The following is a 72089-nucleotide window of genomic DNA, read 5'->3' on the forward strand; positions in this document are numbered from 1 at the left end:
CAATGCCCAACCACTTCAGAAGATAGAGAGAAAATGAAAGATGTTCCCTATGCTTCAGCCATAGGCTCTATCATGTATGCAATGCTGTGTACCAGACCTGATGCGTGCCTTGCTATAAGTCTAGCAGGGAGGTACCAAAGTAATCCAGGAGTGGATCACTGGACATCGGTCAAGAACATCCTGAAATACCTGAAAAAGACTAAGGATATGTTTCTCATATATGGAGGTGACAAAGAGATCATCGTAAAAGGCTACGTTGATGCAAGCTTTGACACTGATCCGGACGATTCCAAATCGCAAACCGGATACATGTTTATATTAAACGGTGGAGCTGTCAGTTGGTGCAGTTCTAAACAAACCGTCGTGGCGGGATCTACGTGTGAAGCGGAATACATAGCTGCTTCGGAAGCAGCAAATGAAGGAGTCTGGATGAAGGAGTTCATATCCGATCTAGGTGTCATACCTAGTGCATTGGGTCCAATGAAAATCTTTTGTGACAATACTGGTGCAATTGCCTTGGCAAAGGAATCCAGATTTCACAAGAGAACCAAGCACATCAAGAGACGCTTCAATTCCATCCGGGATCTAGTCCAGGTGGGAGACATAGAGATTTGTAAGATACATACGGATCTGAATGTTGCAGACCCGTTGACTAAGCCTCTTCCACGAGCAAAACATGATCAGCACCAAGGCTCCATGGGTGTTAGAATCATTACTGTGTAATCTAGATTATTGACTCTAGTGCAAGTGGGAGACTGAAGGAAATATGCCCTAGAGGCAATAATAAAGTTATTATTTATTTCCTTATATCATGATAAATGTTTATTATTCATGCTAGAATTGTATTAACCGGAAACATAATACATGTGTGAATACATAGACAAACAGAGTGTCACTAGTATGCCTCTACTTGACTAGCTCGTTAATCAAAGATGGTTATGTTTCCTAACCATGAACAAGGAGTTGTTATTTGATTAACGGGATCACATCATTAGGTGAATGATCTGATTGACATGACCCATTCCATTAGCTTAGCACCCGATCGTTTAGTATGTTGCTATTGCTTTCTTCATGACTTATACATGTTCCTATGACTATGAGATTATGCAACTCCTGTTTTCCAGAGGAACACTTTGTGTGCTACCAAACGTCACAACATAACTGGGTGATTATAAAGGAGCTCTACAGGTGTCTCCAAAGGTACATGTTGGGTTGGCATATTTCGAGATTAGGGTTTGTCACTCCGATTGTCGAAGAGGTATCTCTGGGCCCTCTCGGTAATGCACATCACTTAAGCCTTGCAAGCATTGCAACTAATGAGTTAGTTGCAGGATGATTTATTACAGAACGAGTAAAGAGACTTGCCGGTAACGAGATTGAACTAGGTATTGAGATACCGACGATCGAATCTCGGGCAAGTAACATACCGATGACAAAGGGAACAACGTATGTTGTTATGCGGTCTGACCGATAAAGATCTTCGTAGAATATGTAGGAGCCAATATGAGCATCCAGGTTCCGCTATTGGTTATTGACCGGAGACGTGTCTCGGTCATGTCTACATTGTTCTCGAACCCGTAGAGTCCGCATGCTTAAGGTTTCGATGACAGTTATATTATGAGTTTATGAGTTTTGATGTACCGAAGTTAGTTCGGAGTCTCGGATGTGATCACGGACATGACGAGGAGTCTCGAAATGGTCGAGACATAAAGATTGATATATTGGACGGCTATATTCGGACACCAGAAGTGTTCCGGGTGATTTCGGAGAAAACCGGAGAGCCGGAGGGTTACCGGAACCCCCCGGGAAAAGTAATGGGCCATATGGGCCTTAGTGGAGAGAGAGAGGGGCTGCCAGAGGTGGGCTGCACGCCTCCTCCCCCCTGGTCCGAATTGGACTAGGAGAGGGGGGCGGCGCCCCCCCTTTTCCCTCTCCCTCCCCACTTCTTTCCCCCTCCTAGTAGGAATCCTACTCCTACTAGGAGGAGGACTCCTCCTTGGCGCGCCATAGAGGGCCGGCCGGCCTCCTCCGCTGGATCCTTTATATACAGGGGTAGAGGGCACCCCTAGACACACAAGTTGATCCACATGATCATATTCTTAGCCGTGTGCGGTGCCCCCTTCCACCATAGTCCTCGATAATATTGTAGCGGTGCTTAGGCGAAGCCCTGCGATGGTAGTACATCAAGATCGTCACCACGCCGTCGTGCTGACGGAACTCTTCCCCGACACTTTGCTGGATCGGAGTCCGGGGATCGTCATCGAGCTGAACATGTGCTAGAACTCGGAGGTGCCGTAGTTTCGGTGCTTGATCGGTCGGGCCGTGGAGACGTACGACTACATCAACCAAACGCTTCCGTTGTCGATCTACAAGGGTACGTAGATCACACTCTCCCCTCTCGTTGCTATGCATCACCATGATCTTGCGTGTGCGTAGGAAAATTTTGAAATTACTACGTTCCTCAACACCACTATCGTTCTGGACTGTCGATATTTTATGTGTCCATACGTCTTATTTATTATGCTTTAGCATATATTCGTGTACAAATGCATTATCAAATCAATAATCTCAACTAAAATGGACGAAACAAATTTCGTTGAACATAGATAAGATATTTTACATAGACGACCAAACTCGATACAGATAAGTTCATACACAAAGTCCACTACTTAGGCTTAAAACGACATAACAAGATTAATCTTAAAAAGACATTAAAAAAACTACTTCTCGTCGCTATCGACGAGGTCCACCATGATCGGGCCATCGCCGCTGTCATTGTCGCTGCTGGACCGGTTCGCGACGTCGTCCTAGTCGATCGGGTCGTCATCCGCCACCTCCGTCGGCGCCTGCTGCCACTCCGCCAGCCACTCCACTAGCGGCTGCTGCCACTCCGCCGGCGCCATCGCCGCCTGCTCTGCCGCTATCGCGCGCCTCGGCCGCTTTGATTGCGGCCGCGACCTCGGCGGCCTGCCTCGCGGCAGCCGCCGTAGCAGCAGTCGCCGCCTCCGACGCCCGTAGGGCTATGTGGTACCCCGGGGTGTCATCCGGATCACCGTCCTACCGCAGGATGACCTGCTCCGGCGGCAACTCCAACTCCGGCGGCGAGGGAGGGGCGGCCGGCGTGGGCGCCGCTGCCAGGTCCGCCCCGTGGCGGCCGACACGTCCGCGACGATCTCGCGACGGAGGCGGGCGCGAAGACGGCCGCTGCCGCCCGTCAGATCGGGGGTCACGCCAGCCGCTGCAAGGTGGAAGGCGGTGATGACCTCCTAGTAGTCCTTCCCATGCCAGAAATTGCGGCGGCCGAGGATGTTGTGCCGGTCGCCGCTGTGGCTCCGGAGCTCCTCCTCCGTCGCGCCGGGCCCCGGCGTCGGGTAGTCGTCCGCGTCGATCTTCCAGTTGCGTGGAAGACGACAGCCCGACGGCACGGGGAGGCGGTAGCGGTGGAGCTCTTCCGTCTCCGGCACGCCGATGCTCGTCGGCCAGGAGCCGGGGATGTCATCGTCGCCGCTGCCGCCGCCGGCGCTGCTGCTGCCGCGGTAGAACGCCATCACCGGTGGGACGAAGGCTGCATGGGGCGTCGGTGGGATGTGGGCTGCGGGGGAGGGGGGCGTCGGTGGGATGAGGGCTGTGAGGGGTCGTCGGTGGGGGGGGGTTATATGGCGGCGGGGCTGCGGGGGCGAGGGGACGGGGCGGCTTAATGACCGCGGCAGGCGACTAGGCGGCTGGCGGCGTGGGCATCTGCGCCGGTTTGACCGCGCGGCGGCGTTAATCACCGCAGTAGGCGAGATGGCGTGCGGCAGGGTGCCGGCAGCGTGGGCGCGACAGGCGAGGATGCGAAAGCGGCGGCAGGCGGCAGCGGTGGCGTGCGGCAGGCGACCAGGAGACAGCGGCGGCAGGCGGCAAGTGGTGGCGTCCAACAGGCGAGGAGGCGACTGCGACAGGCGAGCAGGCGGCACGCGCGTGCATCTCTTCTCGGGCGGCGCGATTGGCGGGACGTGCGGGTGGGTAGGGCAACGACGGGTGCGGGCGAGTGGGGGGTGGGGCTGCCACGTTGATCGCGGGCGGGCAGGACTGTTTTTTTTCGTGGCGGGCGGGACATCTTTACGACGTACTAATAAATCACCTATGGCTTATGGTCGTCCGTCGTCGTCAATTTGTAAAAAAGTCCCTGTGATTTTCTATAATCAACCCGTGGTCCTTTTTAAAGTGAGAAAAACGGTTCGAGCCCAGATCTGGCCCGCCCAGCCCGAGTGCCGCCGCACATACGCCGCCACCACCAGCCCCGCAGAGCTCCCGACCCCGAACTCCTCCTGTGCGCCTCCTCGTCGGCCTCCTCGCCCGTCGTCCGGTGACCGGCGTCGCCGCCGAAGACCACCTACGTCACGCCGCCGCTCCACTGCCTTTTCTCTCTCCCCTCTCTCTCTCTCTCTCTAATATCCTTGTCTCCTTCTCTCTAGGAGCACAGCGCCAGCACCATGGATGCCCAGTGCTCGAGCTCACCTTGGAGGTTCGAACGCCGCCACGGGACCTCCACCGGCCAGATCCGGCGCCTCCCTCCCGGATCCGTGCGCCCTGCACCTCCTCTACCCGATCTGGCGCCGCCCAACCTGCCATGACCTCCACCATGGAGCTCCTGTAGCTCGTCCCCTGCCTCCTCTTCATGTGCTCGAGGGAGACGCGCCTCCAGCGCATCGAGCACAAGGCGCAACCGCGCCAAGGTCTACCCCGGCCACCTCTGCGTCCAGCCGGCCTAGCCCGGGTAACGCTCGATCCGGTTGGGATGTGTACTAGCAGGTTCCCGGCAACTATATTATACTCTTCGATTGGGATTAGCTTTTGCTGTTACTGACGAGAATCAGTACAACTATGATGGACTGCTTTTCTAGAGCTAGAGCACTACAAAAGTAGAGATGGTCTTTCACGGCTACACAATTGGAATTGATCTCTGTTCATTCATAAATCATAATTAGTGTAGTTCAAGCAGAGTGTTAGGACCATTGTAGTTTGTCTCATTAAATCAAGACTTCAATTATTAAATAATATTACAACTTATATGTAGATAACTTTTATTAACTTGATTTTCTATTTTGCAGGTCCCTGCAGTTATTTGTCATTGGATACTTTAGAAACATTCTGTAAATTGGTATCAGTTGCACACTTTTTGTTTATCTCCGTATCTATGATGATTACCCACTCCAAAGCATCCCCGCGTTAATCTGGAATAAAAGGAGAAGAGCAGAACCAGGATTTTTATTCAATGGTGGTTGATTAGTATGTATGATCCAATCAAATGTGTCCAGCTGTCCTCGTGTTCATCTCCAACCTTTGAAACTCAGTTTTCAAGTTTAGAAATCCAATATGTATATTCCAGTACATGATTTTATTTTATGATGGTTTATTTAGTAGGAATGATCTAATCAAACATGTCCAACTCTCCTGACAGTGTTCCTCTCCAACCATTGAGGCTCAGTTTCCAAGTTCTGACTTAGCATCAATCCATCATGTAAATTCCCAGTACATGACTTTATCTCGCAGTGGTTAATTTAGCAAATGAGTTGTACCCCGTTGTTTGAAGCGGGTCAGGCGCCGCCTCTGTCTGCGAGGCTTCCACAAGTAATATAGTGGCGGCCTGGCGCCGCAAAAATTTGCTACCTCGACGCCATTCAACTTCCTCACCAGTCGCTCCTATGCCCACTCACAGGCAAGTAAAACTTTGCATCCTTCAATAATCTGCTATTGATCAAATACTCGTATAATTTATCTCAAGTATCACAGTCCAGATCATTAATGTATTGTTTGTGTTTCTATCATGCTAGATTTTGTTTCAAGTTCATTTCATGTGTAAGCAAATTTAGAGTGTTGAAGTCGTAGTGAATTAAATAACATTTGGAACCTTTGTCTAACAATCTTTGTCCAAGTCCGAGATGAACAGGGCAATCGGTTTTCCAAGATTGAAAATTCATGAATAAACAGTTGTGATCCGAATTTACAGAACCTGAAACTTGATGATAGTTACTTCAGTGTGCGCGCACCTTTTGCCATATTTTACGTACTGTACAACTACTTTGCTTTTGTCCGATGAAAACTGTTTGCGACACCTGGCAGCTTGGCCTCCTGGGAAGAAGAGACGAGGGAGAGAGAGGAGGTGAGATGGAGAGAAGAGAAGGAGGCGGGACGACTTAGACCAGTGTGGCCCTCACTTCATTACTGCTTTGCCTTGGTTGGCACCGGACACACAGGCCCCGCACAAGCGTGGTCTCGGATGTCTCTGCTATGGGAACACATTGCCGGATCGCTCTCATCTATGACTGTTCCTATTCCGTGCATCATGCCACTCCGATGGTGTAAAGCTAGCTGTTGTGATTGTTTGGGTGGTGCACAGCCAATGTTTGTTGGAATGCCTATGCGACAACAGGTAAGTGATTGACTTTGCAGCAGCAATTACTGATGAAGATTGCGAGCAGGTTCCTCTTTTAGCACGACCGGCTGAGTTCCTTAGTTAAAGATTTTTTTTACTGAATTGGGATGCTTTGCCTGCATTTAAAATGGATATTGTTGATTGATAAGTGTTGACAGTTACTAGCGTTGTTGATGTTTCATAGTATTTTTTCTGGTAGCTCACAACCTCATGTAGTGCTTGAGAAAACCTGAGAATATTGAGAAGCTTCGTGCTGCGAGTGCGAGGAGATGAACAAGTACTTCTCTCGCTGCAAGTTACGATCATCAGTTAGTGTCTACAATCTTCTTTCTCGGAAAATAGGGGATTTATATCAGCGTGCCATCACTGCAAGGAATCAACACCGTCTCAACGGCGGCAACAGCGGATACAGAACAACTGATGCGGCCTGAAGTGGACCTCATTCAACCTTAATTCCAGGTATAGTAATAACTATCTTAATTACCTCTGCTACTATATAGCCATTAGAACTGATCCACGTATTCTGTATAGGTAATTAGCTTTTGCTGGGTCCAGTTGAGTATCTCCTGATCTTTTGAACTTCTTTTTTCATGCACATTATTCGATGGTGTTTTGAAAAGGCATACGGCAGTTGTTGTTTTGGAGTTTTGAAACTATTTCTCTTGCTATTCTTGCCTCGCAGAAGGCAGGCAATGCGCGGCAAGCTATTTCACCTACTTGTTAGATATTGCATCCTTATTTATTCTCAACACATGACAAGTTGAGTTGTTTCTATTCATATATACTGCAGTAGGATACACACACAGATATTTTGTAATGTTGTAGCCAACAAAGAGGCACAAAAGAGCAGATGCAAGTTGCTGTCAACTGGCGCTCCATCTGGATTCGGAATTCATTTTCATATGGGATGCATTTTGTGCAGTAAAAAAACCATTGGCTAGGAAGAAATAAAATCATGAATTTCCAGCCAATCAACTACCAAATATAGGCCCTTGACAGTAGCATTAATTCTGTCTCATACTTAAATTTAGTTACGGCATGTTGGCTTAGGTTGTTCATATAAATTTTCTTATTAATTATGTGGCATATCACTTAATGAGGTTGCCTGTGTGGTATATGTTTGGGGCAACTCGGTTTTTTTCTAGAGGCCAGAGCTCAGTGTCTAATCGCATCAAAACATGCTGCTGTTTAGCATGATTGGCATAGCTTACAGTTTTTGTTAAACTGAATTAGCGAATATATGTTGCTTTTTCACGTGCGCACCATGTCATTTGAGACAATTTCAAGATCTTAGAAATTAGCCCCAAGCTTCAAAATTCCAACAAACTAATACAAAGATGAGATTATTCATTTAAAATTAGCAAGTTATGAGAGGAGGTTTTGCATAAAGTAATTCTACATGGCGTAAGATTACAATATTCATTGTAGCAAGATTTTCTTTCTAATCTGTGGCACCGTCAAATTGGACATCCATCATGGTTCATGACATTAGGCATCAAGGATAGAAGCATATATGTTGGATATCTATGACATAAAGAGATTATCGTTTCAACTACTTGACCTATCAGTGTTTGGTTAGTTCAATCAAATTTATAGATTTACTGTTGATTGTTTGGATGGTTGGTTAGGAAAGTGAAAAGGAAACTCTTTGATGTCGACAACTTAGTTTCTCTGTGATAATGACAAACTTCTTAATTTACTCACAAGTGAGGATCTGATGTCAGTTATTTTGTGGATCAAACCTGCCAGCAATGACCTTACTTGAACAATATCTATTCTGTGGGATCATACCGCTGCAAACGTGCCAGCAAGTAAATTTGTTGGCATTTTATTCTGTTTCAGGATAACTTTTCTTTTTGTTGCTCAATAAAAGGAATATCCCTCTTCATAAATCTATTATTTCGCTTTCCCATGAAGCTGTAGTTCTCTCCAAATAATTTTGAGATTACACTAAGCAGAAGCTGCTAAACATGCTGTGGAAGCTGATGCAAAAGCAAACAGTAAAGAGGAGGTTGCTCTGTGTTGCCATTGTTGTATGAATATAATGCGACCTTCTGCTACTGTATGAAGAAAAGTATGTGCATAACTGCATACTTGCAGGAATAGAAGATAGATAAATATGACCTTGCGTACAGATTGTTGTGTAGATAAAACTGACCTTGCTTACAGATTTTGTTGTATGTATTTTTTTTTGTATAGTTGACCGAGATAGATAGAATATGGTAGAAGAAAGAGGTGCAGATTGTTGTATGGCCATATTGTACATGGTGATCATTGTTGTATTTATTTTACATAGATAGAATAATGATGTAGATATAGAGGGTTTTCGCATATGTACCAATTTTCATAGGAACTATGATTATGTATGACTGGTATATGGTGCACAAATCAGTCATATACTCATTTATTGCGTGTGGCATGTACTGTGTTTGTGAAGTGCGATGAGCAAACAACCTGAGTGGTTTTCTTCTTACTTGTCATGAAGTTTTGATGGATGAAGTTCTATACAATGCTTATTAAATTTTAGCGAGTTGACAATTTTCTGTCCTGTTGCAACGCACAGGCATCTGTCCTAGTGTATACTTATACGTATATGCTCCGGCTGTGTTTTTCTTTTTTGCGGGCGGACGGGCAGGCGGACTCTTTTTTAAAATATGCCCATCATGCCCTCTGTTATGAATAGGTATTGTGCAATCTCGGCCGTCCTTGTGTTTTGGAGGGTCTACCGAAGCGGAAGTGTGGGGAATAATAGCAACGTTTTTTTTAATCTCTCGGGCTAGGAGATGCATTGCATGTGTTGTGTAAGTTGGGATGATCATGCATGAATGAATCAATAATACCAATAGAATTCACAATCAATAACAACATAAGAGCCTCACGACGGTGGAGTTTTATTCGTTTAATCGTTTTGATCGAAATACATGTAGCGCTTGTAGTTTAAATTCATTCATTCACAATCTACTATCGGTCAATAGCCATGCGTTGCACTTGCAGCTCAACACTGGGTTTCATCTTCCAGCGGGAATGGGATCCCGTTCATAGCCCTGAAGAGCATCCACGGCCCCATGGCCAGCATCTTCGGCACCAGCGCGTCCGGGTCCGCGCACAGCGCCTCCACGGCCGCCGCCTGCCTCCGCAGCGCCTCCACCAGCGCCTCCTCGCCCGCGTACGCCGGCGACGCCGCGGCCCGCCTGATCTTGCCCGCCAGCGCGACGAACCTCTCCGCAAACCGCGCGCCGGCGCCCTCGGCCATGGCCGCGGCGTCCACCGCTTGGGCCTCGCCGCGTCGCCCGCCTCCAGGCCGCTCGGCACCCCCCCGCCGTCCGCCTCCTTGGCTGCGAACTGCAGGAACTCGTTGGCCGCGTGGTGGACCATCTGGTTCTCCGTCGCCACGACCTCCCTCATCTGCCGGTCCCGCAGGCGCCGCGTGGAGGCCAGGACCTCCTGGGCCTCGGCGAGCCGCGCGAACGCCCACGCGGCATGGTCGCGCAGCGTCGCCGCCACCGCGCGCCCCTCCTCGCCCGGCCTCCCGGCGACCATCGCCGCGCCGTCGCGGTAGTCCTCCGCGTCCTCTGAGATGCTCTGGGCGGCCCTGACGGTGCTGGTCTCGACGCCGTCCGCCCAGTCCAGCGCCGCGAGCGAGGGGAACTCCGTGGTGTTCTCTAGCATGTCGCTCACCCTGGACTGCAGCTTCCTCAGGCTCTCCGCCAGAAGTGGGTCGATGCCTTCCTCTAACATGGACTGGATGTCCTCGTCGCTGAACCGCGTCGCCATGGTCGGTGTCGCCATTAGATCTCGTTCATCGACGGCCTCAACTCGACCCGTCAGTATATATAGATCGGCCGGTACGCACCTGCGGTTCTCCCGAGTCCCGATTCGACTCGGGGTGGAACACGTGTACGGTGCCTGCCAGCCCGTCCGACTCGCCAGGTCCGATTCAGAATGAAGTCTGATTTAAACCCTAAGGTTGTAAAGGGTGACGCAAATGAACCTCGACGTCCAAATCTTTGAAATCTATATCCTAACCAGATCGATCCCGGTCGTTTTTAACCTTCAGGTGATTTTAGGAGTGGATTTGGTGATGTGGCACTCGGAGGCTGGGATTGCTGACTTTGACCAAATAAATGACAGCCACGTCAACACTCAGCTCGGGCCACATGTAGCGGCTTGGCCTCTGCGTACTGCTATGGCGTCGACGGCTGCCCGCTATACTAGCCGACGCGATCGTGTACATCAGGAGACCCTCGAGCAGCGCATGTCCCATCATTGGCGACGACTACGCGCCTCGGGGCGTGCACGGATGACATGTAACTTGTCTTCTGGTCCGGGAATGCGCAGTCACCGTGGTCGCCGGTGCGATGGGGCCGTCGTGGGTGTTGCTCCTGCTCGCGTGCTAGCAGCGAGGCAAGGCGTGGCGTCGGTGGCGGTGCCAAGCACACGAGGCGCGGCAGATGCTACACGACGCTAGCACTTCTTCGACCTCCTCTACACACAAGTCCGTGGAGCACACGCACGGAGAGGCAGGAGCGGCACGAACGGCTAGCGCCACGACCTCTGCAGTGTGGAGCCTTAGCGCCGTGGTCATCGCTCGACGCCGTCACCAGTAGTCCACGAGGTCCTCAAACGAGCCACAATAGAGCGCCAACATCAGCGTGTTCACCGCGAACTATGCTTCACCGGCGTCAGCGTCTGGTTTCTGCCGTGGCATGGATGAACAGGATCTGAAGTCAGTTGATCGCTTGCCGTGGCGGTGCCGGTGCCGGGGAAAACAGCGTCACAGAACTCTAACACCGAAGTGCTACTCAAGTTTGTACACACAATTCATCACACATGACATACATACGTGCAAATGCAGAACATATTTGCTGGCCGGTGGATTTGCGCGTGGCAGGGTGGCGCTGGTGCACCGCGTACTGGACGCGCTGGTGCACACCTTACGATGGGAGACGGCCTAGGGCGCGACTCGTACCAATCCCGGGCTTTCCTGAGCCTAGTATGAATCCTCTGTTTGGGTACAGCCTAAAGGTTAAAAACGACCGGGATTGATGAGGTCAGGGTATGGACTTCAGAGATTTAGATGCCGGGGTTCATTTGCGTCGTCCTCTACATCCTCAGGGTTTGAAATAGACTTCACTCTCCAATTCACGGTTGCACGGCATAATAGAGAAGGAAAAAAAGGGATCCGATAAGTGCCGAACGTTCGGACCGCGATGCACAAGCCTGAAAGGATTGTTCGGCTGCACGGGGGGAATCGAAAACATCCCAGCCCGAAAAGAAAAAAGAATGGGCAAAAAAAAAACTCCCACAGTAAAGAAATATAAACTAGAGTTGCCATACAGGATTGATGTGTGATCCCTTGCTTACCTTTTATATCATTTTTCGTAGTTTACATACTATGCATGACCCAACCTATCAAACCTATAATAAGTATTACACTTCGCAAGTTTGTCGGCCCAGTGAAAAGTAGGGTACCACGGACCATCTGCCTGCGGCTCAGGAAAGGCCCCTGGCCCAACTCAAGAGGTGGCCCGACAGCGAGCGCCGCGAAGCCAGCAACCTCGCGAGGGCCTTGCCCTGTGAGAGGCTCTCCGACGAAGGACTTCACTAAGTACCACAACAGCAGCTGGCCTCGTGATGCCACCCCTCGCGAGGCCTCCTGAGGAGCCCAAGCGGCGTGGGTCGCGGGCTCATCATGTGGGTGATGTCACCGTGGCTGGCGCCATCCTGTGCCGTCAGGGCAGTTTTCCCTTCGGTGCTAAGGGAGCAGCTGAGCCTGCCTGCCCCCAAAGCAAATCACAAAGCTTATTGCTTTGGTGAAAGAAGACCAAGACGGCGAGCTGCAGGAGGTCATCGTGGAGCCCCCTGCGTGTCATGGATAATACCTTTGGCAGGCGAAGACCGCCTTTTGTCAGGATAAGCACCGACGCATGTCCCCTTTCAATTGTCACCCTGTGGTAGCCATTTCCCGCTCATATTTTCGGGGAAGAGGTCCAAGGCACCTATAAAAGGGATAGTGCTGCCCATCGTAGGGAAGGATGAGAACATTGATCGTCCCCTTGCACCACTGTAGACCCCCAAGAGCCCCGACTCATCTTGTAGCTCTAAGAGCACTTTCTACAAGCAATTCCATCAAGCAGGAATAGGGTTTTACACTGCAAGGTGACTCGAACCTGGGTAGCTCGATGGGTCTCTGTCGTGCCTCGAGCCTAGCTCATAGCTTCGTGGTTGCAAGCCAAGTCCCCAGAGTTTGAACCAGGGTGTTGGAGGATTTCCCGTAGCTCAGAATCCCCCCGACAAAGTTCAAAACGAGAAACTGGAACACGTACAGTCGCGTTCACGTCACACCCCGGAAGGTCGTTCCGGCCCGCCCCTCAACGCACAGTAGCTAGGCGTTCCGGCCCGCCCCTCAACGCACAGTAGCTAGGCATCTCGCTTACATGTGAGACCGCATGTAAGGAAAGCGATGATGGCTGAAATTGGCAAAACTTTCACGCTTATCATGCTGGAAAAGCCCAGCGCTAGCGTTTTTAATCATTATTTTATTTTTTGAGGTAAATCGTTATTTCTATCTATCGGTAGCGCCAAGGAGTAGAACCAAATGTTACAACTTACAATTTCAAAATGAAAAATCCTGCCATGTTCGCGTCGCACCCCTGGCCCCTGCACGGTTTGTCCAGCACGCCGCTCAAGGGAGGAACACGTGCTATCTTGCATTTTTACTTACAAGTGGGACCGTACTTAAGCAAACCGACTATCGGCAAACCCTCACCCCGCACGCCCTGTGATGGTTGAGTTAGAGAAACGAGGAGGGAAAGAGATAGTTGTAGCACGGACTCCAAAAAAATTGGTGTCAGATGGGACTTGTGGTGGTGACGTGTGTCGTACTCCTGGACGTGAATGATTGTTTTGGCCCATGCCACCTCACTATATCAAGGTGCTGGTTAAATAGAGCAAACACATTAGTATTATCTCTCCAGGAGTACGGCACCACTAGTAGTACAGCACCACTAGTAGTAGTACTCCTACTAGTTTTATTAACATATGGCCCAGCTCACACCGTGGCCAAATTTCCTCGAGTCCGTGCTTGGCCTCCTCTCTCTCTTCTCAGCTAGCCACTAGACGCATGGAGTGTGCACAACATCGGTTTTCTCATATTCGATCCCACATGTCATTGAAAACACAAGACGGCGCACATTCGTTGGGTGAGCGGCATATCTGACCGACCATGTGGGGTGCGACGCGTACACGATAGGCGTGTTGTAATTGTAAGCGATAGTCTAGAAGTTGACGAAGATGATCGCATCGTCCATTTTTCATCCAACGGGCCATGGCAAATCGACTGTGCACAAAAAAATATTCAAGGGACCGTCATCCAACGGCCCACGCCCCTAGTTTCCAAAGGAAAATATCCACCCGTGCAATGCACGGACAATTATGTATTCGGGGAAAAATGTTTTGCCGTGTCGCACCACCCATTCTAAGAAGCGACTCGAAAACCATTCATAAATTAAGTAAGTTTATCACATGCATACCATTTAGTATTACATACAACAAGTCAGCAACACACTTTCCAATAAGGATACATTCTAAATACTAAAGTTTTTATCACACAGTAAATAACAAGAGATGAAATGAACTTCAGGTCAACCACTCCTCGATGTTGAAAACACTTGCTTTGAACCAGAAGTGAGACTATGGGCAAGGGCAGCTATTGCAAATACTGAGACCAATGCAAGACTCACCATCCAGAGTGAAGCGACTTATATCAGGAGTACACAAATTGTGATAGCCAGCGTAAGGAACCATAGAAATGTTTGAGGTATAGATACAGTTGCTTTTCATAAATGGTAACGTTGTGCCAACAACGGCTGGATTGCCTTTCACCATCATTGGACAGTTTAGTCCAAGGAAAAATGAATATTCTCCAAGACTATCAATATTGAACCAGGGAGAAGATGCTGCTGGGGAACATAGTAATTCAAAATTTCCTATGATCACGCAAGATCTATTTAGGAGAAGCATAGCAACGAGACGGGAGAGTGTGTCCACGTATCCTTGTAGACCGAAAGCGGAAGTGTTATGTTAACGCGGTTGATGTAGTCGTACTCTTTGCGATCCAATCACGATCCAACCGATCAAGTACCGAACGCACGGCACCTCCGAGTTCTGCACACGTTCGGCGCAATGACGTCCCTCGAGCTCTTGATCTAGCAGAGGTTCGGGGATGTAGATGAGTTCCGTTAGCATGACGGCGTGATGACGGTGTTGATGATGTGATCCGCGCAGGGCTTCGCCAAAGCACTACGACAATATGATCTGAGGTGTAATCTGTGGAACGGGGCACCGCACACGGCTAAGACAATTGATCTTGTGTGTTCTAGGGTGCCCCCTGCCTCCGTATATAAAGGAGGAGAGGGGGAGGCCGGCCGGCCCCTGTAGGGCGCGCCAAGAGAGAGGAGTCCTAGTAGGATTCCACTTGGTGGAAGGGGGAAGAAGGAAGGGAGAGGGAGAGGGAGAGGGAAAGGGGGCCGCGCCCCCTCCCCTAGTCCTATTCGGACTCCCCATAGGGGGGGATCCACCTCCTCGTTGTTAAGGCATATCTCTCTCGATGTAGTTTTGGTGAGTGATGACAACATGCTTGCAGACTAATCGTGTGCTTTGAGCATTTCAGAGTTTCATCCTTTGGCACGAGACGATTTCTTTCCCCTCAAAGTGTTTTTCAAGAAGGTCTAGCTCTTTCATTTCTTGTTTGGTGGACTAGTTTCGTAGGAGTCACTGTACTATCAAGAGGGGGTCCGCTTTGGTAAGGCTAGGGTGGAATCATCATGTACACTTCCGTTTCACACCCTCTGGGTCTTCCCGCGTCATTGGAAGTTTGATTCCCTGCTGAATGGGCAGTCTTTGGCCCCAGCAGTAGTACCGCGGTGCCCAACGCTAGTACCGCTTGAGGGTCCTCAGCGGCAGTACCGCTACGGTATCGGGCCACTACCGCCTCGATTCGAGGGGGGTGATTCTCGTGTCGGGTTGAGCGGCACCGGCGGCGGTAGTAGGTGCGGTAGTACCGCTCGGGAGCGGTAGTACCGCCCTACCACCACGGCAGTACCGCGCTGGGCACGGTCCCTCCTCTATCTTCAAGCCCTCCCAGGCTGGGCGGTAGTACCGCTGGGTCCAGCGGTAGTACCGCTGCCACCTATGGTAGTACCGCCCTTTGTGGGGCTGTTTTGTGGGTAACGGTTGGATGGGGTTCTTTAGTATAAAAGGGGGTCCCCTTCTTCCTCGTTGACTGACCTCTTCCCCTATAAGCTCCATTAATGCTCCAAGCTCCATTTTCGCCCGATCTCTCTCCCTAGCCAATCAAAGTTGTTGATTTGCTCGGGAGTGGTTGAGAAGGCCCTCATCTACACTTCCACCAAGAGAAATTTGATTTGCCCACCTGTCCCTAGCGGATCTTATTACTCTTGGGTGTTTGAGCACCCTAGACGGTTGTGGTCACCATGGAGCCATTGTCCATTGTGGTGAAGCTTCGTGGTGTTGTTGGGAGCCTCCGATTAAGTTGTGGAGATTGCCCCAACCTTGTTTGTAAAGGTCCGGTTGTCGCCTCCAAGGGCACCAATAGTGGAATCACGGCATCTCGCATTGTGTGAGGGCGTGAGGAGAATACGGTGGCCCTAGTGGCTTCTTGGGGAGCATTGTGCCTCCACACCGCTCCAACGGAGACGTACTTCCCCTCAAAAGGAAGGAACTTCGGTAACACATCCTCGTCTTCACCGGCTCCACTCTTGGTTATCTCATACCTTTACTTGTGCAAGCTTATTAGTGTTACTTCCCTTGCTTGCTTGTGTCCTTGTTGTTGTTGCATCATATAGGTTGCTCACCTAGTTGCACTTCTAAACAACCTACTTTGATGCAAAGTTTAATTTGATAAAGAAAAGCAAAAATTGTTAGTTGCCTATTCACCCCCCTCTAGTCAACCATATCAATCCTTTCAATTGGTATCAGAGCCTCGTCTCTTTACTAAGGACTTTGCCATCCGAGGAGTATGGTTGATACCGTAGACGGTGTGGAGGAACACTCCGGTGTGAATCCGATCTCGTCTATGGGCGATGGGGGAACCTCGGTCTCTCATGAGGAGTTCAATGTGGCCTTGGAGACATTGAAAACCTCCATGACGACCGAGGTTGAAAGCATGTTTACTAAATTCATTGAAGGGCTTAAACTATCCACCACACCGTTGAAAGTGGGTGATCCCACTGACAAGGTGACGGATGCTATCTCCGACAAGGGGGAAGCTAGTAGTGAAAAAAGGCTCCTTCTTCTAGTGGTAAAAATGGCACCGACATCTTTGCCCATGTGGAACCACCACTTGTTTATGGTGGACCGATTCCTTCCACTCATTTGAATCATGCCGGTCCTCCCCCTAAGATTGTGAAAAATGAGGACTTTGATTCTTGGGTTTATCGTTTTAAGCGTCATTTAAATCATGTGAACACTAATATTTGGAGAATCATTGAAGAAGGTTTCTGTCGTTGTCAAAACCGGTGGATCTCGGGTAGGGGGTCCCGAACTGTGCGTCTTGGATCGATGGTAACAGGAGGCAGGGGACACAAAGTTTTACCCAGGTTCGGGCCCTCTTGAGGGAGGTAAAACCCTACGTCCTGCTTGATTAATATTGATGATATGGGTAGTACAAGAGTTGATCTACCACGAGATCGTAGAGGCTAAACCCTAGAAGCTTACCTATGGTATGATTGTATGTATATATGATCTATCGACTAGCTTGGCCCTGGTTTATATAATGCACCAGAGGCCTAGGTTAACAAGAGTCCTAGCCGAATACGCTGGTGGGGAGAAGTCCTTGTCTTGATTGCCAAGTCTTGTGGAATCTTCCTTGTATGCGGCAGTTGTCCGAACTGGCCCATGAGTATACGGCCACGGGGGTCCTCGGCCCAATCTATCAGATCGAGAGATGACGTGTTGAGTACCCCCTAGTCCAGGACACGGTCAGTAGCCTCCTGAACCGGTCTTCAAGTTAGGGACACTCCTCGATTCTTCCAAACTGTTCTTCATCTTCGGTCGATGGTCTTGAAAACTGGTTCAACAAATCTTCTCATCTTCGATCTTGAGGATCGCCGAAATGAATTTGACAAGTTTATACATCGGGTATCCGAGGAGCCCCTTTAAGTTTCCGGCCTTTATCAATGCCTTGTTATTTTTATGCCACACCTCGGGTTTGAAGTTGTTCCCAGGAGGCAGTGTCCTCTTGCGTCCGAGCTCTAACGCCAGACTGCATTCGAGGTATCTTTTGCGGCCGAGCACCATGCCGGACCGCTTCCGAGCTCCAACGCCGGAATGTATCCGAGCTCCAACGTCGGACTATGTCCAAGCTCCAACGCCGGACTATATCTGTGGTGTCATATCACCTTGGTTCAAAAAGGTTGAAGGAGTTTAGCCGAGCTTAATGCCGGAAATGCCCTCTATGGAGCCAGCCACTAGTGCCCGAGCTTTATGCCGGGCTGCTTCCGAGGTGGTGCACCACCCCGAATGTGGGCCGATTTTTGTGAATATTTTTATTGGTGCAATTTATTCTCTGCCGAGATATATAGCCAGTAGCCCTCAAGGTGTGTATCGGTCTAAAACCCGAGATGCACCTGAAGGATGACGTAAGACCGCTGATCCCAGTAGCCGCTGAGACTGAGGTTGATTTGCAAAATCGGCCTGAGGATCAAGTCCAAGCTCGGCAGAATACTTCGGGACACTAAAAGCGGCGTGCTCAGTCCTCGAGACTCAGGTTGGGTGCGGCCGACCAACCTGAGGATCAAAATCTCCTCAGAAACTATATTGCACACAAAATTTTCTGCATTGGACAAGCAATGCAGTAGCCCCCGAGACACTGGTCGGGTGGTAACACCAGATCAGGGGATCAATGTGCCCCTTTAATATTTGTAAATAATAAGCCCGAAGCCCAGTAGCCCCCGAGCCTTAATGTGGGCATGGGTGGCCGAATTAAGGATCAATATCCATAGTAAAATCACAAATTATGTGTAATGACTCTATGTATCCAAGTACTTTACGTCATTAATGCTCAGATCCGCATTGTACAAAACTTTGTTGACCGACCATCGGCTTCCACCTCCTCGGCCAGTAGCCGAGGAGTGTTTGTCCTACTTTATAAAGCCTTTATGAGGGCAAAGATTTACAACAAACAAGGCAATCTGGCCATATGGTTTTATAAACAAAGGTACGCAAAGAGTTATATTACTATTTAACAGAGGAAATGTCTTCCAAAGAAAATAGTCCCGCTATCGGTTCCTTTCTTTGGGTGGTCATGCTAAGCATGATCATTAAACCTCAGCTCTAATGTAAGAGCAAAATATTGAGGATTTAGTTTGGGAGGCCAGTTAATAGCCCCCGGTAGTGTTTGGCGACAGTCGGGGTCAAGCCGTAAACACTTCGGCCAATGTTATGAACGACCCATCATTTAACATAGTCATCGGATCGCTGACCAGTTTACGCTTATTGTAAAAGTCAGTTTTCGGCTTTCTCCACTGAGGTGCTTAACCATGTGAGCTGGAAGCACAATCGCAGTGGTTCTCCCTTTGCACACCTAGCCGAACAAAAGGGAACGTAGGAAGCAAGTGCAGGAGCCGGGCAACCCAACTATTGACCGAAGACACAATTCGAAACCGATGCATATATAGCAATATCTGAGAATGTTTTTGCTGAATCCCTAAAGGTGTCTGGCGTTGCACTGCGAGACTAATGCTGGAAAAGCACAAATAGTTTAAAAGTGCCAAAAATCTTGGAAAACCAAGAAACGTCAGTAAAAACATGACGTCCGAACAATATCAAGTGTTCGGTGCCAATCCGAAAGTTGGTCTTAGAAAAAGAAGTGCTTCTGTCGTGCTTTAACATGATACATCCTATCTCAAGACTTCGAGCGGGTCAGCCTACGGCTTCAACCTCCTATCCCGAGGGTGGAGTACTTCTCATCAGGCCAGTTTAGCAAACTAAACTCTAGCGGCTTTGAGAGAGAAATTAGGCTCCCCGGCTAGTGACCGCACACTCATGTCGAAAAAAGGAGTGATAAATAATAATAATAAAACTTTGCAACGACTAAGAAGAAGAACACTTATTATAAAACGGCTCAAATAAACTTAAGAGCCCCCAAGTGACTTGGGTAGAAGAATGATTGCATGTACCGAAGTACTTATATCATATCTATGTTCAACCGAACTTTAAATGCGTCTTAACCGACCGTCGGCTTCTCCCTCTTCGGTCAAGGACCAGAAAGTGTTATGTACTCCATCTGTCGAGAATATCGACGGTGTTTCCAATAACCAGGCAATCAGGCCATAAGGCTGTAACAGACAAAGCGCGCTCAGGGAACTTATGCTATATTACCGCGAAGTGTAAGAAGCATCTTCGAAGAAAATAGTACCCCCACCGATACCTTTCTTCGGTGCTCATTGTTATTATGAGACTTGTGCAATAGATTTTTTGTACTCATGAGTTCCGTTGTGTGCCGACCATCATTGAAAACTATAAGAGCGCTAGCTTTCGGCTTCACCCAGTCTGAGGTCCGGCTCGGGTGACCCGATCGTGACAATCGCAGAGGTGCTCCCTTTACTCCCTAGCCGAATAATCGGGAACGTAGGGGTAAACATAGGAGCGAGGCAACCCAGCTTGCAAATCGCTTAAGTCAATATGGTGCATATTGTGGCATAATACACGAACAAGGAACGAAGCCGTACAAGTATAATCATATGCAAGAGGAAAAGCTTCATAAAGGAAGCCCCCAAGTGAATTGGGTCCTTGAATTTGTGTGTCACAAACAAAGTTTGGACAAGGAAAAAAATTTACAAGCAACTTTTTTCCAAAAAAGTATAATGCTTGGTTGAACCGAACACAAGTTAGAAATGAAAGCTTTGAGCATGAAAGCGACTTAGCTGATTAATGTGTTCGGTATTAATGACGCGGTCCGAGCTTGATGCGGGGCAAGGTTCCATCCCCCAAGCCGGTCCTGAGGTGGCGGAGCGGAGAGCTCGACACGACGAAGTGGTGACATAGCACGGTCAATGCAGACCAGCAGAGTGACGCCGAAGTCCTAGGATCATTTTCCTGTGCACAAAAAATAGTGCAAACCGAAGATAATAGTAATAATGATAATTAAAAAAAATCGTTTCATAATAAATAATTTATGCAAAGTGAGTAATAAAAGAAATATGGCCTGGCGTCGAAGTCATGTTGATGCAGGGCGTCAGCGTGATGCGGTAAAGGCATGGCAAAGCCTGAATTCGCAGGTCGGTCCGAGCTCCGGATGCGGCGTTCGCCGGACTATGTACGGAAACTGACCGAACCACCATGCGACTGTCGTCAATGCGGCCACCATTTGATAGACCTGTGTACATATGATGGACAAACCAGAGTAATAATTCTTTGGGAAAAATGAACCCAAACAAGCAAAAAATACTGGGATTAATAGCACCTGGTTTATTTGCTATAGCAATCTGAAGGAAGGTGATTCCCAAAATTGGGACTCGATCCGCACACCCATTGCCTGATGGGCGATAAAACAACGTCATGGCAATGCTGGCAAAGGTTGGCTCGCCGAGGCAAAGCCCTCGGCCCAACTAACGTGACGGAGCTGGTCGGCTAGTGACGCCGAAGTGTCCGGAGTAGGTTGATGAAGAGATGGCGAAGCCCCCGGTCCAGCCGAGATGTCGAAGCCTCGACGTCAGCCGATGAGTCGAAGTAGGTTGGCGTGATGGACACAGGCTTGAAAAAGCAATAGTGCGGCCCTGTCGATGCAGGTCGTGACGTGGTCGATGCCGGCTTGATGAAGCGACCGTGCGGCGATGCTGGTATGCCCGCTCCGTGTAATCCGTGGGGCGGCGATGTTGATGATGATTTATCCTTCGCGATGCCGGACTCTTGTTCGGCTTGCCGAGATGATAATGATCCGAAGAAGTTGAGCTCGGCTAAAGTGACGACGTGTCTAGCGCAGGTCGGCAGCCGTGGAGTGATATTGCCGGACTGGTTTGACACCAGCATGATGTTGAAGATCATGTTCAAAAGATCTTAAAGTTAGTGGGATGTGTTCGGGAACAAAACACAATACCCCATACAAAACTTTCTTCAAAAGGGATGTCCAAAATCCTGTTCATAAAAAAGACGAACTCGGGTCGGATTCGTCTTCGCGCAGAAAACAGATCTAAAAAGTGATGCACTAATCAAAAAGTTCCCGGAGTTTGGACGGTCGGATCGAGCTGCAATTTTGAGAGGTGGTAGACATAGGAATTCCGCAGCCGATCAACGGTTGGATCTTTCAAAGGACGTCCGAGCTAGAAGCTAGACACCACGCCCTAAACTCGTCCAGATTCCCGTCCAAATTTGACAGGGCTCCGGTATATCATAGATTACCAGAGATTCCTCCATCGGAACTCGACGAAATTTTCCAGGGTTGTTGTATACTCGATTCCGCACGATTCCACCGAAGCGATCGTTAAAGCGATGCTCAAGGAGGCGGTGACGGCGGATACGCGTTCGCTATCCGGAAAAACAGCACGGTCGTCCGAGGGCAATGTTGACGTTGAGCCCCCGAGCTCCATGGACGATTCCTCCATGATCTTGATAGAGATCGGAGTTGATGTTTGATGAAGGCCCTCGTCCGAACATGGTGATCCGAACACGGGGTGCAATTCTTGGTCGAACCAAGGTGACCAGTCAAACTGGTGACGAAGACGCCGAAGTCGCAGTTGATTTGCAGGCGAGCCATCGATCCTTTTGTCGATCACACAGTGGAACTCTCAATGAAAGCACCAGTGTCGGTGTCAAAACCGGCGGATCTCGGGTAGGGGGTCCCGAACTGTGCGTCTTGAATCGATGGTAACAGGAGGCAGGGGACCCGAAGTTTTACCCAGGTTCGGGCCCTCTTGAGGGAGGTAAAATCCTACGTCCTGCTTGATTAATATTGATGATATGGGTAGTACAAGAGTTGATCTACCACGAGATCGTAGAGGCTAAACCCTAGAAGCTTGCCTATGGTATGATTGTATGTATATATGATCTATCAACTAGCCTGGCCCTAGTTTATATAATGCACCAGAGGCCTATGTTAATAAGAGTCCTAGTCAAATACGCTGGTGGGGAGAAGTCCTTGTCTTGATCGCCAAGTCTTGTGGAATCTTCCTTGTATGCGGCAGTTGTCCGAACTGGCCCATGAGTATACGGCCACGGGGGTCCTCGGCTCAATCTATCAGATCGGGGGATGACGTGTTGAGTACCCCCTAGTCCAGGACACTGTCAGTTTCCATCCGCATGATCCAAGCAACCTCACTCCTCGAGAAGCCGCGGATAATCAATTCAATGAGAATGCTCTCTTCATCATTCAAGATGCATTTCCACCCGAAGATCTACCTCATCTTCGGCCCTTCGCCTTGGCCAAAGATGCATGGCTTTGTGTTGTCTCTCTCTACCAGGGAAGCGCAAATATTCAACGCTCCAACTATGAAGTAGTGCAAGATGAAGCTGATGAGTTTGCAATGAAAGAAGATGAAGAACCTCGTGAGCTTTATTGGAGAGTAACCAAACTCACGGTCTCACTCCGAGATCATGGGAGCAAGGACACATATGACAATTGGATCAAGCGCAAATTCCTCAAGGCAATGATGCCGTACCACAAGGCCATGTCCTCCGTCATTCGTCAAAGGCCGGACTTCCACACTTTGACCTCAAGTGAAGTGTTGTATGAGTTTGTGGCTATGAATATCTTGGACAAGACCGCCGACAATGCAGTGCTTCATTCTCAAAGGGCAAAGAAGCTCAACCTTGCATTGAAGCCAAGGTTTGTGTTGAAGAAGAAGAAGAAGAGGAAGAAGAGGAAAGTAACCCCGAAGATACAAAGTATGCCTATCATGAACACATGGCACTTGCTTCAAGGCAATTTTGAAGCAAGAAAAACTCAAGACCAAACTTCAACAAGAACAACTCAAGTGGCATGAAGAGCAAGCAACATGTGAGGACTTGCTACAATTGTGGCAATGTGAGTCATTTTGTTGCGGAGTGCCCGTATGAGAAGAGGGAAGACAATGGTGGCAAGCTCATTCGAAAGGAAAAAGCCAAGTCTTTCCCCAACAAGAGCAACTTCACCAAGAAAACCCCTCACAAGGCTTTGGTGGTTCAAGAAGAGTACCATGAGGATGATGATGATATGAAGATGGTGAGTCAGTTGCCATGGCCTCCATTTCCATTGCAAAAACTCCACGAATATCTCTCTTCGACTCACCCAATGAGAACTTCACCGCCAAGTGCCTCATGGATAAAGCCACCAACAAGGTAACCCCCAATATCAAAGCTACCATCATTAATAATCCTTCCTTGATGGATTGCATTGATAAATGTGAGGGACCTAATGTGGAGGAAAATGAGTTTGAGTCCTTTATGGGTAAACTCAAGGGTAAAACCAAGAAGCATTTTGTTGCTATCTTGGAACAACTTGGTGAAGCCAATGACGTGATCGAGGCTCACGAAGATACTATCTCCAAGATGGAGGGGCATAGTCGTGACTATGCTGATGAGATTTCGGATCTTTCTAATGCTCTTGAGGACGAGCGTGGTCTTCGTTTGGCTCTTGAGGAGTCACACAACATTGATCATGCTAAGTTAAAGAAAGATTTGGATCATGCTCTTGTTGTTTCTCGTGTGCTAAACTCCGAGAAGGCCAAACTTGGGGTTGATCTTGCTAGACTCAAAGAGGAGTTTAATCTACTTGACAAGGCTCACAAGGTCTTGAAGGGTGCTCATGCTAACCTCAAAGAGTCTCATGATCAACTTCAAGTAAATCTAACCAAGGAGGAAGCCACTTTTCCTCGTATGATGTTAATTGATAATGCAAATGCTACTAACCCATGTTGTTGAGGAGAACGCTAAGCTAAAGGTGCAACTTGATAAAGGTCTTGTGTCTTGCATACAAGGCGAGAAGAACCTCAACGACTTTTTGACCAACCAAAAAGGAGTTGTGGCCAAGGAAGGGATTGGGTACGTGCCCAAGTCCAAGAACAAGAACAAGAATGACAAGGCCAAACGAACTCCTCCTATCAAGCAAATCTTTGTGAAGGAGGGAGAGGGAGCTACTAAGGAGAAGGAGAAGAACTCCGTGAGGGGTAGTGATGCCAAGAAGGGAAACGCTTCCCTTCCCAACAAAGACGGCAACTTTAACCCTTCTTATGTGTTGTGCCGTGCTAGAGATGGGCATGTTTATGCCAAATTTGTTGGTTCTCCTTATGAGTACATTGAATGGTATATTTGGGTTCCTAAGACCCTTGTTACTAACATCAAAGGACCCATTACAAAATGGGTACCTAAAACCAAGCATTGATCTCTTGTAGGTATTTTCTTCCGGTGGGGGATCATGGTTGCTCGATAGTGGAACTACTAATCATATGACCAGAAGCAAGGACTTCGTGGTGGATGTGCAAAAGATTCCATCCATGCCCACCAACATCGAGTGGGGTGATGCCTCATCTTCTAAGGTATTGGGACTCGGCAAAGTTGTCATTTCTCATGATCTTACGATTGAGAAGGTCATGCTTGTTGAGTCCCTTGCATACAATTTACTTTCCATTCGTCAACTAGCACTCATGGGCTTTGCCACTTTCTTTGATATCAATATCGTGGCCCTCTTGTGGAGCAAGACTCTTAAAGTAGCCTTTGTTGGGCACGTCGAGAACGGTCTCTATGTGATTAACTTTTCGGAGCGACCCACTAAGACCGCGACATGCCTAATGGCTAAAGTTGACGTGGGATGGCTTTGGCATCGCCGTCTCGCCCACATCAATATGAGATTTTTGCAAAGTCTTCTCAAGGGGGACCATGTCCGTGGACTAACAAATGTTAGTTTTGCCAAAGATCGTGCTTGCAGTGCTTGCATCGAAGGAAAGCTACATGAGAAGGCCCACCCTCCCACGGCTATCATCTACTCAAAGAGGCCGTTGGAGCTACTTCACTTGGATCTCTTTGGACCTCCATCCTTTGATAGTCTTGAGGGTATAAAGTATTGCTTGGTGATTGTGGATGACTATTCAAGATACACTTGGGTATATTTCTTCAAGAGGAAGAGCGAGACCCAACAAACTGTCATCGACTTTGCAAATGAAGCTCAATGACAACACAATGCAAAGATCTTGACTATAAGAAGTGACAACGGCTCCGAGTTCAAGAACTACACCTTGGATGAGTTTTTGAGTGATGAGGGAATCAAGCATCAATATTCCGCACCCTATACCCCTCAACAAAATGGTGTAGCGGAGGGGAAGAACCGGACGTTGATGGATGCGGCAAGGACCATGATGGCGGAGTTCAAGTCTCCCTACAACTTTTGGGCTGAAGCCATCAACACTGCGTGTCATGCATCTAATCGGCTCTACCTTCGCAAAGGCTTGAACAAGACTCCATATGAGATACTCACCGGTAACAAGCCCAACCTCAAGTACTTCCGGGTGTTCGGGTGTAAGTGTTTCATTCTCAAGAAAGGAGTCCCTTTGTCTAAATTTGAGGCTAGAGCTTATGAGGGCATATTTGTTGGTTATGATACAAACTCTCATGCTTACCGTGTTCTCAATAAGTCCACGGGACTTATTAAGGAAACGTGTAATGTGGAGTTTGATGAGAATAACGGCTCCCAAGTGGAGCAAAGTGGTACTTATGATGTAGGTGATGAAATTCCTCCCCAAGCCATAAGAAGAATGGGTGTTGGTCATATCCTACCCATTGAGGAACCCCTTGTGGCCGAAGGAGAAGGACAATGTTCCACTCAAGTGGAACCTTCACCAACCCAAGACCCACATGCTTCCGAAGAACAAAGTGAGGGCCCTCAACCTCAAGAACAAGACCAAGGGCAAGCTCAATCTCAAGATGGTGTTGTAACATGAAGTGATGCCCAAGGTCAAGTTCCCTCCTCCGAGCAAGCTCAAGATCAAGAGATTCCTCGTGATCAAGAACAAGCTCAAGACGATGCTCAAGATGATCAAGTGACCACTCCTCGTCTCACCCCCGAGGAGGAATTGGAGCGTCGTGCCGCCAAAGTTGCTTCCAAGCTCTCCACCAAGGGTCATCTCATGACAAATGTGCTTGGAAGCTTACGGAAGGGGGTAAGCACTCGTAGAAAATTAGCAAACTATTGTGAACATCACGCGTTTGTCTCGTGTGTCAAACCCCAAAAGGTCTATGAGGCGCTCGAAGATCCGGATTGGCTCAATGCCATGCATGAAGAACTCAATAACTTTGAGCGCAACAAAGTGTGGAGATTGGTGCCAAGGCCTACGGGGAACCACAATGTCGTTGGAACCAAGTGGATATTCAAGAACAAGCAAGATGCTCATGGGATTATCATTCGCTACAAGGCTCGTTTGGTAGCACAAGGCTACTCCCAAGTCGAGGGTATCGACTATGGTGAAACCTTTGCTCCCGTTGCTCGTCTTGAATCCATTCGCATGTTGATTGCATATGCTTCTCATCATAACTTTAAGTTACAACAAATGGATGTGAAGAGTGCTTTTCTTAATGGTCCTATTAATGAATTGGTTTATGTCAAGCAACCCCCCGGATTCGAGGATCCCTACTTTCCCGATCATGTGTATCAACTCGATAAGGCACTCTACGGCCTTAAACAAGCCCCACGTGCGTGGTATGACCACCTTACCGAGTTGTTACAAGACCGTGGTTTTGAAGTTGGGCTAATCGACCCCACTCTTTTTACTAAGAAGGTCAAAGGGGAGTTGTTTGTGTGCCAATTATATGTTGATGATATTATCTTTGGTTCCCCTAACAAAGCTTTCAATGAGGAATTTGCCGCTCTTATGACCTCAAAGTTCGAGATGTCTTCCATGGGAGAGTTGAAGTTCTTTCTCGGGTTCGAAGTGAAGCAAAGGAGAGAAGGAACCTTCATCAACCAAGCCAAATACACTCAAGAAATGCTTAAGAGATTCAAACTAAGTGATGCCAAGCCAGCGTCCACTCCCATGCCCACCAAGTGCCAACTTGACATTGATCCCAATGGTAAAGCGGTGGATCAAAAGGTATATCACTCCATGATTGGCTCCTTGCTTTACCTTTGTGCATCTAGACCGGATATCATGCTGAGTGCGGGAATTTGTGCATGGTTTCAAGCCGCAAGGAAAGTCACTTTGTGGCGGTCAAGAGAATCTTTCGATATTTGGCTCATACCCCAAACTTTGGCTTATGGTACCCAAGAGGAGCAAACTTCAAGCTTGTAGGTTATTCGGACTCGGATTGGGCGGGAGACAAAGTGGATAGGAAGTCCACTTCCGGAGGGTGCCAATTTCTTGGTTGCTCTTCGGTAAGTTGGTCTTCCAAGAAGCAAAGTTGTCTGTCTCTCTCGTCCACGGAAGCGGAGTATGTGGCTGCCGGTAGTTGTTGTGCACAACTTTTATGGATGAGGCAAACTTTAAAGGATTACAGTGTCACTTGTGACAAAGTGCCTCTTTGGTGTGACAATGAAAGTGCCATCAAGATTTCTCTCAACCCGGTGCAACACTTCAAGACAAAGCATATTGAGATTAGGTATCACTTCATCCGGGATCACATTAGGCGAGGGGAGATTGAGCTCAACTATGTCAACACTCATGATAACCTTACAGATATCTTCACGAAGCCTTTGGATGAAGCAAGATTTCGCGAGTTAAGGCATGAGCTAAATATCATTGATTCGAGCAATGTGACTTGAACCCTTGCACACCCCACCACACTCAACTTGTTGTCTAGTTTAGGTGTAGGCATGGACATAGGGGGAGTGTTATTCTCTCAATGAACTTTCCCTCCCCCATAATGCATAAACCAATCAAACTATTTCACTTTAGCCATTTTTGATGGTTCTTGTGCTTCAAAGATGAGTGTTGGTCATGGTCCCAAGGTTAAAATCTTCGCGGCGCCATACCTCTGAACTCAAACATAGGTGGCCTCGGCCACCGCCCTCTCTTGGAGAGGTGTGTGTTTTCGTTCCTATTGTCGGTTCTGTGTGTGTGTGATCTCGTGTTTGTCTCGTTTTTTTGTTTCTTTCCTTGAGCATAGCCCTTTTTGGTCAGTCCTTTTTGCGGTAGAGCGGTACTACCGCTGCGTGCGTGGTACTACCGCTGATAAGGGTCAAGCGGTACTACCACCCACCCCAGCGGTACTACCGCTGCGGGGCAGGCGATGGGGGGGGGGGGTTATGTCGGGGCAGGGGGAGTTGTTTCTCCCCCATACCCATTCGCCCCCACTCGTCTTCCTCGTCGCTCAAGCGACCTCTCGCCGCAGGAGGGGCCCGGCCGGCCGCCGTTTTCGTGCCATCCCTCTCCATTTCCTCCGGTGGAGTCGATCCCCACCACATCCTCTAGCCATGGATGTCGGTATTGCCCCCGTTCCCGTTCTCTCTTTGCCTAGATCTTGCATCTAGTTTTAGGGTCAATAGGCATTGTTCTTCTCGTCTTTTGGCTAAGGCGAGGCTTGAGTAGGATGGAGATGGCGTCTAGGCCCTGTGGATTGAAGTTTGGTAGGTTTATTTTTGAATTTGGCATCTCCGATAGTTCCGGATCCGTCCACGGCAGTAGGGAACCACCGTTCCCCATCTGGCGTGGTACTACTGCCCTCCTCGAGTGGTACTACCACGCAAGCGGTACTTCCGCTTATGGGCCGCGGTACTACCATTCCCCATTTGGCGCGTACTACCGCCCTCTTTGAGCGGTACTACCGCGCAAGCTAGATGCCTAATTCCATATTTTCCTACCAAGTTTTGATCCGTGTTGTGTTCTTTGGTGGCTTATGCTCTTTTCTTTTGTGTTGTTTCTTCTACTCGTGTGTTTGGTTCCAGGTGGTGATCGTCTTGAGCAGCAGGCCCGCCGTGTCAACCCCGGTCGTGCAACGTCAAAGCGCTACTGCACTTCTGAGTCAGCAGGTGGTTCCTCTAGTGCTCAACCCCCGCCAGCTGGCGCAACCTCAAGTGCTCCACCGCCACCTCAGCACATGAAGAGATCAGCAAGCAAGCCAAAGGGAAATACCATGACTGAGATGACTGCCAAGGAGTTTTGGGCAAGGCGTCGCCGCAACTCCTATGAGGAAGACCAAGATCCCACTTTGGTCAACCGCCCGTTCTGGAACCGCTTTCAGTTCTCCATCTTCTTCGATGTGCTCAAGGCTAAGAAGAATCACTTTGTTGATGTCCGTTCCATCGACACCGATCCTATGGAAAAGGATCATGAGTACTTTGGTGAAGCCCTTCATATGTGCACTCAGTTGAACATTCTTAGAATCATGCAGTTCAACAAGGACTTTGATGTCGATTTGATATGTCAATTCTATGCCACTGTTCATCTTGGAACTGATGATGAAAGGACTCTGACTTGGATGATGAATGGGAAGCTGCTCACCGTCAAGTGGAAGGCCTTCATGGAGTTACTTGGGGTGGAAGATCTCGGGCTTGAGAATCCAGCCGGCTTTCGTCCTCACCGCAATGTTACCTCCACTCACAAGCAAGCCCTCTGGCCCTACTGTTCTGAGAAGGTTAACCCCAAGACGAAGAAGGTATCCTATGAGTTGTCTACCTATCTGGACATACTTCAACGTGTCTTCTGAGAGACTCTTTTCCCTCGCATTGGGAATCTGGATATGGTCCACTCCTATCTCGTGGACATGCTTCTCTTCTGCCAGCATGAGAAGGAAGCAAACACTGGAGAGTCCCTGGATATCTCTCATGTTATGTGGTCTGAACTTCTTTCCGCCATCTCTGAGTGAAAGTTCCCGATCTATTGTCCGTTCATCATGCTGCTCATTGAGAAGGCCTGGGCACATCACTATCCCAGGACTGCACTGGAAACTGGACAGTTGATTTCTCATGACATCAAGCGTCTGAGGAAGAAGGACAATTGGGACACCCAGGCCTCTCGTTTTGGTGGTCCACCTTCTGAGGCTGACATGGAGACCGAGGACGAGGCTGAGGCTGACAAGGATGAGGACTATGAGCCCTCTGGTGTGGAGCCCTCATGGGCTAAGAAGATTAAGCGCAAGATGAAGAAGCTCTTCTGCATGGAGTCTCATGGCCAGTATATGTCTCATGTCTCTGAGAAGATGGCCCGCAGATGTCACAAGGAGCTCATGCGACAGTTGGGTGCCACTGTTAACAGCGGATCTGAGGAGAGGATCACTGAAGAGGAGGAGTGAGTTCAGCAGCATTGCCCATGGACCGATTCAGACGCCGAGCAGTTTCCGACCAACGACGGCGGTGCAGACAATCCCGCTGAGATGTGATGATCAGCTTGCCATCACCTAGAGCTGTAGCAACGCTCTTTGCCCTTTTGGTATCTTGATGCCAAAGGGGGAGAGAGTTTAGGGATTTGTGTGTTGCCGTTTTGCGAGTGTGTCTTTGTCTTTTTCTTTGTGGTTTGTGGTCTTGGGTTTTCTCGTTGTTTGCTTGATTTGGTTTGGTGCCAGTGAGACCTAAGTTCTAGACATATGGTGTGAGACATATGCTACCCTTCTTTACCTTTATTATCTATGTCTATCTAGTTCTATGGTATCTTATAATTTGCATGCTTATCCTATTATATACCCTACTCTCTTGTATTCCTTGCTTAGATTGTTGGACTATAAAATATAGGGGGAGTATTGATACTAATGTGTGTCTTGCATTCCAAAGGCACTACTAACTAGGTGCACACATTCAGGGGGAGCCCGTCTATATTTTGTAGTTCTATTTACTTTCCTGTCTTATCCTTATGTAAATCCCTGGTTGTCATCAGTCCACCAAAAAGGGGGAGATTGTTAAGGCATATCTCTCTCGATGTAGTTTTGGTGATTGATGACAACATGCTTGCGGACTAATCGTGTGCTTTGAGCATTCCAGAGTTTCATCCTTTGGCACGAGACGATTTCTTTCCCCTTGGAGTGTTTTTCAAGACGGTGTAGCTCTTTCGTTTCTTGTTTGGTGGGCTAGTTTCATAGGAGTCACCGTACTATCAAGAGGGGGTCTGCTTTGGTAAGGCTAGGGTGGAATCATCACGTACACTTCCATTTCACACCCTCTGGGCCTTCCCGCTTCATTGGAAGTTTGATTCCCTGCTGAATGGGCAATCTTTGGCCCCATCGGTAGTACCGCGGTGCCCCGTGGTAGTACCGTTTGAGGGTCCTCAACGGCAGTACCGCTGCGGTACCGGGCCACTACCGCCTTGACTCGAGGGGGGCGCTTCTCATGTCGGGTTGAGCGGCACTTGCGGCGGTAGTAGGTGCGGTAGTACCGCTCGGGAGCAGTAGTACCGCCCTACCATCACGGCAATACCGCGTTGGGCATGGTCCCTCCTCTATCTTCAAGCCCTCCCAGGCTGGGCGGTAGTACCGCAAGGGGGAGCGGTAGTACCGCTGGGTCCAACGGTAGTACCGCTGCCACCTGCTGTAGTACCGCCCTCTGTGGGGCTGTTTTGTGGGTAACGGTTGGATGGGGTCCTTTAGTATAAAAGGGGGTCCCCTTCTTCCTTGTTAACTGACCTCTTCCCCCATAAGCTCCATTAATGCTCCAAGCTCCATTTTCGCCCGATCTCTCTCCCTAGCCAATCAAACTTGTTGATTTGCTCGGGAGTGGTTGAGAAGGCCCCGATCTACACTTCCACCAAGAGAAATTTGATTTCCCCACCTGTCCCTAGCGGATCTTGTTACTCTTGGGTGTTTGAGCACCCTAGACGGTTGAGGTCACCATGGAGCCATAGTCCATTGTGGTGAAGCTTCGTGGTGTTGTTGTGAGCCTCCGATTAAGTTGTGGAGATTGCCCCAACCTTGTTTGTAAAGGTCCGGTTGCCGCCTCCAAGGGCACCAATAGTGGAATCATGACATCTCGCATTGTGTGAGGGCGTGAGGAGAATACGGTGGCCCTAGTGGCTTCTTGGGGAGCATTGTGCCTCCACACCGCTCCAACAGAGACGTACTTCCCCTCAAAAGGAAGGAACTTCGGTAACACATCCTGGTCTTCACCGGCTCCACTCTTGGTTATCTCGTACCTTTGCTTGTGCAAGATTATTAGTGTTACTTCCCTTGCTTGCTTGTGTGCTTGTTGTTGTTGCATCATATAGGTTGCTCATCTAGTTGCACTTCTAGACAACCTACTTTGATGCAAAGTTTAATTTGGTAAAGAAAAGCAAAAATTGTTAGTTGCCTATTCACACCCCCTCTAGTCAACCATATCGATCCTTTCACTCGTGGCCTGCCCTCTCTCTCCCCTAAGGCCCATGTTGGCCCATTACTTCCCTGGGGTGTTCCGGTAACCCCTCTGGCACTCCATTTTTACCCGGTACCTCTCGGAACTCTTCCGGTGTCCGAATAACATCGTCCAATACATCATTCTTTATGTCTTGACCATTTCTAGACTCCTCGTCATGTATGTGATCTCATCCGGGACTCCGAACAACATTCGGTCATCAAAACACATAACTCATACAATACAAAATCATCATCGAACGGTAAGCATGCGGACCCTACGGGTTTGAGAACTATGTATACATGATCAAGACACCTCTCCGGTCAATAACCAATAGCGGAACCTGGATGCTCATATTGGTTCCTACATATTCTACGAAGATCTTTATCGGCCAAACCGCATAACAACATACGTTATTCCCTTTGTCATCGGTATGTTACTTGCCCGAGATTCGATTGTCGGTATCATCATACCTAGTTCAATCTCGTTAACGGCAAGTCTCTTTACTCGTCACGTAATGCATCATCCCGTAACTAGCTCATTAGTCACATTGCTTGCAAGGCTTGTAGTGATGTGCATTACCGAGAGGGCCCAAAGATACCTCTCCGGTACACGGAATGACAAATCCTAATCTCGATATATGCCAACCCAACAAACACCTTCGGAGACACCTGTAGAGCATCTTTATAATCACCCAGTTACGTTGTGACGTTTGATAGCACACAAGGTGTTCCTCCGGTATTCGGGAGTTGCATAGTCTCATAGTCAGAGGAATATGTATAAGTTATGAAGAAAGCAATAGCGATAAAATTTAACGATCATTATGCTAAGCTAATGGATGGGTCTTGTCCATCACATCATTCTCTAATGATGTGATCCCGTTCATCAAATGACACCACATGTTTATGGTTAGGAAACTTAACCATCTTTGATTAACGACACTACTAGGGAAAACCCTAGTAGTAGCGCGGGTGGCCACGCTACTACCACGGCGCTACAGCTAACTGTTAGTAGTAGCGCGGTCTCTACCCGCGCTACTACTATTGACTATATCAGCAGCGCTTTTCAGGAATGCGCTACTATTAATTAGTTGTAGCGCTTTCCTAACCCCGCGCTACTGTTGTATCTTTCATCATTTCCCCCCGCTTCCTACCCCGTTTTAGTTTCAATAAACTCCAATTTCCAGATACTAGGTACTACTAGATATCAATTTCATAAAGCATTATAGGTACTAGGTAGTACTAGATAACAATTTCATATATAGTCAACATGCATCCTCAAGCAGTACTAGGTAGTCTTACAGCCACACATATATAGCAGTTCTACTAGGTATATATAGTCATACAGTCACACACACATATGTAGTTCTAGATGATATCGACGATGATCATCATCCTCAAGACTGGGCGGTGGGTGTTCCTGATATTAATTAGGATGGCCTGTCCAACACGAAGATTCTTGCCAATGAGGAATCTCTTCCACCCAACCGAGTTTAAGTGTGTGCGACCGTCCATGTCCATGCGGTAAGTACAGGTGGTGACGGAGCCCCTTGCGGTAAGGCATATTCCAGCTAAGCCTTCTTCATCGGGCTCGATACCACAACTCACAGATAGGCTCTTTAGCAATTTATGAATAAAAACATATCAATTAATAAATAGCCTTGCACATACTCTTGCAAATATATTTCTATTAAGTATTGATTTCTACACTATCAAAAGACACAGTACTACACATTTGTACTAAGCATGAATTCTACTAATAAATATATATGGATTATCTACACTATTAATAGTTCCTTGGATTCTACACTAATAAGCATGTGATCAGACTCTACACTAAAGCATTTCATTGACTAGATTCCACACAGCATATCATTGGACTCTACACTAAGCATGTCATCCGATAATTTGCATTTGTAAGTATAACAATAAAGCATATATATATATCAACAAATTAGTATAGTCAGTATAACATACCATATCATACCGATCGACCATGGTACTTGTCAGGCGGGTCACGAATGGCACCCCGACAAAGTCATCACATGGCGGAATTATGTCCCATAGGTTGCACACCTCCTCCTCGCCTAGCCTCATTCTTTGAGATACGATGGCTTCATGAAGTGGGTCCTCATCATCTTCATCGAATGGGTCCTCATCATCTTCTACTAGGTTGATATAAATGACAGCCAGCTTGGGTCTTTCTGCTCTGAAGGAGAAGCTGATCAACTCACCACCAGTAAGACGCATGCGGGCGAGGAAACGGGCCCATCCATCTCCTCCAATCCGCGACATATTGCATCCTTTCTCGACCTCCATAGTGTAGGGCCCCCAGGAGCCTCAAAGGTCACAGTGTCTCCTGTCAGCTTGTTGAATTTCAACCTCACATTGCATGGGATGATCTATGTAAAAAAAGCAAAATGACACAACGCAGTAATGCCAACACTAAAAAAATAGTTGTTACATTTCATATAATTTATTACCGCCGCATGACGAAAACTCGGCTGGAAGTAGAGCCGAACAGCTTGCCAGTTGCAAGGCTATTGGCACACCTTGACTTGCACAGTCGACATGGTGGTGGCGGTGGCGGTGGCACCATTTTCCTAAAGCAATATGAGCAAAGGATTAACGATCCACTTCACATGAAAGAAAAACAGTAGCATGTGATATTTTTGGTTCTTCTTCAGTTATATTTTCATAGTGGAACCCGATCCCAAAAAGTAAACAACAAGCTCTCAATTAACTTACTAAAACCTTCTATAATAGAACCATAAGCTAGTAGGCAAATGCCAAGTCAGCCAACAAGACTCATAGCCAACAAGTTCTCAATTAGCTTACTAACACCTTCTAGAATAGAACCAACAGCTAGCAGGAAAATGTCAAATATTGTGTATATATCACCGATATATCTAGATGAAGAGATTCTTCCGCAAGAAGCAATTTGATGGACAATTATAATCCCAAGATCTAGTAACATATAAGATGACAAGGTACCACCTACCAAAGCATTTCAGTGGCACCTATTGCCAAAAAAAATTCACAAATATCTACCAAATCAGGGTACCACCTACCAAGACATTTCATCTAATTTGGCCCCTATTGCCTAAGATAACTGAATAAAAAAACAAGTGGCAAATTTAATTGGGATTAACTTAGCGCTTGCGAACCAAGTACTTGTATCAAAACCAATATCTAGCAGATCATGGTACCACCTACCAAAGCATTTCAACTAAATTGGCACCTACATTTTGTAAAAAAGTAACTTATTACCGAAAAAAGCATCTAGTTATCCATGTACAGAAAAATAACAATAAAAGGGTGCATTTCTTTCCAAGCATCTAGCTAGGTCGTGCCAAATCTTCAGAGGTAGCAAACTACACCTCACTACACCACTGCCTATCCATCTGAAATTCATAAGCCCTCGCTGCATCTAGCTAGGGAAGCCCTTGGGGGGTGCTGACGAGGAGGGGGGATGGCATGGTGACCTCGGTCGGGGGTGCTGACGAGGGAAAGGTCGGTGCCTTTCCTACGAGAGGGGGCGACGACAGCGGCTGGCAAGGGGATCGAGGGCGGTCAGACAAAGGCGCCCGGCCAGAGCTCGCGGGCGGCGACAGAGTGGGCAACAAGAGGGTGGAGGAGCAGTGGGGGGAGAGGGGGAGGAGCATTATCTGTGGCAGCGGTGGCGGTGGTGCGCGGTGGAGGAGGAGAAACCCTAACTGCAGCTACCGGCGTCGGGTGGAGGGGGACGATTGAAAGAGATGAGGGTGTGGGGGGCCGGCCCGCGGGTTTTCTTTTGCTGTAGCAGTAGCGCTGGACCAGTGAGAGCGCTACTGCTAAGCCCAATAGTAGTAGCGCTTTGTCCTGAAAAAATGCTACTACTAAGGCTAAGTATGTAAAAAAACATCGAAAATATACATTGCTCATCATTGATCTTTTTGTGTAGAATCTAAATAGTCAACATGAATCCTCACCTGTATAGGTATAGGTGAAGATTCATATTGCAGCCACAAATCCTACACATACAGTTGAATGAAGACCAAGTGCTCGTGATAGTTTGAGAAGTAAGATATTTAAGGTGGTAGACACCGTGTTCGCTTAGGAGTATGGGACTAAACTTAATTAGTTGCAAGAGGGGATGATACTTAGCAGCAGCGAGTGTTGTAGAAATGCGCTACTACTAAGTACGTTAGTAGTAGCACGTCCATGAGAAGGGCGCTACTACTATACCTAGTATGGAGGCAACGCCCTGGCAATTGTAGTAGTAGCGCTCTTTTCACCTAGAGCGCTACTGCTAATGGGCTATTAGTAGCACTGTCTTCTGCAGCGCGCTACTGCTAATTACCAGTAGTGTTTGTTTCTAAACCACGCTGCTGGTAAGATCCTGTGTATAAGGTTTTCTCTAGTAGTGCGAGCTAGTAGAGGCATACTAGGGACACTCTGTTTTGTCTATGTATTCACACATATACTAAGTTTCCGGCTAATACAATTCTAGCATGAATAATAAACATTTATCATGATATAAGGAAATATAAATAACAACTTTATTATTGCCTCTAGGGCATATTTCCTTCAGGTGCTGGCGCTAGCACACTAGTATCCATCCCGAATACCCTGCAACGGATGTTGGAATAGGTCCAGAGAGTGCGACCATGGAAGACAATGCTTGCTTCCTCTGTAACATCAGCAGTGCCCTGTATACAGACAAGAAAAGGTGATCCATCATAATAAGTAGCTAGGCGCCACTGAGTAGGTAGGTCCTGCTCGTGATCATCGCCATCTTCATCTCCCCCTTGATTATAAAATTTTCCAAGTATCGACGGGGGAATGTTGACATGACCTTAGAAACACAAGGTTAATACGGGGATACTAACTCGCATGCATGGCGAATGAAATAATTCTAATTACGCTGGAGTACAAACGTACCGAAACAATAAGGATCCCATGCAAAAATAATGCCAGAAGTGGTGGCGGCAAGCATAAGATGCTCGTACTGAATTGCATCACAATACACATCCGTGTACAAAAGCTAATTTTCAGCAATATCCATCGAGGCGTAGAAGTAAAGACGACAACAAGCTTATCAAAGATAGCGACAACATGATAGTTCATATGATTCCAAGAGTGGTTGGGAACTCGACAAATTGCTATCTTTTGTAGAAGATAGTCACCATGATCGTATTTGAATGTACGCAGAGTATTGGTGTGCTCAACCTCAGGGCAGTCTGAGATTTTTGGAAGTGAAATCCGATGACGAGTATACACGTTCACAAGTTCCCACTCATAGTTGTACCCAATATAAACAACCCAATCTCCATTTGCGCCTGCCCATGCCTTACCTTAAGAGATGGCATCTTAACATCACATGAATCATTATCAAGCGGCATCAACTTGCACAAGGCGATCCTTCTGCCGTCCCCGTGTGAGCGAGCAGGGTCATGGCGAAGAAGGTAGGGGAGATCAAACCACTCTTGAACCATTGGGTTGTTTGTAATGATATTATTTGTTGAGACAAGAATGACCTTGAACAAACCTGCCATGCTAGCCGCAGTGATGAAGTTGCACCGATTAATGAGTTCCTCTACTGCTTCGTCTTTCAGACCAAGGCAAGAATAATAGAGTCGGGTCTTTCATATTCCCTCCATCTAGAAGGTGAACAATGGCAGTAGGCAGAGTCAAGGCAAATGAAGGAAGGAAAGAGCATGTGACAGCAGTTCCAAATCGAGAGGAAAAGCCGAAGAGGCGGTAGGCGGTTTCCATGGTATAGGAAGAGGCGAGTGGGAGCGGACGGTTGCCACGACATAGGAAGAGGCGACCTGGCCTTCATAGACGTCCGTTCTGAAATTATACAAAAGGACTCATCGTATTCTCATTAACATGTTGGAACAGGACCACATGTTAACGAAACATGGTGTGTCATTTCTCGTGCAAAATATGATCAGGCCGCATTGGCCCGAGGCACCGCCTTATTTCTTGGTTTATTTTTTTAATGGCGTACCGTTCAATTTTGAAGCACAACTAATTGGTACCGTATGCAGAGAAATATAAACTACTCTACCACTTGTAAGAATAGTAATAGTACTAGTAAGATATATAGGCCGGAGCTTCAGTCCTTACTTGCAAGGGCTTCCCACTTGCTTCTCACACTGTCACCCCCTCCAGATCTAAAAAAGATGGTGGTGGCCCTTCTCTCTCCCTCCTTACCAGGGGTCACAGATCCGCCCGGGTCCCGTCCGTCTGGGAAGAGGAGGACGTGCAGCATTGACGCACTCGTCGTCCGCATGTGAAGACAGAGATTGGTGACAAGGCCATCCTCTCAGACCTAGCACCGGCGCGGGATGGCCTCTGTGAAGGAAATATGCCCTAGAGGCAATAATAAAGCTATTATTTATTTCCTTATATTATGATAAATGTTTATTATTCATGCTAGAATTGTATTATCCGAAAACATAATACATGTGTGAATACATAGACAAACAGAGTGTCAGTAGTATGCCTCTACTTGACTAGCTCGTTGATCAAAGATGGTTATGTTTCCTAACCATATACATGAGTTGTCATTTGATTAACGGGATCACATCATTAGGAGAATGATGTGATTGACTTGACCCATTCCGTTAGCATATCACTTGATCGTTTAGTTTGTTGCTATTGCTTTCTTCATGACTTATACATGTTCCTATGACTATGAGATTATGCAACTCCCGTTTACCGGAGGAACACTTTGTGTGCCACCAAATGTCACAACATAACTGGGTGATTATAAAGGTGCTCTACAGGTGTCTCCAAAGGTACTTGTTGGGTTGGCGTATTTCGAGATTAGGATTTGTCACTCCGATTGTCGAAGAGGTATCTCTGGGCCCTCTCGGTAATGCACATCACTTAAGCCTTGCAAGCCTTGCAACTAATGAGTTAGTTGCAGGATGATGTATTACGGAACGAGTAAAGAGACTTGCCGGTAACGAGATTGAACTAGGTATTGAGATACCGACGATCGAATCTCGGGCAAGTAACATACCGATGACAAAGGGAACAACGTATGTTGTTATGCGGTTTGACCGATAAAGATCTTTGTAGAATATGTAGGAGCCAATATGAGCATCCAGGTTCCACTATTGGTTATTGACCAGAGACGTGTCTCGGTCATGTCTACATAGTTCTCGAACCCTTGGGGTCCGCACGCTTAAAGTTCGGTGACGGTTATATTATGAGTTTATGTGTTTTGATGTACCGAAGGAGTTCAGAGTCCCGGATGAGATCGGGGACATGACGAGGAGTCTCAAAATGGTCGAGACGTAAAGATCGATATATTGGACGACTATATTCGGACAACGGAAAGGTTCCGAGTGATTCGGATATTTTCGGGAGTACCGGAGAGTTACGGGAATTCGCATTGGGCCTTAATGGGCCATACGGGAAAGGAGAGAAAGGCCTCAAAGGTTGGCTGCACCCCTCCCCATGGGCTGGTCCGAATTGGACTATGGAGGGGGGCGCCCCCTTCCTTCCTTCTCCTTTTCCCTTCCCTTTCCTTCCCTCCTACTCCTACCACTTGGAAGGGCTCCTAGTTCTACTAGGAAAGGGGGAATCCTACTCCCGGTGAGAGTAGGACTCCCCTAGGGCGCGCCATAGAGAGGGACGGCCCTCCCCCTCCTCCACTCCTTTATATACGGGGGCAGGGGAGCACCCCATAGACACAACAATTGATCGTTTGATCTTTTAGCCGTGTGCGGTGCCCCCTCCACCATAGTCCACCTCAATAATACTGTAGCGGTGCTTAGGCGAAGCCCTGCGCCGGTAGAACATCATCATCGTCACCACGCCGTCGTGCTGACGAAACTCTCCCTCAACACTCGGCTGGATCGGAGTTCGAGGGACGTCATCGGGCTGAACGTGTGCTGGACTCGGAGGTGCCATACGTTCGGTACTTGATCGGTCGGATCGTGAGGACGTACAACTACATCAACCGCGTTGTGCTAACGCTTCCGCTTTCGGTCTACGAGGGTACGTGGACAACACTCTCCCCTCTCGTTGCTATGCATCACCATGATCTTGCGTGTGCGTAGGAATTTTTTTTGAAATTACTATGTTCCCCAACACTCTGTCCCAAAGCTCACTGCCATAGTGTGTGCGGAGGATGACGACCATGAGCGAAGCCACTTCACGCCGACCCTCGGGTATGCTACATCTTTTCGAACCGTACCCTTGTTCTATTGCCCCATCTTCCCATGTTGTTGCATGTTGATCTGTTTCCACTCCCCCATCTCCCCAAGTTACTAGCCTCTGCTCGTCATGTAGATGAAAACCATAATTTTCACTATTAAAGGAAACCCTACTTCATGCAGACTAATCCATGTCTGGGTTAATTAAGGAAAGAAAGGGGAAAAATGTCATAGAGACTAGGTATCGAACCTGCATCTTGGTTGAAAAAGGGAAAACAGTAGCTAAGGAACGAGTCTCTTGCCTCTTGGTTGAAAAAGGAAAAAGGTAGGACAACGCAATAGAGAATGACTACAGGTCGATAGGTTTGGTTTGCTCACAAAGGAAAAAAGTGGCTAAAGAGAACAAAAATGGGATGTAATCCTGTTTGGGTATTTGTTTCTCGCCAATATTTAGAATTATCGCCATCTCGTACTGTACCTACTTTAAACAAGTCATAATCTTTACCCAACATATGCTGACATGTTACCAACAGAGTGGGAGAACATTAGTGAAGGCATGAAAAGAATAACCTATATCAAAATGAAGAGTTTCTAACTCTGTACCTTAATTTCTAGGTCATCTCACCAATTTCTCTGTGTTCTCAGATATCAGAGGTCCTGTTCACTATCTAAACCATCTAGAAGACCTGACAGACCATAACAGTGATACGGAAAGTGAACAAAAAGATCCAGATCTGGCCACCAGTACATATGTAGAGGACATTGTTATTGCAAGCTCTAGAGCTATGGTTAGAATATGTTTACTTGCTTTAACAATGCATACATGTTGCAAATTGCCTATAGTCTAATGTCTTCAACTACATTATGGCAGCAAAATTGTCATCATCAACTTGGAGTAGTGACTATGGGTATACAAATGGTACATGAAGAGTTCGAAAAAATCATGTCTCTAACTTCATATGCACCCCCAAGCTCAAGCACATCAAAGAGAAAGCGGGTTCAGCCGGTGAGTAGCTCAACTTTTTTTGTAAACACTTCCATAATTAGTAAGTCTATCTTTCTTCACCCAACCATTGCATACTCTGGTAGATGCATGTGCAATTTGGAATTGTTGTATATGTTGTAACCTCTAAATTTTTTCTGTAGGGAAACTTAGGATTCTCAAATGATGACAATACTGCAAGTGCTTGGCCCCAGAAACAACAATCTGATGTTGTGCAGCAAGAATAACCAGAAGACGTGCAACACGTAATGGTTAACAAGTACGATGAAGTAGATGATATGAAGAAGGCCTTGGCATGGAAGTAGCTACAATTATAAGTTGTTTCCAAGGCCCTGGAAGAGCGTGAGCTAGAACGTGTACCTGCGAAGCATATCCTGCGAGATACGCAACATTGCCAAGAATCTATGAAGATTACCCTTGCAGAGCACGAAAAAGTTCTAGAAGGTGTCAAGAAGGTCCTGCCAGAGCAACATGCTAAAATTGAAAGTCTGAAATTGGGTCTGTTATATTTGCATAACCGTCTTGAATCAATGAACATTGCCCTTGTGGAGCAAACAACAAGAACCTGATCTCATAAAAAAGCGAAGGAAGTGAAAACCTTGGATATCGAAAACAGGCTTGATGATATTGATGGATTTCTAAAGTTCATCGCCCGGACTGCGTTGACACCATCCAATGAGATGTGAGCGATGCAAGTAAGTCGTATGTGTCTAATTTTCATTCTGTAGTTGTGGCCCATGATTGGCTATTGTAATGTCTTATACAGCATGTTTCATTTGACAATTATGAAGGTTATGGTTTACTAAAAGCTGTGATTGCCGAATTTGGATTGAAATTCAAATTTTGCATGAATTCATATTAAATTTATTTTAAAAAATTTAATATTGTATGAAATGTGACTGCCAATTACAATATAATACAAATTGATCGCGCCTAAATACTGTGACGGCCATGAACGGCGTCACAAGCGTATGGTCCCACATGTAAGAAGCCACGTCACCCACGTATCGACCCACATGCCAGCATCCATGTCATTAAAACAATGGACCCACATGTCAGAATCATTGACCGATCATAGGACACATCACCATCGAAAATAGAACACCTAGTCCCACATGTAAGAAGCCACATCAACATCTTCTAGGCCCATATGTCAGCAATGTTGATCGGTCAAAATTGACGCCGATTTATTACTGACGCGGCCGCCAATGATAAAACCCACGTCGGACCCATATATATGGAAGAAGCCACATCAACAACGGCTGGCCCCACCTATCTGAATCTTTGACCAGTCAACCCCCCCGGACCGATCATCGACAATGGGATTATCGTCGCCAAAAAGATCTTAGGTGACAAATTGGGCTATCATAGGTGACATTCAGGGCCATCACCGAACACGACCACTGGTGAAATTTTTTGGTCCATCACCTAACATGCGAAATTGCGTGATAAAAAAGCTGGTACTGTCAAAAAATTATTTTCTGTGACGGTGGGGTGATGACCGGAAATGGTCACCAGTGCATTTTTCATGCGCAAACGGGTTATGCATGACACAAGTGAAGCATCGCAAAATAGAGCAAAGTTTGTAGTGCAAGGAACCCCTAGTCGAGTACACCAACAACAAAAACATGAAAAAATAGGAACTGACACTGGACACTAAGTTAATAGTTTAGTCCAAAAAATAATATAAAATGACATCATACAAAAGCGATAATATAGCATTTAATAGTAAAAAATTATAGATATGTTTGAGATGTATTAGCATCCCCAAGCTTGGGGAGAGAAACAAATGTTGCAATGGGAACAAGTTTTGGTCACCCAACATTATCACATGTGAGAATGTGCCTCAGAAACCATGTGTGGTCCATAAACTCCAAAGCCGGGTAGTGCCTAGCTACCACACCCTATGTATCCCCCTTCACCATCCTTTGGAGCCACTTACCCGACATCCGCCACCCACAAGGAAACCGCAACACTACATGACAAACTGTCTTGAATTAATTGCACAGTTGAATAGCCGACCGCATGCAACAATTCTCGCGCCAAGATGCCAAACACTCGACATCCAGGCGAAGCCAAGTCCAAGAGATGCATTGGCCGAGTCGACAACATTCTCGCCCTCGCAGAACATACCATCATTGAAACTCCTCTTAGATCCATCGTCACTGTACCGCTTCGAACTTCATGTTGCTACATATGAGCCTTTCATCGAAGAAACTGTCGTGGATCTAAGACTGACAGTTGAATGGGGGCTAGGTATGTAGAGGCAAGATCCTAGCTATGGCGAAGTTGTACACATGAATTTTACGAGTTCAGGCCCTTCGCAGAGGAACTAATAGCCCTATGTCTCGGTGCCCGGAGGCGGTCGACTGGATTATGCATGTGTGTGTGTTACAGGAGGTCCGAACCCCTGTGCTAGTGGAGGGGTGTGGCTTATATAGAGTGCGCCAGGACCCCAGCCAGCCCATGTTACAAGGAGTTCAATGTACATAAAGAGAGAGCGTTACAGGTAACGTCTGTAATAAAGTGCTAATGATCATTAAGTCTATGAGTAAACGCCCGACCATTGCTGTGCAGAGTGACTTTAGATCTTCTATATGTCAAGTGGTTTCTGTTACGGTCGAGTGACAGTGATTCTTCCGAGTGGAATGTTTCTGGTCGAGTGGATGATGGTACCCTTCGAATGCTTCTGACTTTAGGGTGATGTCCTTGGGGAGGGTGTCTAGGTCAGGCCTATGACCCTACCCTAGGTACATAGCTTCATCATTAGCGCCCGAATGGTTCAGGGTTTGAGTGGAGAAGGAGTTGAAAATACTTTCGATTCAACTTTCGCTCTTCGGAAGTGTCTTGTTGGGATCGATGAATCAACACGGTGACACCAACTTCTTTTTCAGTCGCATTGATCCATTCTTGGTTTTGTCAAGTGAAATTTTACTGAAAAGCTTCGAGCGTTGATATGGAGAAAATCTTCCGTCTGACAGGTTGCACTGTTGCCTGTGAATCTCACGGGATTCGAATTTTGGGAAGCGCGCGGGGCGGAGGAAGCCGCAGTAATCGGGCTGGATTAGGCAGGGCCGCCTCGATTTCTGCGCCACCTTTTTCACCACGTATAGCACATGCGACTGTTACGGGATTTGATAAGATCACCCAGGTCCACAGGTCACTCACTCGGAAGCAACCTCATATAAGGCGTCGGACTGGCGTTTTTGAACAGTGCGTTCCCATTCTTCCTCTTCCTTCTCCGTTTTCTCCACCGCATCCGCTCCTGCCCCGGCGCCGCTGCTCTGTTTCGAGCTCCGTCCGCTGCGATGGGGAAGGAGAAGATGGTGGCTTTGGAGTGCGTGAAGAAGGAGTCGACGAAGGCGAGGGGAAGAAATCCAGCCGGGGCGGATCTTCGTCGAGGTCCGGTCTGCCGCGCGGCTAGATCTAGGGCGATTGGATCCAGTCGACGATTCACGAGGACGACATCGACGATCTGGCCGAGGAGGAATTGATCTCCCACGGATCCGCGTGGCTTCCGGAGGATGAGACTGAGCCCCGACCACAGGAGGGTGAGTGCGTCCTCCTCGCCACTCACATTGACTGCGGGTTTTCTTTTCCTCCTCATCCTTTTTTTCGAGCTTTCTTGAACTTCTTTGGAGCACAACTTCACCACTTTTCCCCCAACACCATCGTGTATCTTGCCGCTTTCGTGTCTATGTACAAGAATTTCTTGGGTTGTCGACCACACTGGGGCCTCTTCAAGCACATTTTCGCGTGTCGCTCTCAATCGGTCAAAAAAGCTAATCCGAGTGATGAGAGGACAAAAGTTATCCAGATGTGTGGGGGTCCTGGGATTTAGATGAGGGGTAAGAGCTCTTTCCCAGCCATAATCCTTCCCGAGTCAGTCCGAGGGTGGCAGTCAACCTGGTTTTACTGCAAAGACTAGCCGACTCCAGGCTAGTCGACTGGACTTCCCCCCTTTTCCATTGCTCGAGTAGAGAAGCCTTCCGCCTTGAAAGTGACCCCGGGGGAGAAAGCGGAGGTGAAGGTGCTGGTTGAGTGAGTGGTCCAGCTCATCCGTGATGGCGTGACCGACATGGATTTGTTGGAAGTCTTCCTCAGACGCCGCATTCAGCCGCTTCAAGCCCGTGACCATTCGATGTGGATGTATTCGGGCATTGATGATTCCACTCGGATCCATCCAGAAGACGTCGACGAGGATACGGTGGAGAAGTGGTTGAGGGGTATCACTGGCAACAAATATAACCCCAGGGGGGCCAGGAGAGTCCCTCCACTTGACAACTCGTACGAGACAGACAAGGTCCAATTCTGAATTGTCGAGTGTTTTCTTGATTTATCATGTAACTGCTTGTTGTCAACCGACTGATTTCCGTTTCACTTTGTCTTTCAGATCTTTACTGAGATGTACTCGATGCCCAATGGGGAGCAGGAGCAGGATCTAGAGGGGGAAGCGAGCGGAGGCCAGAGCGGCGAGTGGCACTCTGATGGAGAAGAGGATGATGACCCACAAGTATAGGGGATCTATCGTAGTTCTTTCAATAATTAAGAGTGTCGAACCCAACGAGGAGCAGAAGCAAATGATAAGCAGTTTTCAGCAAGGTATTCTCTGCAATTACTGAAAGAAGTGGTAATAGATAGTTTTGTGACGGGATAAATTGTAACGAGCAACAAGTAACAAAAGTAAATAAAGTGCAGCAAGGTGGACCAATCCTTTTGTAGCAAAGGACAATCCGGAACAAACTCTTATAATAGGAAAAGCTCTCCCGAGGACACATGGGAATATCGTCAAGCTAGTTTTCATCACGTTCATATGATTCACGTTCGATACTTTGATAATTTGATATGTGGGTGGACCGGTGCTTGGGTGCTGTTCTTACTTGAACAAACATCCCACTTATGATTAACCTCTATTGCAAGCATCCGCAACTACAACAAAAGTATTAAGGTAAACCGAACCATAGCATGAAACATGTGGATCCAAATCAGCCCCTTACGAAGCAACACATAAACTAGGGTTTAAGCTTCTGTCACTCTAGCAACCCATCATCTACTTATTACTTCCCAATGCCTTCCTCTAGTCCCAAATAATGGTGAAGTGTTATGTAGTCGATGTTCACATAACACCACTAGAGGCTAGACAACATACATCTTATCAAAATATCAAACGAATACCAAATTCACATGAGTACTCATAGCAAGACTTCTCCCTTGTCCTCAGGAACGAATGTAATTACTCACAAAGCATATTCATGTTCATAATCAGAGGGGTAATAATATGCATATAGGATCTGAACATATGATCTTCCACCAAATAAACCAACTAGCATCAACTACAAGGAGTAATCAACACTACTAGCAACCTACTAGCACCAATCCCGGACTTTGAGACAAGAATTGGATACAAGAGATGAACTAGGGTTTGGAGATGAGATGGTGCTGGTGAAGATGTTGATGGAGATTGCCCTCTCCCGATGAGAGGAGCGTTGGTGATGATGATGGTGATGATTTCCCCCTCCCGGAGGGAAGTATCCCTGGCAGAACAGCTCTACCGAAGCTCTAGATTGGATCCGCCAAGGTTCCGCCTCGTGGCGGGGGAGTCTCGTCCCGAAAAGTTCCTTCTTATTTTTTCTCATCGAAAGACTTCATATAGGAGAAGATGGGCGTCGGAGAGCCACCAGGGGGCCCACGAGGTAGGGGGCGCGCCCTAGGGGGGGCGCCCCCCACCCTCGTGAGCAGGGTGTGGGCCCCCTGGCCTTCATATTTGGCGAGGATTTTTCTTTATTTATTTTAAGATGTTCCGTGGAGTTTCAGGACTTTTGGAGTTGCACAGAATAGGTCTCTAATATTTGCTCCTTTTCCAGCCCAGAATTCCAGCTGCCGGCATTCTCCCTCGTTATGTAAACCTTGTAAAATAAGAGAGAATAGCCATAAGTATTGTGATATAAAGTGAAATAACAGTCCATAATGCGATAAATATCGATATAAAAGCATGATGCAAAATGGACGTATCAGAGGACGAGGAGAGCGACGACCCGAGTGATGAAGAAGAGGTCGACTCTCCTCCCCGTAGGGAAAGGCGATCCAAGCTCACTCACGATCCGGCAAGCGTCCGCGGCAAAGCGATCGCGCAAACCGGGTAGTCATCAAAGCGCCCTCGGACGTCTTCTCCAGCACCGACTAAAAAGGCACCGAAGCAACCAAAAGTTGCACCATCAAAATCGCCGAAAGCCTAGCCCAAGATCAAAGTGACCATTCCCACTGTTTCCGCGTAATAGTTGGACTTGAATTCCTTGTTTAGTACAAACTGGGTCTTGGTTGACTCACTGTTATGACCGACTAAATCTTGAAATCTGCAGTGCTGCTACCTCCGAGACTTCCGCTTACAAGAATGAAGACGAAGAAATGGAAGATGCCGTCACCTCCAATCCAGGTATGATTCTCATAATCCTGTCCTTATTTACTCGATCATTTTATTGGTCGATTGAATTTCTAGCGATTGATTCTTTTTGCAGCTCCTCCCCATGTCATTGATCTTCTAGATGATGACGAAGACGTGCCACTGAGGTCCCAGGGGAGAAGAAACAGGAAGGTGTCAGCTGGAAAGACACCTCAGTCTGCATCGGCGATCGAAACAGCGATGCAGGAAGGTGGCAATACCAATCGGACTTCCGTGACTTTCGCCGTACCACTGACGAGTGCTCAGCCTTCGGCGTGGACTGCTTAGACTCCAGCCGATCCATCGTTGCTCTTTACCGCACATCACGTCCCTGAGGACCAAGTGGGTGCTGCCAAGGAAGCCATATGCCAGGCGGGCATCCTAATGGAGCAGATGAAGATGGTCCGGGAAGCCAGCCAAGTGGCTTACGACGCTAGCTCAACCCTTCAGAGCAACGTCCAGGTTGGTTGATCACCAACTGACTCTTTAGCTCGCCACTTGTTCTGTTATGATATGGTACCTGAAAACTTCCTTTGAAAAATCTTTTCATCTGTCTGCGTTTCGCATTTGTACACCCACTGGGTGTTTCTGATTTGCCACTGAGCAAACTTGTATCTTGAGTCGACTAAGTTGTGTCGATTGGATCTTTGAACTAGTGGGGGCACGCTAATTGCACCCACTGGGTGTAGTCCCTGAGACCATAGTTGACTACAGGGCAGTCGACTATGGTATGAGAAGCTGAATTTTCTACTTGGCCCAGACGGACCACGTCGAGTGGAAACTGGACCTGTGGAGGAACGCTAAGTGCACCCACTAGGTGTAGTTCCCGAGACCATGGCCGACTGCGGGCAGTCGACTACGGTCTGAGAACAACTTGCCTTTTTTTTACTCGGCCTGGACATACCACGTTGAGTGGAAACTGGACTAGTGGGGGCACGCTAAGTGCACCCACTGGGTGTAGTCCCCGAGACTACTGTTGGATGTTTGATTCGGCAGTAGTCTTAGAACTTGCTGAATTTATCAGACCATTGCTCTGAAGTAACCAGTCTTTCCATCTATCGATTGACTGTCCTTTGATTACAGAAATCTTGTGAACTTGGAGCTCGTTTTGCTGACCTGGAGAAGCAGCAGATTCAACTCAACCTCGATCTGGAGCTGGCCAAGACAAATCTGCAGAAAGCCAAGGATGAAGCTGCTGGTAAGAAAAAACTTGCCGACTGCTTTGTCTTTGAACCGGATTTTATTTGTTGCTTTTTCTGAACCAAGCGTTGTTTCTTTCAATGAAATTGAACCAAGCTCTAGCGAAAAAGGACCAAGATCTCGCGGCCGCACAGAAAATAGCTGATGAGAAAACTGCACTCGCTAAACAGAAGCTAGCTTCAATCGGCAAACTAGAGGAAGAAAACGCCAAGCTGAAAACTGCCCTTAATGAAGCCAATAAGGAAGCGACTCGCCTGAAGAAGGACAAGAACAATCTGCACGAGAAGATGGAAGGCATTGCTCGTAAGAGGGATGATCTGGAGAACTATCTGGGAGGTCTTGCTAAGAAGTTGTTCGTCATGCTTGAAGGTATTTTCTTTGACCTGACTGACTTGTTACTGTCGACTCAACATACAACCATTGACTCATCTTTGAATTGTGCATGCAGAATTTTGTTAGAACTTCGAGGAAGAGACTGGGCGAGTTGAGACAAGCTTGGATCCCATCCGCTCTCCAATGAAGGACGAAGCTGCCATGAATGTACTCCGACTGGAATCTCGCATTGCTAGTGTTGTCGACTATCTTGCTCGGCTGAAAGTCGCAATGTCGCGGATCGACACAGCTCTCTGGCCAAGGGCGACGCTCCAGAATGACCTCAAGTCTCTGATGACTCGGCTTAATGATGTTCCTAGTCGAGTGCAAGAATGGAAGAAGTCTTCTGCCCGGTGCGGCGCTGATGTGGCTCTGTCCCTGGTTCGTGTCAACTGCAAGGAAGTGCGAGAAGAGAAGCTGGCAGCGATCAAGGTTGCCAATACCAAGAGGCACGACTTCCAATCTTTCATGGAGACCTTCATTACTGCTGCCACTCGGATTGCCGACAAAATCGACTTGGACGAATTCGTCGAGCCTGCTAGCCCTCCTCCCGCGGAGTGAACAAACTTTTATGCCTCACCTTAAATTTGCCTTGGAACGCCGAGTGATTTTGTAACCATTAAACTCCTTCGAGCTTGATGCCTGAGTACTTTGATTCGAGGTCCGGAACCTTAGGATTTATCTGAATTTGGTTTATCTCTGGATATGCTTGTGCTCGCTGCCGAGTGGAACTTGTCCTTCACTTGGAATAACCTTTGTATTTGAGATGCAGCTCTTAGGAGGAGATTCCAGTCGTCCTGCATCTCGTCGACCTTGCAGATAGTGATGGAGCGTATGTTATACTTGTGGCGTAGCTCTGAGGAGAAGGCTGCAGTCGACCTGCACCTCATCGTCCTTGCGGATAGGGATGGAGCGTATGTTATACTTGTGGCGTAGCTCTGAGGAGAAGGTTGCAGTTGACCTGCACCTCGCCGTCCTTGCGGATAGGGATGGAGCGTACGTTGTACTTGTGGTGTAGCTCCAAGGAGAAGGTTGCAGTCGACCTGCACCTGGCCATCCTTGCGGATAGGGATGGAGCGTACGTTGTACTTGTGACGTAGCTCTGAGGAGAAGGTTGCAGTCGACCTACACCTCGCCGTCCTTGCGGATAGGGATGGAGCGTACGTTGTACTTGTGACGTAGCTCCAAGAGAAGGGACGTGTTTCAAACTTTGGCGAGTACTGGACTGCAGCTAAGCCTCCGAGTGGGAGGGTTGCTCACCACTCGATAGGATTTTTAAAACTTAGGCGAGTACTGGACTACAGCTAAGCCCCCGAGTGGGAGGGTTGCTCACCACTCGGTAGGATTTTTAAAACTTAGGCGAGTACTGGACTGCAGCTAAGCCCCCGAATGGGAGGGTTGCTCACCACTCGGTAGGATTTTTAAAACTTAGGCGAGTACTGGACTGCAGCTAAGCCCCCGAGTGGGAGGGTTGCTCACCACTCGGTAGAATTTTTAAGACTTAGGCGAGTACTGGACTACATCTAAGCCCCCGAGTGGGGGATTACTCACCACTCGGTAGGATTTTTAAAACTTAGGCGAGTACTGGACTACAGCTAAGCCCCCGAGTGGGAGGATATCTCACCACTCGGTAGGATTTTTCAAACTGAGGCGAGTACTGGACTGTAGCTAAGCCCCCGAGTGGGAGGATTGCTCACCACTCGGTAGGATTTTTCAAACTTAGGCGAGTACTGGACTACAGCTAAGCCCCTGAGTGGGAGGATAGTTCACCACTCGGTAGTATTTTTCAAACTTAGGCGAAACGGATTCGCAGCTAAGCCCCTGAGTGAGAGGCTTGCTCACCACTAGGTAGGATTTTTCAAACTTAGGCGAGTACTGGACTGCAGCTAAGCCCCCGAGTGGGAGGATTGTTGGAATTTTGCTAGTAGGCCTTTGGCCCAAAGCCCAACTAAAATTCTGAAATTCTCTTGGCCCATTCATGCCCACATGCGAGTGGAGTGAGTGAGGCTAAAGTTTAGTCCCACCCCGGAAGTTGAGAGAGAGTTGCACCTCTTTATAAGGTGAGCTCTTCTACCACTTGTATGAGCATGAGAAGAGGAGACCTACACGCGCGCTCCTCCTCCTCGCTCGCCTCGCCACACCACGCCTCGTCACGATGCACCGTGGGTTGCGGGATTGAGCCGAGCCGAGGACAGAGCTATGCACGTTGTCTATATTTTTGCTGCATGGGAAAATTAATGAGTCATTAATTAATAATTAACGGACGTGTTAATTACTGAACCGTTTCCGATTCTTTTGGATCGTGACGACTCGGACATGGGGTTTACTCCCACGACCTACCCGGCCCGCACTATATAGTCAGGCAGACGTCTACCCTAGCCGCCGCCGCTTCGTATGGTTTCTCACCACCATTCTAGATCATTGCGCCGCCAAGCAAGTCTTCTCCATCCCTCCTTCCGGTGTGCACCGCGAGAAGGGACAGCAGGCCTCCGGAACCCCGCCTCTTGTGATCCTGTATGGGAGAGGGGCGATCAGGTTTTTGGGGAGCGCACTCGTGCGACTGCTGGCAGCGACGACTTCGTGAACGACGACTTCTTCCCCGACCTCGGCAACCTCGTCCTCGACGACATGGGCGACAACGTCAACGCTGGCGGTGCTGCACCCGCTGCACCGTCTGTGATTCTATCCTTCCTGTTCGAGATCGTGGTAGAATTCATGCTTCTAGTATGTGCCCTAGATGTGATATGTTCATCTGCTATGCTAGTTCACATGATTAGTTTAATCTCTACTGCTGTGGTCATGATTTATCTTCTGTTTATTCGGATTAAATCTCGTAGTAATTTTCTCATATTTCCAACAAGGATTGCTCACCACTCGGTAGGATTTTGTAAACTTAGGCGAAACGGATTCGCGCCTAAGTCACCCACTGGGGGATTTCAGACACAAATATAAGCAACGACAATCATTTTAGAAGACTGTAAAGCTCTTGTATTTGATAAACAAACTACAAAGGTATTTCTTATTACATCTCAACAGACTGAGTGCTTAAGTATAAAAGGGGCGGAGCAGCTCCGCATTCCAGGCGCGAGGCTCGTCTTTCTTGTGCTCGACATTTTTAAAGGTGGTACACTCCATTGTGGAGCACTCTGGTGACAATGAAGGGGCCTTCTCAGGCAGGAGCAAGCTTGTGTGGTTTCTGCTGATCCACTCGGAGAACCAAGTCTCCCTCTTGAAATGCCTGACCCCTCACATTTCTGGCGTGGAATCGACGCAGGTCTTGCTGATAGATGGTCGACCGGATCAGTGCCATCTCTCTTTCCTCTTCCAAAAGATCAACTGCATCTTGTCGTGCCTGTTTTGCTTCATCCTCTGAGAAAAGCTCGACTCGGGGTGCATTGTGGAGCACGTCACTCGGAAGTACAGCTTCAGCTCCATAAACCAAGAAGAATGGAGTTCGGCCAGTCGACCGGTTGGGAGTTGTCCTCAATCCCCAAAGCATTGACGGAAGTTCATCGATCCAGGCACCCGCTGCGTGATTGAGATCACGCATCAGTCGAGGTTTCAGTCCTTTGAGAATCTATCCGTTTGCTCTTTTAGCTTGTCCATTTGACTGGGGGTGGGCGACTAAAGCATAGTCGACTCGAGTACCTTGGGAAGCACAGAAGGCTCTGAACTCATCAGAATCGAAGTTCGACGCATTGTCAGTGATGATGTTGTGTGGAACACCATATCTGAATGTTAACTCCCTGACGAAGCTGATAGCAGTACTAGCTTCAAGGTTTTTGATAGGCTTGGCTTCAATCCATTTGGTGAACTTGTCGACTTCCACGAGCACGTGAGTGAAGCTGCTCCTACCAGTCCTCAGAGGTCCAACCATATCCAATCCCCAAACAGCAAAGGGCCAGACAAGTGGAATGGTCTTCAGGGCTGATGCAGGCTTGTGAGACATGTTGGAGTAAAACTGGCAACCTTCACATTTGTCGACTATTTCTTTTGCCATCTCATTTGCTCATGGCCAATAAAATCCCGCTCGGTATGCTTTGTCCACAATGGTCTGAGAGGACGCATGGTGACCACAGGTCCTCGAGTGGATGTCATTGAGGATCACTCGACCTTCTTCTGGTGTTATGCATTTCTGGCAGACTCCAGTCACACTTTCTCTGAACAGCTGTCCTCTTATCATAGTAAAGGCTTTAGATCGACAGACGATCTGTCGAGCCTCTTCTTCATCCTCTGGGAGCTCCTTTCTAAGAATGTACGCGATATACGATACTGTCCAGTCGGGAGTGATGACCAAAACTTCCATGATCAAGTCGACCACGGCTGGGACTTCGACTTCAGTCAGATCAGTGGCACTCTTTGGTTGTGGGGGCTCTTCAGTGAAAGGATCTTCTTGAACTGAAGGCGAATGAATATGTTCCAAGAACACATTGCTGGGAATGGCTTCCCTCTTGGAACCTATCTTTGTTAGATCATCGACAGCTTGATTTTTCAGTCGGGGTATGTGATGGAGCTCTAACCCCTTAAACTTCTTCTCTAACTTTCTCACTGCATTACAATAGCCAGTCATAGCTGGGCTTATGACGTCCCACTCCTTCATCACTTGATTGAACACTAAATCGGAGTCGCCATAGACCATGAGGCGACGGACGCCGAGTGAAATGGCCATACGCAACCCGTACAGAAGTGCTTCATATTCAGCTTCATTGTTGGAGGAGTCAAAGTGAATCTGGAGAACATAGTTGAGCTTGTCACCTCGAGGGGACACCAATACCACCCCAGCACCGGAACCATTCAACATCTTGGATCCATCAAAGAATATGGTCCAATGATCCAAGCGAATCAGAGTCGGAAGTTGCTGTTCGATCCACTCGGCGAGGAAATCTGCTATTGCTTGGGACTTGATGGCTTTCTTTGCCTCAAACTTGATATCTAAAGGAAGGAGTTCAATCACCCACTTTGCCACTCGACCAGTTGCATCTCTGTTATTCAGGATCTCTGACAATGGTGCGTCGCTGACGACTATAATGGAGTGATCAGAGAAATAGTGAGCAACCTTCTTCGTGCTCATGTAAATTCCATAAACAAGCTTCTGATAATGTGGATATCTTTGCTTGGATGGAGTCAGAACTTCAGAAACATAGTATACTGGGCGCTGAACTTTATAGGCTTTTCCTTCTTCTTCCCGCTCGACCGTGAGTACTGTATTGACAACTTGTCCTGTGGCTGCAATATAAAGCAGTAAAGGCTCTTTGTTGATTGGGGCATCAAGCACCGGCTAGGTGGAAAGCAGGGCTTTGAGCTCTACAAACACTGCGTCAGCTTCATTTGTCCACTCGAACTTGTCAGACTTCTTCATCAGTTGGTAAAGAGGCAAGGCCTTTTCACCAAGACGAGATATGAATCGACTCAAGGCGGCCAAACAACCAGTAAGCTTCTGGACATCGTGCACACGCACAGGGCATTTCATCCGGAGTATAGCACCAACTTTCTCTGGGTTAGCATCGATCCCTCATTCAGAAACAAGGAAGCCGAGTAACTTTCCGCTAGGAACTCCGAATGTGCATTTTGATGGATTAAGCTTGATATCATACCTTCTGAGGTTGGCAAAAGTTTCAGCAAGGTCAGCCAGCAGGTCAGAACCCTTACGTGACTTGACAAAATGTCATCCATGTATGCTTCCACATTCCGACTGATTTGAGTGAGCAAACACTTCTGAGTCATCCTCATGAATGTGGCTCTAGCATTCTTCAGGCCGAATGGCATGGTGACATAACAGAAGCATCCAAATGGAGTGATGAAAGCCGTTTTTATCTCATCGGGTCCATACAGTCGGATCTGATGATACCCGGAATAGGCGTCTAGAAAAGACAATCGCTCACACCCCGCAGTCGAGTCGATGCTTTGGTCGATGCAGGAAGAGGAAAATGGTCTTTCAGGCAGGCCCGATTGATATGCTTGAAGTCAATGCACATGCGAAGTGAATCGTCCTTCTTGGGGACCATGACAACATTGGCGAGCCACTCGGAGTGGTAAATCTCTTGGATGAACTCAGCTGCAAGGAGCCGAGCCACTTCCTCACCAATTGCTTTTCTCTTCTGTATGATGGACCGTCGAAGATGTTCCTTGACTGGTTTTACTTTTGGGTCGACTCGCAAACGATGCTCAGCCAGTCCCCTGGGTACACCCGGCATGTCAGAAGGTTTCCATGCGAAGATGTCCCAGATCTCACGGAGGAAATGGATGAGCACTTCTTCCTATTTGTTGTCGAGTGAAGTTGAAATATGAGTAGGTGCAGCACTTGGATCGGTCGGGTGAATGTGAATCGGCTTGGTTTCACTGGACAACTGAAATGTAGAATCAGTGGCAGGCTTCTTGGAGCGCAACAAATCACTTGGATCTGCGTTCTTCCGGTATTCTTGCATTTCGACTGCTGCCATTTGTGCATCAGTGATTTTTGAGCCCTTCTGGAAGCACTCTTCTGCCTTCTGCCAATTGCCAGTGATAGTGATCACTCCTCTGGGACCGGGCATTTTCAACTTGAGGTACACATAACATGGTCGAGCCATGAAACGTGCATAGGCAGGCCTACCCAGAATAGCATGATAAGCACTCTGGAAATCCACCACTTCAAATGTCAACTTTTCTTTGTGCTAATTCTTGGAATCACCAAAAACCACATCAAGGGCAATCTGGCCGAGTGATTCATTCTTCTTGCCAGGTATGACACCATGGAAACTCATATTGCTTTCACTAAGCTTGGACATCGGAATGCCCATTCCCTTCAAGGTCTCAGCATACAGGATATTTAGGCCACTACCACCATTCATCAGCACTTTAGTCAGTCGAGTGCCTTCAACAACTGGGTCGACCACCAGCGCTTGCCTCCCAGGGGTGGCTATATGTGCTAGATGGTCAGACTGGTCGAATGGGATAGCAGTCTGGGACCACTTCAAATAACTTGGTGTTGCCAGAGCAACCATGTTAACCTCTCTGTTGATAACTTTCAGTCGACTTTTGCTTTCAACATCAACAAATATCATCAGAGTGGAATTGACATTGGGAAAACCATCATCTTCTTCTTCCCTATCCTCACCCTTGTTCGACTCCTTTTCCTTCTACTTGGGTTGTTTCTCTCGGAACTGCTGGATCAGGAGCCGACACTGTCGAGTGGTGTGTTTAGGGTAAATGAGATTACCCTCTTCATCTTTTTTGGCGTGAATGTGGCATGGTAAATCCAACACATCATTTCCATCTTGATCTTTCACTTTATTGGAGTTCCACGACCCTTTGGGCTTCCCCTTGAACTTCCCTTGAGCCACAACTAAAGCTTCACTAGGAGCTGCTGGTTCGGCCTTGCGTTTCTATTTCCGACTGGAATTCCCTCCTTCGGTTTCTTGGGCGACTGTTTTGTGCTTGCCACTCCGGAGTCGGTCTTCCTCTTCACCATTAGAGTACTTGGTGGTGATCTCCATCATCCGACTTAGCGACATATCCCCTGTCCGACCGAACTTCAGGTTCAATTCTTGATACTTAACACCCTCTTTGAAGTCACAAACTGCTTGGTGATCTGACACATTCTCCACTGTGTGGTGCAGTGTGATCCATCTCTGGATATATTCCCTCAAGGTCTCATTCGGTTTCTGCACACAGGACTGCAACTCTGTTAACCCTGCTGGTCGTTTGCATGTACCTTCAAAGGTTCTAACAAACACTCGGGCAAGTTCCTCCCAACTATATATGCTGCCAGGTGCTAACTGATTCAACCACGCTCTGGCCGAGCCTTCCAACATCAGAGGAAGGTGCTTCATGGCCACTTCATCATTGCCGCCACCGATCTGTACCGCCACTCGGTAGTCGTCAAGCCAAGTGTCAGGCTTGGACTCACCAGTGAACTTGCTGACTCCAGTCGCCAACCTGAAGTTGGGAGGAATCACTGCTGCCCTGATGGCTCTGCTGAAACACTCTGGACCTGAAACATGCACTCTGTTGCCAGTCGGATAATCTCTATCATGGCCTTCTCTGTGTGCTCTGTTCCTATCAACCAGACCTTGAACGAGAATAGATCTCGCATCAAAGCCCGACTCTCTGAGGTCGACTGGAATTCTTCATCCGCCACTATGAGGGCGTCTGTCATCATGCTGCCGAAGCACATATGACCCACTCCTCGGGGGGGGGGGGGCACTCGATGATGGTCATCGTGGTCGAGTCAGTGATCATACTGCTCATGGTTTCTGTACTGATCTCGTCGGTCTCCGCGTCCCTCGCGCCTAGGAGGCAATCTTGGGCTATGAGCTGACTGAACTGTGTCTGCAATCATAGATCTGCTATGAATCCTATTCCACGACTGAGATACTGCTGTGTTTTGCTCTCCCGCTAGCCGGAGTAAAGCCCGGATCTGCATCAAACCTCTGCCAGCTTCCGACTGGGAAGGCTAAATCGACTCTGCTATTCGGGCTGCAGCTGTGAGATTCTGAATCGGAGTTCGGTATACCTGAAATGGAGGTGGAAAAAGCTGTCGTCGACTGGACTCAGGAATCCGCTGCTGAGCATGCTCGTTGAGTGTGTGCTGGAGGTTCTCCAGTCGAGTGCGCTCAGCCAAGTTGGCCAGGCGCGCCTCCTCCAAGGTCCGGGCCTCGGGGGTTTCTCCAACGATAGGAGTGTGAAGTGCATCCATATTGCGGTGGCGGAGCTCTTCCCTCTGCTGTGAAGAAAGAGGCTCGGGAAGGTACTCTTCATGAGCACGCAACGGATCGCCACCACCATCACCACCGTCGTCGCGGGGTAAGCCAGGAGGACTGCGTGGTCCATTGACCATCAAGACTTCCGCCGTGGGGTCACTGCTGTCGCATTCGGATGTGGTCTCAACGGAGCCAGTCGAATAGGCCGTAGAGAGTTTCGTCGGGCTCGATTGTCGCGACTTGTGGGGTGGCCGACTGGCGGGCCACTGCATGCCTCACCCACAGCTGGAGCCGCGACCAACCGGAACGCTTGCACCGGTGAACAGCGGGGAGCGAGGACGCCACAGGAGCCGACCAATATTGAGTCGACGGCTGCCGAAGGAGAACACCGCGGAGACACGAGCGAAAGTGCGTCGCCCTGCGGACGGGGAGCGCCTCGACGTCGAGTGGAGCCTCTTGAAGCCAGGCAGAGTCATCAGTGACGAAAACGAGTGCGCCGAGACGGATCTCGCGGCCCTCAGCCATTCCTCCACCGAAAACCATGACGATGGAAATCGGAAAAAGCTGCAACTTCACCAACAAGTCGCTAAGACACCGGCCCAAGGTGGGCGCCAACTATCGTGGATCTAAGACTGACAGTTGAATGGGGGGTAGGTATGTAGAGGCAAGATCCTATCTATGGCGAAGTTGTACACACGAGTTTTACGAGTTCAGGCCCTTCGCAGAGGAAGTAATAGCCCTACGTCTCGGTGCCCGGAGGCGGTCGACTGGATTATGCGTGTGTGTGTTACAGGAGGTCCGAACCCCCGTGCTAGTGGAGGGGGTGGCTTATATAGAGTGCGCCAGGACCCCAGCTAGCCCACGTTACAAGGAGTTCAATGTACATAAAGAGAGAGCATTATAGGTAACGTCTGTAATAAAGTGCTATAAATGATCATTAAGTCTATGAGTAAACGCCCGACCATTGTTGTGCATAGTGACTTTGGATCTTCTGTATGTCGAGTGGTTTTTGTTACGATTGAGTGACAGTGATTCTTCCGAGTGGAATGTTTCTGGTCAAGTGGATGATGGTACCCTTCGAATGCTTCTGACTTTAGGGTGATGTCCTTGGGGAGGGTGTCTAGGTCAGGCCTATGACCCTACCCTAGGTACATAGCTTCATCAGAAACCACCTTTGGGGTCACCGCCTTGGTGTCCCAAGTCCTGGCTCACCCCTTGCTTGGACCACACAAAAACATCCCCTGCGCCTCCTAGAATACAAGACATCTAGCTTTCAAGACTCAACCTTAAAGGTTCGACTCCAATGACCTATACCTTAGCATGATTGTGGTACATGGAGTAATTCAAAACTTCCAGATTTATTGCATTCTTTAAGTACAAACTGAGACCACCACTCCTAGTTACAAGAGCTACTAACAGCAAAACAACAACAGAAACCCAGAGGAGGGGCTAAAGCTTCGACCCATGCTTTACTAATTTGAGTTACACAATTCCTAACAAGGACATGGAAAATTTCCTTGCAAAATCCCAAAGTTCTTGAACCGTTTCGTCATTGTGCACTCCATGATAGTTCCACCTAAGGACATTCCATTCTATCCAACGGTACTCCTCTAGGGAGCCCACCGATCGTGCATCGCTGGTTTTATTCTGCTGTCCAAATTTCTTGCCGTTGTTATTTTAAGAGTTCTTGCCCATCTTGGTGCGCTTAGGATCCCTCATCAGGGGAGGACTTGGTGGCACAGTAGGGGTGGAAGGGATAGTTACTGGTTGTCATCCCCAAGATCAAGGGTACCTCGTGGAGCACCAGTTGCACCTGGATCAATGACCTTAGTCGAGGATCTCTTTCTGTTATGATTGGGCTCGCTCATGTCAGCATTAATGTTTGCCCCTTCCAACCAGTCATCATGGTCGAAGCCTCCATCTCCTCGTCCCGTCACTTCGCCTCGTCCTCGGCCTAAACCATTGCCATGTCGTCTCCCATGGCCTGGTTCTCGTCTAGCCGCATGAACTAGGTGGCCTTTAGGTCCTTGAAGATCAACACTGATGGAGTATGGACACTATCACCATGTTCCTTGTGAACATGCCCAAGATTACTACAAATAGCGCACCAATCTGACAATCTTTCATATTTGACACGAAAAAGCTGGCGCTTGTTATTCTTGACCATCGAGACATCATTGTTGAGCAGTTTGTTAACATTTTATCTTGACGCGGACCATGAATAAATTTCCCAGAAAATCATGTGACCGAGGATCTGCATAAAAAAACCCACTTTTGCTGCCAAAGATTTAAGAAGATGAACAAATCCATTCAGCAGATCATGGATTTGAATCCAGATATCAATTGTGTCAAGCTTGATCAATGATGACTTAGTGAAGCTGTCATGGGGGATCATTAGAGCAGCCTTCCTTCGTGTAACACCCCGGATGTAACTTTCCCAATTTGTACTCCAACTCTTGCCGTTTCCGGCGTTAAGTTAATTTATTTTCTTGGGTTCGGGTTTTGTCTCCGTGTGTTGTTGTCGTTGTCATGCATCTCATATCATGTCATCATGCACATTGCATTTGCATACGTGTTCATCTCTTGCATTCGAGCTTTTTCCCCGTTGTCCGTTTTGCATTCCGGCGCTTCGTTCTCCTCCGGTGGTCATTTCTAGCTTTCTTTCGTGTGTGGGGATTAAACATTTACGGATTGGACCGAGACTTGTCAAGCGGCCCTGGTTTACTACCGGTAGACCGCCTGTCAAGTTTCGTATCATTTGGACTTCATTTGATACTCCAACGGTTAACTGAGGGACCGAAAAGGCCTCGTGTGTGGTGCAGCCCAACACCCCTCCAATTTGGCCCAAAACCCACCTAAGCCTTCTCCATCATCTAGAGCGTTCGATCATGATCGCGTGGCCGAAAACCGCACCTCATTTGGACTCTCCTAACTCCCTCTATGCCTATAAATAGATCCCTCCACGAAATCCCGGGTCTCCTCCCCCTAACCCTAGATCTCGTCATCGAGCGCCGCCGGGCCCGGGAAGCCCAAGGCCGGCCCCCGCAGCCCATCTTCCCCCGCGCCTGCGCCCGAGCGCCCCGGCCGCCTGCCCTCCAGCGCCGCCTCGCCGCCTTCACCGGCGCCGCCCCGCCGCCGCGCTGGTCGCCGTCGACCCGCGGGAGGCCGCCGCCTCGCTCCGGTCGCCGCCGCCCTCCCGTGCCACCGCCGCCTTAGATCCGGGCCGGCGCCCCTCCGCCGCCTCTCCCTCCTACTCCGGCACTCTGGCGAGTCCCCGGAGCAGTCCGGCGACCCCTCCAACTCCGGCCGGCCGTCCTCGGTTCGCGTGCCGTGAACAGTAAACCCTAGATCTCGAAGGTTGTTTTTCTTCTAAGTCCCGAAATCCCATATCCAAGTGCCCATGTTCATAGCCTCGTAACTTTGCATCCGTAGCTCCGATTCATGCATATATCATATCAAAATGTTCATCTTAGAGAGTACATCATTTCATTCCATTGCATCATTTTCATTTGAGTTCATCTTGATGCCTGAAATGCTATTAGAAGAGGGCTACTTGAGTTAATTGTCAGATCTGCTACTCCATTTAGCTTTTTGTCATTTTTCCATGATTATTTGTGTGCATGATATGCCCTGATGCTCTACATATGTTTTGTTAAGGGTTTTGTCATCTTTCCAGAGGTGCAACCCATGTATTTTTGTGATGTGTGTGGTGACTAGTGCAAGCTTGCAAAGTGGTGCACTTGGTAATTCTGTTTTCAGGGACTTAGCAATTCCACTAAGTCCTTGATCTGTTTATCTCATATGGCCATATGTTCATGTTGTTTCCTAGTGATCCGTGCCTCTTTTGAGGATGATAAGTAAGGATGTTTTGCTAATCTTGTAGTGCTCTATCCATCCATGTATTTTTTGCAATTATGGAGCACCCTAGCTTGAGTCAATCGAGCTCTACTTTTGCTACTTTGTGAATCTGGGCAGATTGTCAACTTGTTTGCAATTTTGCCGATGATGTTGTAGTGGATCCATGCATGCTATGCTATTGTTCTTGCCATGTCTAGCTTGAATTTTGTGTGTTCTTAATGGGTATATGCTTAGCTTGTTATGATTTGCACCGTAGTGAGTGCATCGAGCTCGTAAAAATGCCTACTTGAGTTCTGTTTTCAGCATGCCCCAGTTTTCACCAAGTCTGAAAACTGATTATGTTTTTGCTATGTTCACATGCTTGCAATTGTATTTTCTGATCCCTTTTGGCTCAAGGTCACTAAGGGACTTTTGTTAATCTCTTTGAGTAGCTCCATGCCATGCTTTGCTTTGGCATGTTCAGTTCCTGTAGCATGTAGTTTTGTTGCTCCGAAGAGATCTGAAATTCCAGACAAGTGTTAATTTCACCAAGTCTGAGATCTGTTTGCCATATGCTTTTTTGTCATGCTTGTTTGAACCTGTTAATGGATGAATTGGCCATAGCTCAGTGCTAGACTTTTGTTAAGCATCATGAATGCATCCCTGCCATGTATTTTGTTGTCATGTTTGAGTGCTGTAGCATGTTCATCTCATTGCATTTAGATGGCTACTTGCTGCAAAACGCAGACCGGTGCCAATTTTGAATCGCTTGCCATTTCCAAACCGTAACTCCGATTCCGGCGTTCTTTATATTGTTTTCAAGTGATTTCATCTCATCTTTCCAGTGGAACACTTGGATTTACAAGTTGAGTCCAGGTTCTTGCATTTCCTGTCACATCTTGCATATGCATCTCGCATCGCATCCGCATAGCATATCATCTTTGCATCATATTGGTTGATCCTTGCACGTGATTGATTGTGTCCTTATTGCTTGTTTGTCTTGTTTTGGTAGAGCCGGGAGATGAGTTCTATAACGAGGAGCCCATTGAGTTTGCTTTCGAGGATCCAGTCAACTCTGACAACTGTGCAGGCAAGATGATCATACCCTCGAAATTACTACTATCTTTGCTATGGTAGTTTGCTCGCTCTTTGCTATGCCAATGCTACGATGCCTACCACTTGCTTTCAAGCCTCCCAAATTGCCATGTCAAACCTCTAACCCACCTTGTCCTAGCAAACCGTTGATTGGCTATGTTACCGCTTTGCTCAGCCCCTCTTATAGCGTTGCTAGTTGCAGGTGAAGATTGAAGGCCGTTCCTTGTTGGAACATTTATTTACTTGTTGGGATATCATTATATTATCTTGTTATCTTAATGCATCTATATACTTGGTAAAGGGTGGAAGGCTCGGCCTCTCGCCTAGTGTTTTGTTCCACTCTTGCCGCCCTAGTTTCCGTCATATCGGTGTTATGTTCCCAGATTTTGCGTTCCTTACGCGGTTGGGTTATAATGGGAACCCCTTGACAGTACGCCTTGAATAAAACTCCTCCAGCAATGCCCAACCTTGGTTTTACCATTTGCCACCTAGCCTTTTCCCTTGGGTTTCGCGGACTCAAGGGTCATCTTATTTTAACCCCCCCCCCTCCTGGGCCAGTGCTCCTCTGAGTGTTGGTCCAACCTAGAGCACCGTGCGGGGCCGTCCCTTGGCAACTTGGGTTACGTTGGCTCCCGTACGCTTAGCTTATCCGGTGTGCCCTGAGAACGAGATATGTGCAGCTCCTATCAGGATTTGTCGGCACAGCGGGTGGTGTTGCTGGACTTGTTTACCATTGTCGGAGTTGTCTTGAAGAACCGAGATACCGAGTCTGATCGAAACGTCTTGCGAGGAGGTCTATTCCTTCGTTGACCGTGAGAGCTTGTCATGGGCTAAGTTGGGACTCCCCTGCAGGGATTGAACTTTCGAAAGCCGTGCTCGCGATTATGGGCAGATGGGAATTTGTTAATGTCCGGTTGTAGATAACTTGAACCTTAACTTATTTAAAATGAATCAATTGAGTGTGTTACCGTGATGGCCTCTTCTCGGCGGAGTCCGGGAAGTGGACACGGTGTTGGAGTAATGTTTGCGCAGGTTGCTCTCTAGTTTCTCGCTCGCGCTTTGCCTCCTCTTCTCGCTCTCTTTTGCGAATAAGTTAGCCACCATATCTGCTAGTCGCTTGCTGCAGCTCCACATATTTTACCTTGCCTTACCTACAAGCTTAAATAGTCTTGATCGCGAGGGTGCGAGATTGCTGAGTCCTTGTGGCTCATAGATTACTATTACACCAGATGCAGGGCCTGATGGTTCCGCTCTAGGAGACGCGCTTGAGCTCAAGTGGGAGTTCGAGGAGGACTCTCAACAATACTATGTTTCCTTTCTCGATGATCAGTAGTGGTGCCCAGTTGGGGGTGAACGGGACCGTTGTCGCATGTTGGGTTCTCTTTTATTTTGGCGCCATAGTCGGGCCATGAGTGTTTGGATGATGTAATGTTATTTATGTACTTGATTGACGTGGCGAGTGTAAGCCAACTATGTTATCTCCCCTTTTATTATCTATATTACATGGGATGTTGTGAAGATTGCCTAACTTGCGACATACGCCTTCAATGCGATTATGCCTCTAAGTCGTGCCTCGACACGTGGGAGATATAGTCGCATCAAGGGTGTTACACTTCGGAAGGTCCAAGGGTCTCCCTCCAAAGACCTAGCAGCGATCCTAGGATCACCCCTTAGTCGGTTCGTACCAAAGGCACTAGGGGATTACCGGCGGTAGGGATGAGAGATATCCGCGGTGGGAGAAGCGCCACCAAGAAGAGATTAAATGTAACATCCCAAATTTTCAATTTGGAATGTTATACATTAGAACATCATTGCATATCATATTTTATAACATTTTGGTTGATCCTAGAAATTCCACGCAACTCAAGGACCTACGGAGAGAGTTGGGGATTTCGTTATTTTCATATTTGGGTTTTCTCGAATTATGAAAAGAGGATCATTTGGTTTTAATTATTCTTCTCTGAAATATTTCTTTTATAAAAAAATAAAAGAGAGAGGATAAAATGACTTCTTCAAAGTAAAGAAATATCAGAGATTTAATATTAAAATCAAATAAGTTTATTTATTCAGAGTTTTATCACTATTTTATTTGAATTAGCAAAAAAGTGCGTTTTTCAAAATTGCACTTTAGGCGCAAATAAATGTTCACCTTGTCCGACTTATTTTTAGAGGACGGGAAAAATTTATTTCGGAATTTTTGGACTCCGTTTAGTATTCCTTTTCTTTCTTTTTCTGCGTGTCGAAATTAATTTAATTAAAAAAAGTCACCCGACTTAGGGCCGTATTCGGCCAGGACTCTATCGGGCCAGACTTTAAAGCCCGAGACCCCCGAGCCGCCCCAGCCCACCCGAAACCCTAGCCCCGCCGCCGCCCGATCTGCCGCCCGCGCCGCCGCACCGCCGCCCTGCCGCCACGCCGCCGCATCGCCCCGCCGCTACCGCGCCGCCGCACCGGAGCCCGCCGCCACCGCCGGACCCCGCCGGAGTTCGAGGTAGCCGCCGGTTTTAAAAAAAATGATTGGTTCTGTTTCATAAACCCTAGATCCGTTTTTTAGATCAGGTTCGGTTTATTTTTTTTCGGTTTAGTTATTTAGCGAACGCCCGTTTTATGTTTGGTTTTACGAGTGGTTTTCACCTCTTGGCCGCAGACAGTGAACGTTCGTTCGTTAGCCTGTTCGTCAGCTTTTCTTTTTCTCGGATTTTCCGTGATTATTTTTTATCGCGATTCCTGATCCAATTTTCGTTCTAGTATAACTTTTTGCTCGTTTATCGGAATCAGGTGATTCAAGCGCCTAGAGTTTCGTCTCCAAAACCTCTTTCCGTTTAACCAACTTAAACAAGTTTTTGCTACTATAAAATGACCTAGGTCCAGATTAGTAAACGAAGCTTGTTTCTCTCGTCGTTTGAGTTTTGTTGTTTCATTTGATTTGATTCTTTTTGCCAACCGGAGTTCTTAAGTTGAACTTTCTGGCTAGATTTGTTATTTGTGTTTTACCCGCGCTTTTGCTTGATTGCTTATTGTATGCTTGTTTGATTGCGATAGAGTACCCGGAGTGCGAAGCGTGCTACATCGAGTCTCTAGGTTTCGTGGATCATCAGCAAGGCAAGTAACACTTTGATCATACCTCTCACTACCCAGTTTTCATTGCATTAGATCAACCCTCAAACATTGCATGGTTAGGATCTGAATTAAATTGTGGGTTTGGGAAGTAGATGAGGTAGTACCTATTCACCTGTTGATTATCGAACCCTGGGAGTTACTTCTACGTTGCTTATATTGCTATGCTATGCTTGTAGACGTGGATTGGGTTTGAGAGTATCCATGACAGATGTGAGTTGATATTTAATGGTTAACTTAAGCTGGCAACTTTAATACACATCTGGGTGGATTGAGGCACCTGGGGAATCCAGTGATTGCCTGTATTTTTTTGGAAATCCCAGGGTACCGTGTGATTCTCCTATGGACCGCCACCCAGGCTCAAAGGGATCATAAGATTATTCATACTGGAAACTTCCGTGTGCAGCTACATGCCATTATGGGCTCTGGCATAGTTGAGTAAGTTGTGGGAAACCTTTCCATGATGGGCTAGCAGATGTAGGGGATTGTAGGTGTACCGGCCTATCTATCGGTTAAGGGGACCTCTTTGGAAAGACTGTGTCTCGGTCATCCGTTTCTCAAACACCATGTAGTGCAAGAACACCAACGGAGGAGATTGAGTCTTGTGGGGAAAAGTGCACAAACCTCTGCAGAGTGTACAAACTAATCATGGTTAGCCATGTCCCCGGTTATGGACATCTTGAGTATCTAGTTCTTGGATTATCATGTGGATCTCATCACTCTTAATATAATTTGATTGGGTTTAATTTTGATTACTTTTTAATTGGGATTGAGTTGGGTGAACCTTCTCAATGTTTAACAACTACCATGATAATTAAATAAAATTTATTCATTTGCAGTAGGGAAAAATTGGCTTTTCACAAAACATATTAACCATACAGCCTCCACCAGCCATATATGCATGTAGTGATAGCTTTACTCTATGCATTACTCTCTTGTATTACTTTGCCAGCATATTCTATGTGCTGACCCATTTTCGGGCTGCAACGTATCATGTTGCAGACTTTTCAGACGATGAGTAAGGAGCCTTAGGTCGTGGTCTTTCACTCAGTGATGCCGTTGGAGTTGATGGACTCACTTTATCTTCCAAGCCTTCCGATGTTATCGTATTAGATGGCCTTAAGCCATATTTATTGTATTAAGTTCTGTTTTGAGACAATCGATGTAATAAGTGTGTGATTGCCACTCTGTTATAAATCCTTCAAGTACTGTGTGTGTCAGCATTACCAATCCAGGGATGGCACTTATACATAGAGATCCGACTGTTTGAGGTCTGGTCGCTACAAAGATGGTATCATAGCACACGCTGACTATAGGACACGACCACTAAGCTAAAGCCCTAGATCACTACTCTCTTCTCATTTCTAACTCCTCCCCTTTTTCTACATCTTTAGGATGGCGGACGCAAGGAACAAGTTTGCGCAACCGGATGAAGACGCCCCCTTTGGAAGACACTTGAAGGAAGTCACTAGGTACCTGAGCATTGGAATACCAAGCTTCACCGGGACTTACAATGCCACTTTACCAGAAGAGGAGCGTTGTATGATTCAAGTTCAAGTTCCAGGAAGGACATTCACACCAATCACTAAGCCCATAGAGTTTTCTTTCGATGCACCAACCTAGAGTCTAGGAAATGGTATGGCAGCTCACATCACCATGGGACGCATTAGAGAAGTTTACCACAAGGATCTCAAGGATACTATCTACCAGACTTGTGGGCCCCGAGATGAGCAATGGGAGATGATCAGCACCAGGAAGGATAGATCCATTGCAGCTTTCATCTAGGAGTTAAACCAGCATATTCGCCGCCAGGAGAACCAGCTGTGCGCAGGCATGATAGATCTAAAGAAGGCAATGACCAGGATCACGGAGCTTGAAGAAGAACTCAAGGAAACTCGCGAAGATTATGAGGAGGAAATCGTCGTACTAGTGGAGAGGAATGACGATCTGGAAAGGAAGCTAGGAGTATTCATGGGAGACCCCACGCCAGGAGGAGAAGACGAAGAACCCAAGGAGATTCGTCCGGAGGACTACATCATCATCGACGACACCAACTCGGACCCCGACGATAGTGATGATGACTATGTTGACGAAGCTGGAGCAGATATCATGGAGTCTTGGATCGATCAATATTTCTAGTTGACCACCAAAACAGTAGTAGTAGTCTACCATGTAAATAGTATAGTCCAAGCACCTTGTAACGATAGTTCTAGACCGATTGTATGCTTTTGCTTGATTGATTGAGTGATATGTTTGTGTTTGTCTCATGTGCATATGGGTAGTGTTTTCTCACTAGACCTCATTCTATTCTATTCTCTTCTCTCTAAACCCTCAGATGCCTCCGAGACGTGACCCCGAATTTACTTTTCCACCAGAGCTCACTCAGTTGATCCAGCAGCAGAATACTCTGATGAAGTTGTTAGTTCAGAACCAAGGCAACAACAACAACAACAACCCACCGCCACCACCACCACCAGTTGACAACTTAGCCCATTTTCTGAGGTTGCAGCCACCGGTGTTTTTTAGTAGCACCGAGCCGATAGTTGCAGATGATTGGCTCTGTAGGATTGGAAGGGAGTTAACCACTTCAGGATGCACAGAGGTCGAGAAGGTGCGTTTTGCCGCACACCAATTGGATGGACCAGCAGCCTCATGGTGGGAGAATTACACTGTCACTTATCCTATAGCCACTGTCACATGGGATCAGTTCCAGGAAGCTTTCCATACTGCCCATGTATCAGCAGGAGCTATGGCCATGAAGAAGCATGAGTTTCGCAACTTACGCCAAGGAGGACGTACTGTTGGCCAGTATGTGGATGAGTTTAGTAAGTTAGCACGTTATTCCCCAGATGAGGTTGCTACAGATGCAGCTAAGAAGGAGAAGTTTTTGGAGGGACTGAATGATGAGCTAAGAATGCAGTTGATGGTAGCAAATTTCAATAACTACCAGGAGTTGGTGGATAGATCTCTCATGCTTGAAGGGAAGCAGCAACAGATTGACAGTCGCAAGAGGAAGTATGCACAAGGGAAGTATAATTCTAGAGCTCAGCAGAGACCCCGTTTCACCCCGAACTCGGGAGGGCTTGTGCATAACCATGGAGGCCACACTCATAATGGAGGAAGTTCGCACAACCATAGTGGCCCCAAAATGACAATGGTAATGGAGGAAGTAGCGGACAGAACCGTTCCAACTCGGCAACCCCTACGAAGAAGGATCTAAGCCACGTTACTTGCTACAAGTGTCAGAAGATGGGACATTACGCCAATGAATGTCCTGAAGTTAAGAACGGAAACGGCAATGGAAGTTCTGGGAAGAAGCCCAACCCTTTCAACAGGGGACAAGTGAACCACGTTAACATGGAGGAGATTGAAGCCCAGCCAGATGCAGTAATAGGTAAGTTTTTGGTTAAGTCTTTTACTGCAGTCGTACTTTTCGATACTGGTGCATCGCATTCATACATATCAAGGGGATTTGTGGATAAGTATAAACTACCCACCAAAGTTCTTAGTACACCTATGTTAGTAAGCTCGCCAGGAGCAGAGTATATGGCAAGCCAAGGATGTTTTCAGATACCATTGGCCATAGGTAGGCATGTTTTCCCTTCTGACTTGATAATTTTGGAGTCACAAGGTTTGGATGTGATTCTGGGTATGGATTGGCTATCGATGTATGGAGGAAACATCAATTGCGCGAGTAAGAAAATTTTACTCACCACCCCAGAAGGAAGAAGGATCAAGTATGTATCCCGGCATGTGCCGAATAGGACTCAAGTGACTTGCTTATCGGGAATAGTACAGGAGGAAGTACCAGTGGTGAAGGAATTTCCGGATGTATTTCCAGAAGAGTTGCCAGGCATGCCACCGGATGGAGACATAGAGTTTTTGATAGAGCTTTTGCCAGGCACTGGGCCAATATCTAAGAGACCGTACAGGATGCCCGCACAGGATTTAGAGGAAATTAAGAAGCAGATTAAGGAGTTACTGGATAAGGGATATATTCGCCCAAGCTCGTCACCTTGGGGATCACCAGTACTTCTAGTGGAGAAGAAGGATGGATCGTTAAGGATGGTTGTTGATTATCGTGGATTAAATGAAGTAACAATCAAGAACAAGTACCCACTGCCAATGATCAATGATTTGTTTGATCAGCTGCAAGGAGCTAAGGTGTTTTCCAAGATCGATCTGCGATCAGGTTATCACCAGTTGGAGATTCGAGAGCAGGACATACCTAAGACAGCTTTTACCACAAGGTATGGGCTATGTGAGTATACCGTCATGTCATTTTGCTTGACTAACGCACCTGCCTATTTTATGGAGTTTATGGAGTTTTTGGATAAGTTCATCGTTGTGTTCATTGATGATATTCTGGTTTACTCGAAGAATGAAGAGGAACATAAGGAACATTTGCATTTGGTACTTGGCAAGCTCAGGGAACATCAGTTATACGCCAAGTTCAGCAAGTGTGAGTTTTGGTTGAAGGAAGTTGGATTTCTTGGACATGTTATATCCGGAGAAGGAATATCAGTAGACCTCAACAAAGTTGTCACCGTGACAAATTGGGAAGCACCCACGATAGTTGGAGAGATCCGGAGTTTTCTTGGACTCGCAGGATACTACCGGAGGTTCATTGAAAATTTCTCGAAGATTGCAAAGCCAATGACGGAGTTGTTAAAGAAGGACACCAAGTTCAATTGGACTGAGGAATGTGAGGCTAGTTTTCAGGAGTTGAAGAGATGCTTGGTTACATCACCGGTGTTGATTCTACCAGATCAACGCAAGGATTATGAAGTGTATTGGGATGCTTCTCGTCGAGGACTTGGAGCCGTACTTATGCAGGAGGGAAGAGTTGTTTCATATGCCTCACGATAGCTTAAACCCCATGAGTTAAACTATGATACACATGATTTGGAGTTAGCAGTCGTAGTGCATGCGTTGAAGACATGGAGACATTTTCTCATTGGAAACCATTGTGAGGTATACACGGATCACAAGAGTTTGAAGTATATCTTCACACAGAAGGAGTTGAATCTCAGGCAGAGGAGATGGTTGGAACTCATTAAGGATTATGACATGAGGTTGCACTATCATCCCGGGAAGGCTAACGTAGTAGCCGATGCGTTGAGCCGCAAGAGTCATGTCAATACACTCATGACCGGAGAGTTACCCAGGGAGTTAGCCGAAGAGCTTCGTGAGCTATGTTTGGAGATAGTTCCGAGAGGTTATGTAGCAGCTTTGGAGATTCACTCCACTTTGATGGATAAGATCAGAGAAGCATAAAAGACGGACTAGGAGATCGCCGAAATAAAGGGAAGGATGAGTGTCGGTGTCAAAACTGGCGGATCTCGGGTAGGGGGTCTCGAACTGTGCGTCCAGGCCGGATGGTAACAGGAGACAGGGGACACTTTGTTTTACCCAGGTTCGGGCCCTCTCGATGGAGGTAATACCCTACTCCTGCTTGATTAATATTGATGATATGGGTAGTACAAGAGTAGATCTACCACGAGATCAAGGAGGCTAAACCCTAGAAGCTAGCCTATGG

At 47.6% G+C, this 72089-nt stretch overlaps 1 long non-coding RNA gene across 1 annotated transcript; it reads left to right on the plus strand.

Annotated features, from left to right (window-relative positions):
• The first annotated feature begins 4231 nt into the window (after nucleotides 1-4231).
• LOC123189681 (uncharacterized) lies at nucleotides 4232-8550 on the plus strand. Its single transcript, XR_006495937.1, has 2 exons — nucleotides 4232-4759; nucleotides 5094-8550. It is a non-coding gene; the product is annotated as an uncharacterized lncRNA (long non-coding RNA).
• The last annotated feature ends 63539 nt before the right edge of the window (nucleotides 8551-72089 follow it).

This window comes from Triticum aestivum, chromosome 2A, assembly GCF_018294505.1.
Source record: "Triticum aestivum cultivar Chinese Spring chromosome 2A, IWGSC CS RefSeq v2.1, whole genome shotgun sequence".
Taxonomy (NCBI): Eukaryota; Viridiplantae; Streptophyta; class Magnoliopsida; order Poales; family Poaceae; genus Triticum; species Triticum aestivum.